Below are 72,089 nucleotides of genomic sequence, written 5' to 3'. Positions count from 1 at the left end.
ACACAGCTAGAGGGATTTAAATTATTTAAAAGAAACAGACCAAATAAAAGAGGAGCCAGAGCTGCTCTATATGTAAGAAATAACTACATCACTACAGAAATAGAGCACAACAATGATGAAAACTGCCTTGAATGCATTTGGGTCAATATAAAAGGGGGGGGAATGACATTACCATAGGTAATGTCCACCCAACCAAACAGATGAACTTTTTGCTAGTCAGCTAACTAAGGTATGTAGGAAGCACATCAAAATAGTAATGGGGGACTTTAACTACTCTGACATCAACTGGGAGACAAACTCTGCACCAAGTGGAAGATCAAACAGATTCCTTGCAAACCTAGCAGACAACTTTGTCTCCCAAAAAGGAGAGAAGGGAACTAAGGGATTAGCCATTTTGGATCTAATTCTCACTAACAGAGATGAAATGATAGAAGGTGTTGAAGCCACAGGAACCTTGGGAGGAATTGATTGTGTAATATTGGAATTCAACATTATGGAAGCACAAGCAATAGAACACAGTCAAACTAGAGTCTTGGACTTTAAGAGAGCTAATTTCAATAAACTTAGAGAGGGCTTGGGAAGGATTCCATGGATGAGAATCCTCCAGGGGAAAACAACTCAAGAAGCTTGGGAAATTTTGAAAAGTAAGATAATAAAAGCCCACTCCAGCACAATACCAACAAAGAGGAAAAATAACAGCTCTCAAAAGAAACCAGCATGGCTGCATAAAGAACTCCCTGATAAACTGAAAGATAAAAAGGACACATATAGAAAGTGGAAAGAGGGGCACATAACTAAATCAGAATATCAGCAAATAGCCCAAGCCTGCAAAGATGAAGTGAGGAAAGGTAAGGCTCAAAATGAACTAAGGCTTGCAACCAAAGTCAAAAATAACAAAAAAAGCTTCTTTCAACATGTAAAAAACAAGAAAAAAGTGAAGGAAATGATTGGTCCATTAGTGGGTGTAAGTGGCAAGAAGGTGACAAGCAACAGGGAGAAAGCAGAACTATTTAACTTGTTTTTTGCATCTGTCTTTACACAAAGGGAAAAAAAACAGATCAACCTACCAAAAATAGTGCCATAAAAAACAATAGAAACGCAAGTTAAGATAGGCAAGAAAATGGTAAGTGAGCACCTGTCCAGCCTAGACGAGTTCAAGTCACCGGGACCAGATGGATTACACCCCAGGGTTCTCAAGGAACTGGCAGATGTGATCTCAGAAACATTGAACTATATTTTTCAAAGATCCTGGAGCACTGGAGAACTACCGGAGGACTGGAAAAGAGCTAATGTAGTTCCCATCTTCAAAAAAGGGGAAAAAATGGACCCAGGAAATTACAGACCTATCAGCCTGACCTCAATACCTGGGAAGATTCTGGAAAAGATAATCTAACAATGAATCAGCAAACACCTAGAGGCAAACAAAGTCATTACTAAAAGCCAACATGGGTTTGTCAAAAACAGATCATGCTAGACAAATCTTATCACATTCTTTGACCAAGTGACAAAATTAGTGGATCAGAGGAATGCTGTGGATATAATTTACTTGGACTTCAGTAAGGCATTTGATAAAGTAGAGCATAACCTACTACTTGATAAGATAAAAAAATGTGGGTTAGACAGCATCACCACCAGATGGATCCGTAGCTGGCTGACCGGCCATACTCAGCATGTGGTCCTCAATGGAATCACATCTACATGGAGGGAAGTGTGTAGTGGGGTGCCCCAGGGCTCTGTTCTGGGCCCAGTGCTCTTCAACATCTTCATCAACGATTTGGACGAGGGGATAGATGGGGAACTCATCAAATTTGCAGATGACACCAAGCTGGCAGGAATAGCCAACACTCCAGAAGACAGGCTTAGGATACAGCAGGATCTGGACAGATTTGAACACTGGGCTCTATGTAACAAAATGAAATTCAATGGTGAAAAAAGTAAGGTTCTACATTTAGGCAAGAAAAACCAAATGTACAGGTATAGTATAGGGGGTGCCTTGCTCAATAGTAGTAACTGTGAGAGGGACCTCGGAGAGTGGATAATCACTTAAATATGCAGTGTTATCTTCATTTTATATATCAAAAGGATTTTGCAGCTGCCAGTGTTTTGTTTTCAGTGAGAAACAGGTCCAAGTTGCTCTTTGAGTGTTTTGGGTTGCCTACCCCTGGTATAGGGGGTACCTGGGTATCTTGCTCAATAGTGAGAGGGATCTCAGAGTCCCAGTGGACAATCACTTAAATATGAGCCAGCAGTGTGCTGCAGCTGCCAAAAAGGCCAACACAGTGCTAGGTTGCATTAAAAGAGGGATAGAATCAAGATCATGTGAAGTATCAATACCACTTTACAATGCCTTGGTAAGGCCACACGTGGAATACTGCATCCAGTTTTGGTCACCACGATGTAAAAAAGATGTTGAGACTCTAGAAAGAGTACAGAGAAGAGCAACAAAGATGATTAGGGGACTGGAGGCTAAGGCATTTTTCAGTGGTCTGTTACTGCACTCTCCCTGAATCCACATTACAGCTCAAATGAGAAATTAGATGAAAACATGATAACAAATGGTACAGTGGCAAAACCGAGTTCTATATGTTACATTGTGGCTTATATGTGTGACATTGCTTCACCTATTATAATTTCCTTCTTGCCTATATTTATGAAAACTGGCGAATTTTTGTGTGAGAGGCCTCAACAAGTCCAGGTTGAGGAGCAGAAGACAACTTGTGCAGCATACAATTCCAAAGAAAAGCAGCAATAGAAGAAGGTTAAGGAAGTTTCATATTCAGTGGTCTCTGAATCTCTGGGAGATGTTAGACCTACAAAGTCTTTGGAGCAATTTTCAAGGGTGGAATTGCTGCCTGAAATGGAAATTGGGAAATCTCAGTTTGAGGGGCATCAACAAGAGAGGAACGGGCAGAGGATAACTTGTATAACTTACAATTGTAAAGACCAACACAAGGAGGAATTCAAGGAACCCTTACCTTATTGGCTTCAGAGTCGATGGGAGATTCAGGAATTTTGGAGCAGTCTCCTAAGGCAGAACTTGCAGCATTTCTTACGAGTTTGATACAAGAATGGAGAATGGAAATGGAAGAATGGAAGAATGGAGAATGGAAAAAACTGGAATGTGAATAATTAATAATAATACTAATATAATTGAGACTGATAAGGATGCAGTTTCTTACGGATGGAATTTGTTATTGGTGAAGATTGAAATGTTTAATGTGTTTATTATGGATAGGCGTATAAGGGAATTTTGTTGTTTTAAGTTTTGAACCTTTAATGATAATATTGTTTAAATTTGTGTTTTGAAGGGATTATAATTTGCTCATTTTAGTGAGGGGATTCTAATGTTTTAAATTTTAAGTAATGTTTAAATTTGTGTTTTGAAGGGAGTATAACTTGTTCAAGTTTTAAGTATGCTTAAATTTGGTTTTTAAATATTATTAATATTTTTAAGAGAAAATAATTTGTTTAATTAAATGTCTAGATTTGTTTAGGAAAGAAAGTAATGTTTAAATTTGTGTTTTTGGAGGGAGTTTATATAGAATGATGATTGTATTTAGATTTGTTTAGGATTTAAAAGTGTTTCTAGTTTTTAAATATTATTATTAATATTTTTAAGAGAAAATAATTTGTTTAATTAAATGTGCTTAGATTTGTTTAGGACTTATAGGTTTTTTAAGTTTTTTCTTTTTGGATAGGAGAGAAGATTATGAAGATTGAAGGAAATATGTATTTACTTTAAGTTTTTTAAGAGTATTTAGTTTTAATGGTATAACAAAGGTTTATATGTTTATTTTTTCGTTTTAGGATAAAGAAATAGGGAGAAATTAGATTTTACACTATAGATATAGATATTCAAAGAAAGTAATGTTTAAATTTGTGTTTTTGGAGGGAGTTTATATAGAATGATGATTGTATTTAAATTTGTTTAGGTTTTAAAAGTGTTTTAAGTTTTTTTTTTTTAATTAAGCCTGTACTCAGCTCTGGGAAGTCCAGGGGAGGGTTTGGGAGGTTGGGAAGGGGGGGGTGAGGTAGGGTTGGGGGGGGTATGGGAAGGGGATTTGTTTTTGTAAAATGTAAAAAATTTTCAATAATAATAATAAAAAAAATATCCCAGCGGAACTGCTTCAAAAGTTCTTGGTGCATCTAGTGGTATGTGGGAGAATATTATTGTGAACCAGCACCACACAGGAAAATCAGCATGCCCTGACACTTGTTATGGATGGCTCATCTGAGTTTTCATAACATTTCACAGTAGACTTCTGAATTGATGGTCGAACCACACTCCATGAACTTCACTAGCAGTACTCCTTTGGCATCTTCACATTTGGTGGCATTTTCTATAGCACCACCTCTGGTGTGGTGTTGGTTCATGATAATGCTTGCCTGCACACTGCTAGACGCACCCAAGAACTTTTGAAGCAGTTCTGTTGCCAACCAGCTAACAAATGCATGTAGGAAGCATACCATAGTAGTAATGGGAGACTTCAACTATCCAGGTATCAACTGGGAGACAAACTCTGCAGCAAGTGGGAGATCAAACAGATTCCTAACCTACCTAGCTGACAACTTTGTCACCCAAAAGGTGGAGGAGGGAACTAGACATAAAGCTATACTGGACTTAATTCTTACTAATAGAGAAGAAGTGATAGAGAGAGTTGAAGTTGCTGGAATCTACATCATACTGGAATTTAATATAATGCAAACACTAGCAATAGAAAACAATCCAACCACTATTTTAAACTTCAAAAGAGTTGACTTTAACTAACTCAGAGAGAACCTAGGAAAGATCCCATGGATGAAAATCCTAAAGGGGAAAACAACCCAAGAAGTGTGGGAAACTCTGAAAAATGTGCTCATAAAAGCCCAGACTAGCACAATACCACTGAAAAAGAAAAACAAGAAATTCAAGAAGAAACCAACATGGCTGCACAAAGATCTCTCTGACAAACTGAAAGACAAAAAGGACAAATACAAAAAATGAAAAGAGGAGCACATAACTACGACTGATTATCAGCAGACAGCCAGAACGTGCAAAGATGAAGTCAGGAAAGCAAAGACTCAGAACAAACAAAGGCTTGCAACAGAAATCAAGGATAATAAAAAAGTTTCTTTCAACATTAACAAGAAGAAAAAAGTCAAGGAAACTGTAGGTCTACTAAGAGAGAAGATGGCAAGGAAATAACAGGCAACAGGGAGAAAGCAGAACTGCTTAACTCATACTTTGCGTCAGTCTTCACACAAAAAGAAACTATAGCCCAACATACCAAAAAAACCACTGCAAAAGACAAACTAGAAGCAAAAATTAAAATAAGCAAGAAAATGGTAAGAGAACACCTATCTGACCTTGACGAATATAAATCACTGGGACTTGACAGATTACATCCCAGAGTTCTGAAGGAGCTGGCAGATATTATCTCAGAACCATTGCACCATATCTTTCAAAAATCCTGGAGCACTGGGGAAGTACCTGAGGATTGGAAAAAGTCTGATGTGGTTCCCATCTTCAAGAAAGGGAAAAAAAATGGACCCAGGAAACTATGACCAATCAGTTTAACATCAATACTTGAGAAGATCCTAGAAAAGATAATAAAAAAACAGATCTGTGAACAACTAGAAGCAAACAAAGTTATAACTAGTAGTCAGCATGGGTTTGTTAAAAATGGATCATGTCAAACCAATCTTATTTCATTCTTTGATAAAGTGACTAAACTAGTAGACCAGTGAAATGCTGTGGATATAGTATACTTAGATTTCAGTAAGGCATTTGATAAAGTAGACCACAATCTACTCCTTGGTAAGCTAGAAAAAGTTGGAATAGACAACATCACCACCAGATGGATCTGTAACTGGCTGGCAAACCGAACTGAATGAGTAGTCCTCAATGGCACTACATCCACATGGAGAGAAGTAAGCCGTGAGGTACCACAAGGTTCCATCTTAGGCACAGTACTCTTCCATATCTATATTTGGGATGAGTTGACGGCTATATTAAATATTTTGTTTAGGGGTAAAGAGAGAAATTTGATTAGGAAAGGTGCAATTAGATATTGGGAGAGGAGACACCCTCCCTGAAATAATAATGTTCCAGGGGAACAAAAGTATCCTCTACAAAGACCCAATTGGCAGAACAATAATGAACAGGACAGAAGACAGATGCAAGATTTAAGAGAAATTGTTGTAGAAGGAATTAAAGGGGCAGTACCAAGAAATCAGAATATTAATAAGGCTTTTGATTTAAGGCAAGAAAAGGACGAGACAGAGATTAAAAGACCAAATGAGAAAATACTCTGGAATAGATCCAGATAGCCCAGTAGGATAAGAGATTTAAAAGTAAATTTTGTGACCCGCTCCTGGCCAGATATTCAAAAGAAAATACAGAAATAAGATGGATGGGCTGAAAAATCTATTGGCAGATCTTTTGTCAGAAGCTCAAAAAGTATATGTAAGGAGAGAAGATGAAAAACAGAAACAAAAAGCAAAAATTATGGTATCCACCATGGACCAAATAGTAAAGAAAGAATTAAAAGAGAGGGAGAGGGAAAGGTTTTGCCCCAGAAAGGGGTGGGTTTAGGGAAGCCAAAATAGAGGGGGAGGAATCCCACCCAAATGGGGGCTGAATAAGCTGGAACTGGGCAGATCAGCTCTTAAGTGTTTTGGCTGTGGACAAATTGGACACTTTAAGTGTGATTGCCTAGTCCAGAAAAAGGAGGAAAAATTATTTTCCCTCATCCAATTTGAGGAGGAGGATTAGGGGACTCAGGGGCTTCTCAAATTAAAAATCCACCAAGAGCCTCTGGTAAATTTAAAGGTGGGGCCTGAGAATGAAGAAATAGTTTTCTTAGTAGTTACTGAAGCTTCCCATACTTCCTTAATAAACAAACCAAAGAGCTTAACCCTGTTGCCTGAGATGATCAGAGTCTCTGGAGTGAAGGGGGAAGCTTTGAAGTTCAGAAATTCTGTGAGACCTTGTTAACTTTAGGAGAAAAGCAAGTAAAAATAGATTTGTTGCATATTCCAGAGGCAGGGACACCTTTATTGGGAAGGGATGGGATCACAGCCCTAGGGTTAGAAATAACTACTTGTCCAAGGAAACAGTAGTTATGACAAATTAACTGAAGAAGATGAAGAAAGGGTTAATCCTCTTGTCTGGATTAAGGGAAGCTAATAGGGGAGGATTAGAGATAGAACCTTTAAAGATTAAGTTAAAATTTCCAGGGGAGGTGGTCACAAAAAAGCAGTACAACATCTCTCTTTAGGGGAGGAAAGGGTTATAACCTATCATAGAAGGTCTAGTGAAGGATGGCTTATTAGAACCATGCATGTCTTCCTTCAATACTCCTATTTTGCCAGTTAAAAAGCCAGATGGTACTTTTCATCTAGTTCAGGATTTAAGGAATTTGAACATTATTATAGAAACTAGACATCCAGTGGTTCCCAATCTGTACACCTTGTTGAACAAAATCCCACTGAAGCATAAATAGTTCAGTGTGGTTGATTTGAAGGATACCTTCTGGACTTGTCCTTTAGATCCAGGCTCCAGAGACATCTTTGCATTTGAATGGGAAAACCCACACACTGGGCAAAAACAGCAGTATAGATGGACAGTGTTGCCTCAAGGCTTCACTGAATCTCCCAATTTATTTGGACAGGTATTGGAACAATTATTGGAAGCTTATCCCATTCCAAAGGGAATTAAATTAATACAGTATGTTAATGATTTACTGCTGACAGGGAAAAAGGAAGTGGAAGTTAAAGCAGCCACAGACAAATTACTAAATTTTCTGGGAGAAAAAAGGCTCCGGGTTTCTAAAAAGAAATTACAGTATGTAGAAAGAGAGGTAAAATACTTAGGACATTTGATTAGTGAGGGAAGAATAACACCTGAGAGAATTGAAGGAATTTTAACTCAACCTTTACCTAAAACAATGAAGGAATTGAGAAAATTTCTAGGATTAACTGGATATTGCAGGCTGTGGATAGATAATTATGCTATTTTGACAAAATTGTTAGAAGAAGAGCCAGATGTTATACAGTGGACAGAGGAGGAAAAAGAATTACTGAACAAACTCAAAAAGAGTTTGGTGAGCACTTCTGTGTTGGCTCTTCCTTCTCTGAGTAAGCCATTTCATTTGTTTGTAAACACGGATAAAAGAATGGCTTTGAGGTTTTGATCCAGAAGTAGGGAGGAAAGAGGCAGCCAGTGGCATTCTTGTCAAAAATGTTAGACCCTGTCTGTTGAGGATGGCCGGATTATGTTCAACACAGCAGTGTTAGTAAAGGAGAGCAGAAAACTGACATTTGTGGGAGCTTTAGTGGTTAATATCCCCCATCAAGTGAGAGCAATCTTGAACCAAAAAGACAGCCGATGGCTGACAGACCCAAGGATTTTAAATATGAGAGTATACTTATGGAATAGAATGATCTAGTATTGAGTACTGATGTTAGCTTGAATCCAGCTCAATTTTTAAGAGGAGACTTAGAAGGAGAATCAGATATTGAACATTATTGTGTTGAAATAATTTAATTGCAGACTAGAGTTAGGCCTGACTTAACAGATGTTGCTCTGGGAGAAGAGGCTAATTTGTTTATAGATGGGTCCTCCCGAGTGGTAAAAGGAAAAAGGAGAAATGGATATTCAATAGTAGAAGGAAGAGAAGACATTTTGGTAGAAGCAGGAAAGTTGCCTTTAAATTGGTCTGCACAGACCTATGAATTGTATGCATTAAATCAAGCTTTAAAATTGTTGGCGAAACAGAGAGGGACTATATACACTGATTCAAAGTATGCTTTTGGAGTAGTGCACACTTGGAAAGATTTGGGAAGAATGAGGGTTAATTAATAGCAAAGGGAAAGATTTAGTTCATGGGGAACTAATTACACAGGTATTGGACAATTTGATGTTGCCTGAAAAAAATGCTATAGTACACGAAGAAGGGCATCAGAAAGAAAATTCTTTTGAAGCCCATGGCAATAATTCAGCTGTGTAAGGACCCACCCTACTTTGCATCTTAAGAAGATAGAACTCTTGGAATAATTCTTCCAACAGGCATCCTTTATTAAGAGAAAATGGTTGCAGGCATTCTAGACAAGACTTGGGGTCCACGCTCTCCCATTCAAGGTATTAAGGGGTTCCCCAGTAGCCCCACCCAATCACCCCCTTCTTCCAGCGACAGTCTCAGGCATTACACTCCCACCCTCTTTTCCTTACTGCCGGCTGGATGGAGACTTCAGAGAGAAGGTAATAGCCCCATTGTTATGGTTAGTCCCTTTGAAGTGTACCAAAGGAATTGAGGGCCATAAAGCCCCTTTGTTCACCCCCTTCCCTTCATCGTATGACAGAATCCAGAGAAGGCAGAAATGGTATTTTCTATAGTTGATAACTAGAGATGAAATATAATTGGATTCTGACATAATGCCCCCTTAAAAAAAAGACAGATCCACCTGAAAGAAAACAAACCAGGTATAAAAGTTAGTCAGGCTTGTTAGGATATTCTGTGTGAAACTTCTTTAATAGCTTCGGGGCTCTGACGTTTATGGACCCACTCGTTTTGTGAGGCAGGGAGGTGTTTCCAAGCAACTAGGTACTGAGTTGCTCCATGATATCTCCTAGAGTCAAGGATTTCCTTTATTTCAAAATGTTGTTCGCCCTCCACCATGACTGGAGGTGGTGGTGGGGGATTTTTGGCCGTAAAGGTGACTGACGCTCTATTTTCAGCAAGCTGCAATGAAAAATTGGGTGTATTTACCTGAGATTTTTTGGTAATTCTAATTCTACTGTTACTGGGTTTATGATTCTTTTAATTGGAAAAGGCCCCATATATTTTGGTCCAAGTTTTTTACAGGGCTGAAGGGACTTTAGGTATTTTGTAGATAAGTACACCATTTCTCCTATAATGAATGGTGTAGGCTCAACCCTTTTTTATCGGCTTGTGCTTTGTATGCCTGCCTAGCTTCATCTAGTGCTTTTCTAACTATTGGCCAGGTGTCTTGTAATTGTTCCATCCATTCTTTCAGTGATGGGATTGTTGGTTCGTTTGGGGTTAATTCATGCATGGGGTTGAAACTTTGACCATTGGCTATTTGAAAAGGAGTGTAACCTGTGCTGGAGTGGACTGCATTATTGTAGACAACTTCTGCAAAAGGGAGTAAGTCTGTCCACCCGGTCTGTTGGAAATTAAGAAAACATCTTAGATATTGCTCGAGTACTGAGTTCATTTTTTCAGCCCCCCCATTCCCTTGTGGGTGGTGGCTAGATGTCAGTCCCTGAGTGGTTCCTAAAAGGGATAAAAATTCCTTCCAAAATGCAGACGTAAATTGCACTCCCCTATCAGAGATGATGTGTTGGGGTGCCCTATGCAATCTATAAATGTGCTGGACTAAAAGTTTCGCTAAGGCTTTTGTGGTGGGAATCTTTTGGCAAGGGATAAAGTGCACCTGTTTGGAAAACAAGTCCGTGACCGTCCAGGCAATAATATTCCCATGCTTTCTGGCAATTCCACTATAAAATCTATGGCTATTTCCCTCCAGGGGGCTGAGGGATTTGCCACTGTTTGTAATAGTCCTGGCAATTTCCCTTGCAACCTCTTTGCAGTAGCACATTTTGGGCAGCTGGCTACGTAACTTTCTATGTCCTTTTTTATGGATGGCCACCAAAATTGCCATTTGTAAAGTTTTTACAAATCCAAAATGCCCTGCTGATTTTGTGTCATGGCAAAGCTGCATGAATGTGACTCTTTGGGTTGTTGGTATATATAACTTTTCCCTTACCCAAGGCAACCCATCTCTCATTGTGCACACATTTTTGTTTTTCTGGAACCATTCATCTGTTTCCAAACTTTTCCGGAATTCAATTCCAGTTTGGCTGTCCAGTTGTGGTTTTAATTTAGCTTGGGTTCTTGTGGTTACTGGTGCTGCCAGTTGTGACTCTGCCATCATTGGTTTAGAGTCTGTGGCTCGCGCGCTGTTATAATGGGGCATGTGAGTTCTTTCTCCCTGTTAAGTGTTTGAGCTTAAATTGGAACTGGTGAAAATGCTGGGACCAGCGGGCTTGTTTGGGATTGAGTTTCCTGGATGTTTTCAGGGCTTCCAAATTTTTGTGATCAGTCCACACCGGAAGGGGATTTTGTTGCCTTCCAGGAACTGTTGCCACATAAGTAATGCCCAACGTATCCCGTATGCCTCCTTCTCCCATATGGGCCAGCGCTGTTCTGTTTCCGTGAGTTTCTTGGATGTATATGCACAGGGTTGCGATACTCCATCATTGTTTTCTTGTAATAGAACAGACCCCTCTTTCACATCACTTGCACCTGCCTGTATTACGAAAGGCTTATCCATGTCTGGGTGCCTTAGTACTGGTTCGGCAGAAAAAAGTCTCTTTAGTCTCTCAAACACTGCTTGGCACTCCATTGTCCATATTAGTGGCTGGCTAGATTTTACTGAGGATGCTCCCTTCGTTTTTAGTAAGTTAGTGAGGGGCAAGGCTATCTGGGCAAATGAGGGGATGAATTGGCAGTAAAAGTTTGCAAAGCCCAGGAAACTTTGTAGTTGCTTTCTTGTGTGGGGTGGTGCCCAATCTAATAATGCTCTGACCTTCTCTGGGTCCATTTCAATGCCCTGGGGGGATATGTGATAACCTAGGTAGTCTATACTTTCCTGGTGGAATTCGCATTTTGAGAGTTTGGTAGGTGGGCGGCTCGCAGTTTCTTTAAAACCGCTCTGACAAGGTTGACATGTTCCTCTTTTGTTTCGGTGAAGATAAGAATGTCGTCCAAGTAAACAAGGACGCCCTTAAACAGGTGCTCCCTTAGAACATCATTGATTAATTGCATAAACACTGCAGGGCCCCCTTGTAATCCAAATGGCAAGACTTTGAACTGATAGCACCCCATGGGGCAGTTAAATGCGGTCTTCCATTCATCCCCTTCCTTAATTCTCATGCGATAGTAAGCTTCCCTTAGGTCTAGTTTAGACATTTTTTTCCCTTTTGAGAGGTGTGACAGCAAGTCTTTCATGAGGGGCAGAGGGTACAGGTTGCTTTCACTGATTGTATTCAGGGCCCTATAATCCATGCATAAGCATAAAGAGCCATCCTTCTTCTCTCTAAAGAGGACCGGGGCTTGGCTGGCTGGCTTGGCTGGCTCTATGAACCCTCTCTCTAGGTTTTTTTTAAAATGCATCTTTCCATTTCCTCCTTCTCCTTTGGGCTCATGGAGTATAATCTGGGCTTCGGGAGTTTTGCTCCAGGCTTGAATTCAATGGCACAGTCTGTGGGTCGGTGGGGAGGGAGCTCATCTGCCCTCTCCTCACTGAAAACTTCAGCAAGGTCTCTGTATTCCTCTGGTATTTCTGTTAGTCCCCTTTCCTCTCCCATGGATGCTTTTTCTATTCTTGATTCTGGTAGCCCCCCTTGGGATTTTAAGTCCATAGGGTCCCCCTTCGGGAATTTGATTTCTGTTGTCCTCCAATTTACCCAGGGGTTCCATTTTTTTAACCATTCCATCCCTAGGATCATTGGGCATTCCATGCCTGGGGTCACTACAAACATTATGTCCTCCTCATGTTTGCCCATGGAGAGGTGTATTGGTAAAGTGGCTAGGGTAGCTGGCACCCCCCCCTGCTATGGATCCATCTAACTGGCCAAATGAGATTGGTTGTTCCAGTCTCCTCGATAGAATGCCCAGATTCCCCACTACTGTCAGGCTAATGAGGCAGCAGGTGCTGTAGTAATCACTCCTTAGTCATTGAAGGGTGCAAAGAAATGGCCACCCGAACGTAGCCGTTTATTGTTTTTATAGAGTTTTTCAAATAGCAATAGATACAGCATGGCAACAGCATTTCATTGGCTAAAATCCTTTACCAATCCTCAAGAGTAAAAAGTTAGAGGCCATAAACAGGAAAACTTGTTGTTCACCTATTAGCCTTATCAAATTGGCAAGGTCACAGAGACCTGCGTCACGTAAGATGCATAACAAAGGCACAAGCGTTGGTAGGGCAGTTTTCTGCTCACAACTTTCGCCTGTCTCTTATCCCTACATCTCACTCCTTTTTGTTTTGTTAGACGAAATATCGCCATAAGCAGGGTTAATAAAAAGATTATAATCAGGAGAGGAGCATCCTTGCAATTGTTAATATAGGGCCAAAACTTGACCCTGAGGCAATGTGAGAGAGGATCTACTGGGATTTAAAGCTCTAATACATATATTGCAAAATGAAAGAAATACATTACATAAACAGCACCCATAAAGATCCTAAGGTACCAATTTTCAAATCAAAGGCCAAATTGTGTAAAATTTAAATCTGGTGCTGGATGGTTCATGAATTATCAGAAATATTGAAACAATACATTTCCTCAAAACGTTTACAACCCAAATGCTGGTGTAGAAGCATGGTTGATCGCTGAAATAGTTGAAGAAGTAGTATTAATTGTCTTTGCCAAATTTCATATAATAACATTAATGTTGAGGTGGGCACGAACAGCAAGTTCTTGCACGCCCACTAGAGATATAGCCAATGCTACAAAGTAAGGTTGTCTCAGAGTCACAAGTGTTGTCTAGCATGACATCACGTGGAGAATGGTTCATGTGAACTTGTTGTTTGGAAAGCAAAACAGGAATCAGCTGGCTGAGGCAACATTGCACTTCACTAATATTAGCAGGAATATGATTTAAAGTTTCTTGACCACATGTAAAAAACCCTCCTTGCAGTAGCCAAGCATGTCCAAAATGAAAGGAAGTCTCTATTGAAGCTGTGCAATTTAAAGCAGGTGAGCCAATGCAATGACAGTGAGGTTTTTTAAGCAATAACCTCCCAGAGTCAGTGAAGTTTTGAATTACTGCAGAAGGGGTGCAAACAAAGACTAAACATATAGAAAGCAAATTACATGTAATACATTTCAGATAAACAAAAGAAGTCATTTTGTGTGATGTTAGATTTTGCTTCATTCGTTGTTCGAATGATTGTTTGAGTGGGATGACAGTTACAGTTATCAAAGGGCAGATGTTAACGATCAGACATAAACAAATGATGGATAAGAAATTTGCAGTTAAAACCGCAAAAATGGCAGCACACAGGTTCTCGGGGATCAAGTTCTTTACATCTCCCCATGTCACTGGCTGCCTGGCATGTCAGGATTGGATTACTTGCTGTGCCATCTGCAGAGTCACCCTTGCCATTTCTGGGACTGGGTCCATGGACTGGTGCAACGACATCCCTGGCTGGGTGATCACAACGTGTTGGAATCCGCAAAGGTCCTGTTGGAGCAAGCACAGCAGCGTAGCCCCACCCCCAAGTGATCAGAGGGACTGGTCCCAACCATGCTTTGTCTGGTAATGCCCGATATGCCAGAGGTGGAGGCAAGCTTGTTTTCTGTTGAGAGTGTCTCTGATAAGCAGTCAAATTTGGAATGGAAATATTCAATTGGTGTAATGTAAATAATACTTTTTGAACCTGTTGTATTAAACCCATGACAAATTGGGTATCCTAGATAATCCGTCCTTTTTTATTTGTTTGTGAAGGCAGTCTTTGAAAGACCAATTAGCACGTTCCACGATAGCTTGACCTGTGGAATTATAGAGAAGACCATGAGTAAAAACAATATTTCGGGTTGTATAAAATTGTCCAAAAAAAGATGAAAAATAATATGTGAACCTGTTTCCCCTCATAGAGGTGGGGGAAATTGTTCCTAAATACCTATTTGTAAATATACATTTCTAAAAAGCCAAAAAAAGAAAACATGGATAATGTCCATTTGTCATAGTTGATTAGAGGCAAAACCACATAAAAGACATAAAAAAAAGACATACAAAAGACATAAAAAAAAATTAGGCCCAGGAAGGGAGGTGTGATTGTGTATATGAGATACAAAATAATAAATGCTTTCAGTTATGGAGCAGCTGCTGCAAGGTTAAAAACAAGGTCATAAGATTGGGGCCAATCCTGGGCGTGATGTAAGCACCTGAAGAAGTAAAAATAAGTTGGCACACATAATGAGAGTCAGAGATTAAGTTAAAAGACTGTTGAGAAAAGATTTGAAAAGCTAAAATAATTCTGAGCATTGTGATAAGGGTTGCATTGCAGTGTAGGACACTTTTCAGGTATCATCCTTGTAAACAATTGCTCCTCATTCACCCTCCATCAGAAAAAGCAATAACTTGTGGCAAGGGAGAAAGAGGAAGAAAATAGTGTCTGGACTGGAAAGGAAACAAGCAAGTCAAAGATCATTAGGCAAATGATATGAAATACAGCCTATATAGTCAGTTAAAGCACATTAAAGAGATAAGTTATTTTTGAAAACAATATTAATTAATCAGTTCCTTTTCGACGGCAAGCTCTTGTGCGTCCTAAGGTTATCATTTTAGCAACCACCTGGATAAAAAATAAAACATTTTGGGATGGGATATGATAGGTAAATATTATTCAATTCAATATACTTTCTGCACTTTTATTATAGTTAATGCTCCATTAGGTAATTTACTAGTAGGAAAAAATCAAAAGTGTGAAATTCTGTCCACAAATTGAGTATTCATGATGTCATCAATTTGTGCAACTATATTTTTTCTGGGACTTATTGCAATCCTAAATCATTTTATATTTTTTGAAAGCCAATTAAATTGTATCTTTGGTGCTTCAATTTAAGCAAAGTCCATTCAGATGGAAACAATTTGTATATAAATAGGTTAAACATTTATAAATCTATAACAATGTAATTCAGTTAGTTCTTTTGGTTGTTGGATATAAAAAATATTGTCCAACATTACTGTTTCTCTTTTGAGTAAAAAAATTTATTTGCTGAAACTGCATAGGTGAATGTCAAGTTTCAGATTCACTCCACTCTTCTCAGATTACAATTCCAAGCAGAGGAAAAAAAAAATTTAAACGAACAGTTCCCCCCCTTCCTTCCTGTCTCTGGCTCTTTAAGCAACGCAGCCAGCCGAAAGAGATAGGGGGGGGGGGAAATCTCACCACCAAAAAATAACTTCATCTCCTTCATATACATCTTTCAATAAATTCTTCTCATACAAATATTTATTATTATTTTCACACAGTTAGGGAAAAAATGGGTGGGTTTTGAAGGCTAACACACATTTCAACAAATTAACTCATTTAGTTCCATACTAACTGTTTGCATAAAACCATTCCACATACAATTATTTCATTTCATACTTTCTCCAGGCAAACCATATATTCTTAGCAAGGCCTTTTTGTATTGTTGTTATCAGAGAGGGCTGTGAGCCTCTTCCAAGTCTTGGAATAATCACAGAACAACACAGACAAACATATATGCACAGATACTGTTACAATAACATTTATTTAGACATATAACTTGTCCTGCAAGAAGCGAGAAAAATGACAAGGTGATTTCAACCAAAAAGTGGTTTTGAGGGCCCTAATCATTTCCCATTTTTCTCACCATTCCAAGCCCAAGCATAATGTTCTGAGTGGCCACACACACAGACATAACACAAAACACAACCAGACATTTGTCTGACGGCTAACTTAATATATTGCAGAGCATTCCAATTGCTCAAAATACTTTGTTATGAGGGAGTAAATTTTGATTTATGACTTTAACTAATCAACAAAGAATTAGCCTCTTCAGAAGAAGCTGAAAATCCAATTAAAGATGTTTTTAGAAGGAATAAATTTTACTTAGTTGCAAGCAGAAGCAGGCTGATAGTTAATTGCTGTTCTGAAGTATTTGGGTCCATTTTTTCTTTCCTATCTGACAGGAGTGAACACTATAGATGTAATACCGAAGCCCAAGGTTCAAGATGTAATTTATGCTCTTATCTTTTAGCCTAAGCGTCCGATGCTCAGGATTCAAAGAACACTGTTTTCCTATCTCAGCCCACTCGCTTCCTTGTGTCTGCCCCAGGTTAGAGGAGGAATCTGAGTTCCTCCATGCCTGTCCTTGCTTTTGCGGGGGCCAAGATAACTTGCAGCCCATACTTACTCACTGAGGGGTCTCGTAAGACGAAAGTGCGGGAAGAAGCAGCTGCCAACATACTTACCATCGTCTGGAACAGATAATACCTAGATATGGGATAGTAGAAGCTATAGACAGTGACCAAGAAACTCATTTTACTGCAAAGGTGTTTCAGTCAATTATGGAGGCGGTGGGAATTAAGTGGGAATATCACGTGGCATGGAATGCAAAATCTTCTGGATGGGTAGAGAGAATGAATTTTACAATTAGAAACATATTTTCCAAATTAATGTTGGAAACCAGGATGCCATGGACCAAATGTTTACTCTTGGCCTTGTTCAGAATTCGAACTCACCCAAAAAGAGATGCTGATATTTCATCTTATGAAATGAAGTTTGGGCTACCCTACCTGGTCGGAGTGGGGGGAATTCCATAATATGGATATGTTTATAAAGAACTATATACTGGGGCTGTCTTCTTCTTTATCCTACCTCAGAAACAAATAACACCTGGCTCAAACCCCACCTTTGGACTTTGCAGTACATTCTTATAAAGCCTCCAGCTTTATAAGTGTAAGGACCCACTTCAACTAACCATTCAAGAAAGCAGAACTCTTAAAACAGGCATTGTCTCAAAAGGATACTTTTATTAGGGGTCAGTGATAGTAGGGAAGTCGTGCAAACAGTATAGTTAAGCTAGCAATATTCCTCCTCCCACCAAAGTCATAATGCTCATTTAAAATCTAGCCAATCCACAGGTGGCACAAAGTCTGACTGGCTGGTACAGTTGGCGCACATCTCAAGGTCTTCTCCAGCTTTCGTTTCTCTGTAACTATCTCCCTGATTTTCTCAAGATGATAGAGGCAGGAGAGGGAAAGTAGAAAGTGAAAGTTATCCCAAGTGAAAGCATGCTCCCCCTCCCCCAGCAGAATGGCAGACCCCAAAAGTAGAATATATATGCAGGAGAAACAATGAGGGTTTGGGGACCTGACATACGCCCCCCCTAGAAGAATGGGAAATCCACCTATAAAACAAAAAGGGAAAGGGGACAACAACACAAACAAATCAATTAGGCTTATCAGATTATTTAGAATGGAAATGTTCTAGCAGTTTAGGGGCTCTAACATGTTTCTTGTATACCCACTCATTCTGGGCAGCAGGGAGATTCTTCCAAGCCACTAGGTACTGTGTCACCCCATGATGTGTTCGAGAGTCTAAAATGTCTTTAATTTTGAAATGTTGTTCTCCTTCAACCCTGATAGGCATGGGCAGTGGGAGTGCAGGAGGCTTGATGTTGGAGGTGATTTCAGGTTTGAGCAAGCTGCAGTGAAAAACAGGGTGGATTTTCCATAGCTTCTTTGGCAGGTCTAATTCAGCCAACATAGGGTTGATAATGCATTTAACTGAAAAAGGTCCTATAAATTTAGGGCCCAGTTTCTTTGACGGTTGCAAGGATTGTAAATACTTTGTGGAAAGGAACACTCAGTCTCCAACATTATATGGTTTCTACTCCATCCTCCACTTGTCAGCTTGAGCTTTATAGGCTTCCCTGGCTTCATCCAAGGCTTTCCTGACCACTGGCCAGGTGTTTTGCAATTGTTTAATCCACTCCTGCAAGGAGGGGATTTCAGGCTCTTTGACAGGATGCTCAGGCATGATCACAAAGGTTTGACCATTTACTACTTGAAATGGAGTGAAACCAGTACTGGAGTGCACTGCATTATTACAGGCAACCTCAGCAAATGGTAACAGGTTGGACCAATTGTCTTGTTGGTAATTAATAAAACATCTGAAGTATTGTTCTAGAACTGAGTTAAGTCTCTCTGTCCCCCCATTCATTTGAGGATGATGGGAACATGATAATCCTTGACTAGAACCCATCAAGTCTAGAAAAACCTTCCAGAACTTAGAAGTGAATTGGACCCCTCAGTCTGAAATTATATGTTGTGGGGGCCCATGAAATCGATATACGTTTTGCACAAAGAGTTTAGCCAAAGTTTTTGCATTTGGAATCTTGGGGCATGGAATGAAATGAAACCTGTCTGGAGAACAAGTCCATTACGACCTAAATGACAATGTTTCCAGCACTTTCAGGCAATTCCACAATAAAATCCATAGAGATCTCTCTCCAGGGTGGTGAAGGATTTGCTACCAGCTGCAGCAGTCCTGGAGATTTCCCTTGTCACCTTTTGGCTGCTGCGCAGGTGGGGCAACTGGCAACATAGCTTTCTATGTCCTTTTTCAGTGCAGGCCACCAAATTTGTCTCTTAATAAGATATAAGGTTTTTACAAATCCAAAGTGACCAGCAGTTTTCAAATTGTGTCCTGCTTGCATCACTTTAAGTCTCAAGGTTGCTGGGACATAAAATTTCTCTCCAACCCATGCTAAATGTTCTTTTAACACACACAGGTTATTATGATTACAAAACCATTCATCTATTTCTAAGGCAGTCTTAAATTCCTGTAATAAAGTCTTTCCAACAGGACCCATGGGTTTTGATTGGGCTCTGGTGGTCACAGGGGCTGCTAGCTGATGAGGCAGTAGAAATAGTTTAGCCACTTCTGCTTTCTTACTGTTATATTGTGGTAACCTGGACAATGCATCAGCTAGAAAATTCTTCCCACCAGGGAGATAATAAAATTAAAAAGATGGAAATGTTGGGAGCAGATTGCTTGTTTAGGGAAGAGTTTTCTGGGTCTTTTCATGGCTTCAAGGTTCTTATCATCAGCCTACACTTGAAATGATATTTTATTTCCTTTAAGGAAATGCCTCCAGGTTAGTAAAGTCCACCGTACAGTGTAGGCCTCTTTCTCCAAGCTGCCCACCTCTGTTCAGTCTCTGACAATTTCCTTGAGGTGTAAGCACAAAGTTGTAATTGTCCCTCTTTATTTCTTTGGAGCAAAACTGCTCCCATAGTCTGAATTATAACATCAGCCTGAATTATAAAGGGTTGTTCTGTGTCTGGGTATTTCAAAACTGGTTCCACAGAAAAAAGTCTCTTAAGTTTTTCAAAAGCCTCTTGACATTCTCCCATCCATTTTAATGGTTGGCTGGGCTTTGACTTATCCCACCCTCTGGTCTTTAACAGGTTTGTAATTGGGAGGGCAATCTGTGCAAAAGATGGGATGAATTGTCTGTAGAAATTTGCAAATCCTAGGAAACTTTGGAGTTGTTTCCTGATTTTCAGGGGAGCCCAGTCCAAGACTGTCCTCACTTTCTCTGGGTCCATCTCTATCCCTTCATTTGATTTGCAGTAACCCAGGTAATCAATATGATCCTTGTGAAATTCACATTTTGATAGTTTGGCATACAGTTTGGCGGAGTGCAGTTCATCTTTTGTCTCTGTGTAAATAAGGATATCAACCAGGTACATTAGGATGCCTTTATACAAGTAATCATGTAGGACAGTGATAGCAAACCTTTTAGAGACCGAGTACCCGAACTGCAACCCAAAACCCATTTATTTATCGCCAGGTGCTGGATGGGCATGGCTGACTGGGTGGGCATGGCTATGGTGGTCACAGCTGATTGGGTGGGTGTGGGTGTGGTGGGTGTGGCCACTTCAATGATCCTCATGGGGAGGGACGCCTATGGGGACCGGGCAGGGTTGGGGGAGATCCAGGGGATCTCTGGCAGATGGGGCAGTGGGCCAGAGGCTCATCCTGTGGGGTGAGGCAAGGCAGGGTGGGTGTGCCAATTGCCATGGGGCAAGGCAAGGCAGGGGCCGGAGCAGCTGCTGCCTGACACCATTGCCTCCCCACACACAGAGGCCAGTGAGAGGATGGGGGCCAATGTTGTCCATCAGCATCATGGCAGTCCCATCAGTGTGGGCAGAGTGCAGCCCCATTGGCATGGGTGGAGATGGCCCCAGGATGGCCAGAAAAGAGCCCTTATCTGGTGTGGGCCCTGATGGGGGCTCTGATGGGGGCAGTGGCTACTGCTCCTCCTGCTGCTCTGAGCCCCTTGACTGGCCACCCACACAGGAAAACTGAAGGCAGAGGCAGTGATCCCTGCATTGCCAAGCCTGGCTGGCAGCAGATCTGGAATTGAAGCTGTGCTGCCCATCCTTGTGCTGGTGGAGGCAGTGGTGAAGGAAGGTGAACTGTGGCGTAAACCCACTCCTCCTTGCTGCCACCCCACATCATCCCACACATCCCGGAGGCGCACATGGGACGATGTGTGGCAGCAACAGCAAAGGGTGGGTGCATGCCAGCTTCTGCCTTCCCCCACCACTGCTGCCCCCACCAGCATGAGGATGGGTGGCACAGCTTTGCTTCCTGATCTGGTGCCTGACACTATTGGCCCCTGCACACAGAGGCCAACAAGTGCATGGGGGCCGATAGTGTCTGTCAGCAGCCACAGCATGCTGGCTGTCCTACATAATGGCAAACTGGCCATGGAGCCCCATCGGCACAGGCAGAGACAGCCCTGGGACAGCTGGAAGGAAGCCCTTGCCTGGCCTGGGCCCATCTACTCAATAGCTCTGACAGGGGCCACTTCTGCTGCTGCTCCAACTGGTCAACCATGCAGGGAAGCAGGAGAAGGTGGAGGGGCAGCCGGGGATCTGGAGCTGCCTTGGATGCTCGCTGGCAGCCCAATGAGGTAGCGGATCTCACACACTAGCTGCCCCTCCTGCTTTCCTGCATGGTTGACCGGTCAGAGCAGCAGCAGAAGCTGCCCCCATCAAAGCCGTTGAGTGGATTGGCCAGCCTTCCTTCTGGCCATCCTGGGGCCATCTCCACCTGCGCCAATGGGGCTCCGTGGCCAGTTCATCATTATGCAGGACAGTCAGCATGCTGTGGCTGCTGACAGACACCGTTGGCCTCCATGAGCTCACTGGCTTCTGTATGTGGGGGCCGGTGGTGTCAGGTAGCAGATCGGGAAGTGAAGCTGTGCCTCCCATCCTTGCACTGGTGGGGGTGCCCACATCATTCTGCATGTGCCTCTGGGACATGCATGTGGGATGATGTGGGGTGGCAGTGGGGAGGGGTGGATGTGCACCACAGCTCATCTTCCCCCGCCACTGCCTCCACCAGCGAGAGGATGGGTGGCACAGCTTTGCTTCCAGATCTGCTCCCGGCCAGGCTTGGTGATGCAGGCATCACTGCCTCCAATCCTGCTTCCCTGTGTGGTTGGCTGGTCAAGGGGCTTGGAACAGCAGGAAGAGCAGCAACCACCACCCCTGTCAGAGCCACCATGTAGACAGGACCTGCACCAGGTGAGGGCTCCTTTCCGGCTGTCCCAGGGTCATCTCTGCCCATGCCAATGGGGCTGCACTGCAGAAGGGAGATGGCGGCTCTGATTCTCCCCTGCCAGCTGCCCCCAGCCCCCTGCCCAGTGCCCCTTCTATGCAATCCTATGTGACAGAGGGTGGATGAGGGGCTCGGCCAGCAGGGGGAGGCTTTCCCCCGTAGAGGCATCCCAGTCCTCCCACCCCCCTAGCCAGACCCCCTCACCTTCCCCCAGCCAGGACCTGACCACCCCCACCCTTCTGTACCCACCCCAGCCAACCCCTTAAGCAGCCCAGCTTGACCAAGATGGGGGAAAGGCGAGGCAGAGAACCAGTTGTTAAATGATTTGAAACCCATCACTGGTCACTTCCAAAGGCCACTCACTCGATCTCCCACCAAAACTGCTCCTTCACCCCACCCAGCTCTCGCAGCTGTTCCTGGACTCTGCATGTGTTGAGAGGGGGAGAGGAGGAGCCCAGCCCTGCATCCCTCTGTCTGTGGCACTGGGGCTCATGCATACAGAGACGGCTCTGCATGCCACCTGTGGCATGTGTGCCATAGGTTCGCCAACATGGACGTAGGACTTCATTGATCAGTTGCATGAATACTGCAGGGGCCCCCTTAATTCAAATGAGAGAACATTAAATTGGAAATAACCTAATGGGCAAATGAAGGCAGTTTGCCACTCATTTCCTTTCTTTATTCTTATGCGATAATAAGCATCTCTCAAGTCCGACTTTGAGAAAAAGAATTCTTTCGATAGGTGCGTTAACATGTCTTTCATTAAAGGTAATGGATACATGTTTTCCATGCACACAGTGTTCCTGTAATCAATGCAGAGATGAAGAGAGCCATCTTTCTTCTTTCTGAATAACACAGGGGCTGCTACCTGGGGTCTAGCTGGCTTGATAAACCTCTGCTATAAGTTCTTTTTGATAAATTTTTCCAGTTTGTTCAACTCCCTAGGAGTCATTGAGTATATTTTAGGTTTTGGCAATTTTGCCCCGGGATGATTTCAATTGCACAGTCTGTGGGCCAGTGAGGGGGGAGTTTGTCCGCCCTCTGCTTGCTGAAGGCTTCAGCCAAATCTTGGTATTCCATTGGGAGACTTTGCAAGTCTGACTCACTGAAGGTGGAGGCAAAATCAAGTAATGTTGTAATGCACATCTCCCACCGGTTTCTTTAGTGATGGGTGGGGCCTACCCCTGCAGAAATTTCAGTTGCCCCTCCCTCCAGTTGATCATGGGGTTCCACTTCTTTAGCCAAGCCAGTCCCAAAACCAATGGCCAATCAATTCCTGGGGCCACATTAAACTTTAAAGTCTCTGTGTGGCCACCCAGGTCAATGTATAAGGGTCTGGTGGCAAAACTGGCAGACACCCTCCCTGCAACCGAACTGTTCAGTTGGCAAAAAGTTATTGGAATCTTAAGTCTCCTGAGGGGAATCCCCATTTTCCTCACTAGTTCAGCATTGAAAAGGCAGCAGTAGTAAACAGGTACTTCTTCTTTTTTTTTTTTTTGAAAATATTTTATTGTTTTTTTAATTTTTAAGAAAAAGTACTCAGGACACACCATGGTGTTTGGGCAATTAGACATTCCAAAGTAAAAACATAAATAAACAACTCAGCTCAATACATTCACTGTCTCCTCTCTTATTTCCCTCAAATAACATTAAAATATTCCATTTCTAAATTAAATTTCTATTACTACTAAACCTGTTTTAAAACTTTATCAGTTTACAATTACCAAAATCAAATTTCACTTTAACTCAACAAGTTATCAATTCAGGTATCCCTTCCAGATATATTCTAGTTCTTAATTTCTCTCATCCCTCCTTTTATCACCAATCTCATTTATTTCTTCTTCCATTATACAATAGCTATCTTAATTAAAAATGTTAATTCACTTCAATTCATTACAGAAACTTCAAATTTCATCCAGTTGATTGTCATACCTTATCACATCTATGTTATTGTGCAAAAAAAATCATCTAAGTTAAAACACTCCATTAATTATTAAAATCATCCCAATCTAAAAAAATCAACATTTTTCAATTCTAATACATAATTTTCATCAAATAAATCTGTTATTCCAAAAAGTATTCTTAATCTATTTAAAATATCTTTTCTAAAAATCACCCTCATATATATATATATGTTTATATTTTTTCTTGCTTCTAACTCTAAATCATAATCCTTAAAACAAACCATAAATCAAAAATTGCCTTTAAATCCATTACACAATTTTAAATTTCTCTTTTCAGTCTAATTCTGGCTTTTTTCCTGTGCCAAGAAGGTTTCCATAGGGACACTTCCCTTTCAGCCAGTAGATCTGTCTTTGTTGCTTGCAGTAGCCTTTGCAATAATAGCAATCCCATCCTCTGGATTAGACGTCTGTATCTCTCCTCCTTGAAGGGTCGTTGCTTTGTAGTTTGAAGTCTCAGTCTTTGCTTCTTCAGTTTCTCTAAGTTGCAGATGCTCTCCTCCTTGAAGCGTCATTGCTTTGTAGTTGGAAATCTCAGTCTTTGCTTCTTCTGTTCCTCAAAGTTGCAGATGGAAGGTTTGTAAGATAGAATAAGTTCCTCTTTTATCTCTGTTGATTCCTCTTCTAATATATTTTGATTTATACCATAGTCAGATATAGCCTGGACATCCATTTGAACATTTGAAGTGAAATCCCTAGATCTTAGTTCTGTAGTAAACTTTTCCATTGTAGCACATATTTCTGCAGTAGCCTCATAGAACTTTTCCAATATTAGTGTACAGTTTAAATGTGACTGAGGTTTCTCCATTTTGATAGTAATTAAAAAGAGTCTCTTTTTTCTTTTTGGTGGAGGCTATATTTAATATAATTTAGGCAATATCCACCCCCACAGTTCCCACAGTTACCCAGCTTATCTTTCCTCTTCAAAAGTATTTTGAAGGTCAGCTGTCTTCAAACCAAGTAACCAGAGGCTGCAGTATTAAATTTTTGCCACTAGATGTCCTCAGTAAGTTAAAAAAGGTCTTTTCCAAATGCCATTTCCCTTTTTCTATCTTTTAAAATATAATGTGAAAAAGAAATAATCTTCCAGCACAGGATGATAGTACAGTTCTTAGAAAAAGAGGAAAAAATATAGAAGTAAATATAGTCTTTAAAATTTTATTCTATTTTTATAGAACGCCTTTCTTTCCTCAAAAAATGTAGAAGCTGCCTTTTCAAGCCAGGGAAGTAATTCCAAAAGGGCTCTTTCAGGTAGCAAAAACAAAATAGAATAAATAGAATAACAAAGAAAAGTCTCACCCGGATTCACCATGGGGGTTCTTACAGCTTAGATGTTCTTTGACTTGTGGTTTGAAGCAGCAGGGTGATCGGCCATTTTACTGGCCGATCTTCTTCTCCGTCAGCCCTCAGAGATGGCTCGGACAGCAGAGGAAGCCGCCGCTCCTCATTAACTGAGCAGAGCCTCCTCGACAGAAGTCGCACCCTCCAGGGCAACTTTGGACCCACATAAGGGTCTGCCGGCAGAGGGAAAGCTAGCCGACGAGGAGAAAAGTCTATTCATACAACTAGAGACTCTGCGAACCGGAACGGGAAATCGTAAACAGGTACTTCTTTATTGAAGGTCAAAACAAGCATGGCTCCACCCCTATTTATACATTCAGCTTTGGGCGGCATCAACCAATGAATGCACCATATTCTCCCGCTCAAATGCATACTAATCAACCTTGCAGACAGCAAGTCTGGCTAGCAGGCCATGTGATCTGCTAACGGTCCTTGCACAGATCTCTGCAACTGTTCCATAAGTTTAACACAATACATTACACCCCTCCCCCCTAATTCTTTGACACTCACAAAGCATTGTTGGTTGTTCAAAGATCACATACATTCAAAAGGGCATAATGGCACTTAGTGGTACAAAACTCCTTACAATACATTGTCAGTATTAAGAATACTTAACATTGCAGGTTGTAAGAAAACACATACATTTAAGTACATAGGCATTCAAAAGTTCCAAGAACCTACATAAGCATTTCAGTTTGCAATGACCAAAATCTCACGTAGTCCTTCAAAAACTTTGGTGGGCCTTTCGCCCGCTCTGAGCATCTGAGAGCTGCTGCTAGCTCCTGATCTGCAAGCTTGCCTGCCAAGCTCAGCCGACTGGGGCTATGTGACCTGTCTGATATGGGTACAGCTGGTTCATGAAGGCTGGCCTGTTCCAGTAGACCCAAGCCTTTGTCCATTTCCCTATGGCCGACCTGTTCCGGTAGGCCTGAGCCAGAGTTCCGCAGTGGAGAAGAATCCACCAGATTGGCATGAAAAGCCGATTGATAGCAATGTCCCATTGGTGCCGATTGAGAGCAATGTCCCGTTGGTGAAATGCCTGAGGTAGGAGCAGCATAAAAAGCTGATTGAGAGCAATGTCCCATGGACACAGTGCCTGAGTTAGGAGCAGCCTCATTGGCAAAACCCCCATTTGGTGATCACAATGTTCTGCTTCCACTGAGAGACTCAGATTCACGATCACGATCGTGTTCCTCCTCCCCCCCAAGAGCAGAGTCAGGAGTGGAAGAGTGGCTTGGCAACCTCCAACACAGCTAGTCAATGTGCCTGCAAAGCACACGACCATCTTCCAGGGCCACTTCATATGAGAGCAGCCCTGACACCTTGCAAACCACAGCTACCACCCACAGTGCCCCTGGTCCATAGTTGCGTGCTCAGACTGGATCACCCACTTGCAAGTGCCTCAGTGCCTTAGGCTGCAGCACTTGTGAAGCAACTCTGTCTGGATGTAAGCGATCCAGCTTCGTGATCAACCGGCACCCCCATCTTAGCTCAGCTGGGCTCCTGCCCGTAGAAGTGCAGGGTGTTGTGCGTTGGCAGAGTAGGAAGTCTGCCAACCTGTGATGCCAATTGCCCTGGGTGATCCTCTTCAAGAATTCCTTTGTTGTGCTAACCATGCATTCCACTTGGCCATTAGAGGCCGGGTGAAAAGGAGCCAAAGTGGCATGCCTAATCATATTTGCCCTCAAAAAGGACTGAAATTCTGAGGATGTAAATTGAGCCCCATTGTCTGAGACTATGACATCTGGGAGCCCATGCGTTGCAAAGATGCCCCTCAGCACCTGGATGTCCTGGCAGTAGTCATAATGGACACTGGAACAACCTCTAGCCACTTGGAGTGACTGTCCACAACAATGAGGAAGAGTTGCCCCTGAAAGGGACCAGCAAAGTTTATATGAATCCTTGACCAAGGGGCTTGTGTGGTCTCCCATCTATGTACAGGAGCATGTGGCATTTCAGACCTTGACTGCTGGCAAATGTGACACCTGTGGACCTGGGCCTTGATGTCTTTATCGATCCAGGCCACCAGAGGTAGCTACCCGTGAGCGCCTTCATCCGGACTATGCCCGGATGTCCCTCATGTAGAGAATCAAGGACTCTAGTCCTCAGTGAGGTCGAGATTACTACCCTGCTACCCCATAGGACCCAACCCTTAAAGGTGGATAACTCATGCTTCCTTTTCCAGAAATTCTGGAAGTTAGAGCCAGGACATATTTCAGGCCATCCTATGAGCAACCAATTCAACACGCGGCTCAATGTGTTGTCAGTAGCTGTTTCTGCAGCAACATCCCCTTCATTAAGGGGAAATTCCGGCAAATCGTGGATAGCCAGGATGCAGTTAGCTGGAGCAGGATTTGATTCTAATAGCTGTAGAGGCAACCTACCAAGGCCATCAGCATGGCCCATTTCCTTATCTGGTGTGAACCAGACAATAGTCATAAGCAGAGAGGAATATTGACCACCTCAGCATTCTAGGAGAGATAATTTGGGGTATCTGCTTGTTCATAGTGAACAACCCCAGAAGCGGCTTGTGATCAGTGAAGACTGTGAAATGGCAGCCATACAAAAAGTCATGAAACTTTTTGATGCCAGCCACAATGGCCAATGCTTCCCTATCTATTTGTGCGTAATTGCATTCTGCAGCAGAAAGAGTCCTGGAGTAATATGCTATAGGGACTTGTGTCCCATCAGCACCGAGATGGCTTAACACAGCTCCGATCCCATACGCAGGTGTGTCGCATGTGATGCTGACTAGCAACTGCTCATTAAAATGAGCCAACACTGCATTTGAGGACAACAATGCTTTAACTGCAGCAAAACTCCTCTCATGGACACTTGTCCACTTTCATGGGGCCTGTTTGTCCAAGAGCCGGTGTAATGGCTCTGCCACTGAGGCCTTGTGGGGAGGAAAGCATGGTAGAAATTAAGGAGTCCCAGGAAGGCCTGAAGCTCTCCCTTCATCTTGGGACAGGGTGTCTGCTGAATTGCTTTGAGCTTGGATACAGCAGGATGAATGCCTTCGGCATCTATATGAAACCCCAGGAATTCTGTGGAAGTGACTCCAATTTTGCATTTCTCCTGTTTGAGCTTCAGCCCCGTTTTGCAGAAACACCACAAGACGGCCCGGAGCCTGTCAGCGAGGTTTTCGACTGATTCCCCAGCTATGACGACATCATTGAAATATGAGCATATACCTGGAATGTTGCAGAGCGTGCGCTCCATCACGCTCTGAAAAATGCCAGGGGCTATGTTAACCCCGAACTGTAACCGTTGCACCTTGAAAGTCCCCTGGTAGGTTACAATGGTTTGGGCCTCTGCCGTGGTGTCGTCCACCAGCAACTGCTGGTAGGCCTGTGCCAAATCTAATTTGGCGAAAATGTGACCTCCCTGTAGTGAAGCCAAGATGTGGCTGACTACAGGCACCAGATAGGAGTGCTGCTGGAGAGCTTTGTTTAGTGTGCATTTATAGTTAGCACAAATACGGACTTCTCCATTGGCCTTAAGTGGCATGACAATGGGAGTTTCCTATGGACTGCTGTCCACCAGCTCCAAAATGCCTTGCTGCAACAGTTTGTCCAGCTCTGCATTGATTCTCTGCTTCAAGGCAAAAGGCACCCAACGAGGCTTAATCCTAATCGGTGCTATTTTAGGGTCAAGCCGGAGGGAAATTGGGGGCCCTTTGTATGCCCCTAAATCTGAGCTGAAAAGCTGAATAGCTTGGTGTTTGCAAGCTCTTTAACCCAGTCACTCAGCTCTTCGAATTGTGGCAGCACAATCCCAACCTCGTCGCCAATGTTCTGTTTTCTGCTTGGTTCAGCATTGAAAAGGCAGCAGTAGTAAATAGGTACTTCTTTATTGAAGGTCAAACCAGAAACTAACAAGCATGGCTCCATCCCTATTTATACATTCAGTTTTGGGTGGCCTCAGCCAATGAATGCACCGTATTCTCCTGCTCCAATGCATACTAATCAACCTTGCAGACAGCAAGTCTGGCTAGCAGGCCATGTGGTCTGCTAACGGCCTTTGCACAGATCTCTGCAACTGTTCTATAAGTTTAACACAATACATTACAGTTAACACTATATGTGCTTGGAAACTATAGCGGGCTGGCCTGCTTAATATTTGAATGGAAAACCTCCCGAGAATGCCATAATTGTAAGCTACACCAGAATATGGTCTTTAAAAAGACAACGACAAGCCATTTTCCTATTTATTATTCCTAGGAAAGATACATAGATTATGTCCATAATTTATCCTCTTTGTGCCACTCAGACATAATACCCTGAAGTAATTTAATCCAGACTTTACTTCAGCATGGATTATGGAACAGGCTGTCATTTACCAAACTATCCTGATGGAGTTATCACCAATCTTAAGAAAGAAAATCCATGCTTTCATGTTACTTGGTTGACCTGTTAGTTCTAGAAGCATTGCTAGACTACACATTTTCTTATTAGAAATATAATTTGAGTAGGACAATTTGAGCAGAGCTTCCTAGAAACTGAAACCCATCAATCCTGCATGTTCACATCTTCAATATAATTATTGTTAGAGACAATGGATGGGAAAATTTGTTCTTTTTAATAGCCACATAGCTGGTGAGTCAACAAAAGCAGAGCTGAAATCCTGCCATTGAGATATGACATAAGATATGAGCATGTTCAAAACAATTCAAAGATAATCTTGCAAACTGGAAAAGATCTCAAAGGGAGAGGCTAGAACAGGGGTCTTCAAACTTGGCCCTTTTATGACTTGTGGACTTCAACTCCCAGAATTCCTCAGCCAGGCACGCTGGCTGAGGAATTCTAGGAGTTGAAGTCCACAAGTCATAAAAGGGCCAAGTATGAAGACCCCTGGGCTAGAAGGAAGATCATTAAAGACTGAGCATGATCTAAATACAGAACATTTTCTTAGAAAATGAAGTATTTAACAATATATAAATTCCTGCAAGAGGCATAACTGACTGGCTGGTGCTCTAAATTTGACTATTCCTGCCTGGAATTAAGGAGTATACTTTGTTTTTACATATTTTAAGCTATTTTAAAGGCCTCCATTTCTTCTTGGACAAGTGTTTTGTAACTATGAAGAGGAAGGTTGAAGAGCCAGGGTAGACACAAAGTAGCAATTCTATATAAAAGCTCATATATATAATCCTAATATTCATTATTAATGGAAATCAGTTTCTTGCTTCCAAATTCTTAGCCCCATCCATAGAACAAGACAAAAACACATTCATATGGAATTCGTTCACATTCATATATGTTTTTTGGTAAAATTATTATTAAAAATACTTTAAATAGTTTAAAATGTCCTTGGTTCCACATAGTTACTTGATTTAACAGCATCCATTTCAGGTAGAGTATATAATTTTTAATACATTTCTAAAAATAGGCACTCAAGTATAACCCTAATGTATTTATGATATGGTTTCCTATTAGTGTAGTGACCTAATTTTAGGCTATTGTCCACTAGTGACTTAGAGCATTTTCGTAGCACTACCAACATTGACCATTTCCAGCTCATGTTATTTTTGCACAACAAGGGTTGGAGGACTCTAATTGGGTAAGTCACTAATAAGGTACTTGGAACAAAGATGTGCTTTGCACCTCTTTCAAAGTTCTGACCAGAGATTACAGTAAAAACATAAACTCAGTGCATAAAATGTCCATACAATTATTCCCAATCTTATCTTTACTATGTAGCTATTCTGATGCCTCCATTGTTGTTTAAAAAAATGGAGAACTTCACCTCATTAGTTATTAAGGTTTGGTACTTTTGGGGAGATAACAGTAACTTTTTAATATGTATCCTACCTGAATAAAATGTATGTAATAACCTCACATTCTCCGACTTACTTTTCTTCCTTCCTACTGCCAGGGACTAATCATAACTCACAGAATCTTCTAAACGTCCATTGAACATAATAGTGTCCTTTTGAGTTTATTGCTTTTGAAATTTTGATTTATATGCTCCTGAACAATCTTTATTGCATTTCTCCCTTCTATGCAATTGACTTTGTTCATTTTTAAAACATTCACACTTCTTATTTTTATTCCCCATTTTTATTCCACCACATTCCCATGGGGTGATGACAGCAGGTGGGTTGTAATAGCAGCCCATCTGTCTTCTTTTTCTAGGGCAGCAATCCTATGCACATTTGCCTGGGAATACACCCCATTTAATACAATGGATCACTTTGGAATAAACATGCATAAGGCTTAAATTTCCTCCCTCCCTCCCTCCCTCCCTCCCTCCCTCCCTCCCTTCCTTCCTTCCTTCCTTCCTTCCTTCCTTCCTTCCTTCCAAAAGAGACACATTAAAAAAGAAATCCATGGTGGATCAATAGAAAAATGGAAAAGAATTCTTTCCATTCTTTATCAGCTCTTTTCAGTGGATTAATGTTGGTGTTGGAAACAAAATAAATAGTTATTAAATATATATTGTAGTACTGGGCTCTAAATATTAACATTAAATCATAATTTAATGATCTTAATATATTTTGTTCAGGATACATGCAATAGCATTCTTATAACTGCATGTACTGAATATACACATTCAGTCAATGTGTCAAGGTTCTGAGTGATGAACCCAATAAAGTAAACACAGCTGAGACAATTAAATCTCTAATGCAAAACTTTTTTACCATTTTGGCACTGATGCAAGGAAAACCAGCTCTGTGGTTTTGCGCCTAAATTGCTGTATTAGAAGAATAGAAATCTCCCTCCCCTCTTCATGCAGGTTACACTGCCCAATTGTACATTAGGCAATTCTTATGACAGAATCCACAATCTTCAATAAATATCTCTCCTTGTGTCCTTGATTCTCATGAAGTAGCCGGCAGCTGTTAAGAGCTCACAAACCAAACTTCCCCCTCTCCCCAAGCATGTGGCAACTTACGAAGCAGTTGTGTCTGGACCACCCAGGCCACTTTGTGAGGCTTGACACAGTGCTTGCTGGCCATGGATTTTCATTAGATTCTACAAGTAGCAGGTAGAATCAGTTGCTTTATGTCCTTCTATTTTGTCTTTAATAGTTGATATTTCATTATTATTTTGCATACAGAATAATGAACTTGGTATATGGTATTTTGATACTATCAAAATCATGAATAGCTTTATGCTAGAAATAAAATGTACACTAAGTAATATGAAATTCTACTTTCCTACATGTAGGCATCAATGGTTTCTATTAACCAAAGGATCAGAGGAATGCTGTGAATATAATTTACTTGGACTTCAGTAAGGCATTTGATAAAGTAGACCACAACTACTTTAAGATAAGATAGAAAAATGTGGGTTAGACAGCATAATCACCAGATGGATTCGTAGCTGGCTGACCAACCATACTCAGTGTGTGGTCCTCAATGGAACTGCATGGAGGGAAGTGTGTAGTGGGGTGCCCAGGGCTCTTTTCTGGGTCCAGTGCTCTTCAACATCTTCATCAATGATTTGGATGAGGGAATAGATGGGGAACTCATCAAATTTGCTGACGACACCAAGCTGGCAGGAATAGCCAATACTCCAGAAGACACGCTTAGAATACAGGAGGATCTGGACACACTTGAACATTGGACGCTGTCTAAGAAAATGAAAATCAATGGTGAAAAAAGTAAGGTTCTACATTTAGGCAAGAAAAACCAAATACACAGGTACTGTATAGGTGGTATCTTGCTCAATAGTAGTAGCTGTGAGAAGGATCTTGGAGTCCTAGTTGACAATCACTTAAATATGAGCCAGCAGTATGCTGCAGCTGCCAAAAAAGCCAACACAGTGCTAGGCTGCATTAACAGAGGGATAGAATCAAGATCACATGAAGTGCTAATACCACTTTATAACACCTTGGTAAGGCCACACTTGGAATACTGCATCCAGCTTTGGCCACCACAATGTAAAAAAGATATTGACACTCTAGAAAGAGTACAGAGAAGAACAACAAAGATTATTAGGGGACTGGAAGTTAAAAATATATAAAGAAGAGTTGCTGGACTTGGGTATGTCTAGTTTAATGAAGAGAAGGACAAGGGGGGACATGAATGCAATGTTCCAATATCTGAGAGGTTGCCACAAAGAAGAGTGAGTCAAGCTATTCTCCAAAGCTCCTGAAGGTAGGACAAGAAGCAATGGATGGAGATTTCCAGTTCCAGTTTGCAGTGCTAGCAGTTGTACGGAGAGAGTTGTCTTTTCGCCGGCCGGTTTTTCTTCGCCGATAGACTCTGAAGAGGGTTGAAAGTCACCCTGGAGGGGTGACCGCCATTGAGGAGGCTCCTTGTCGACTGCGGAGGGTGGTAGCTCCTTCTGCAGCTCACGGTAGCTCCTTAGGGCCAACAGATCAAAGATCGCCCAGTAAAATGGTCGATCACCTAGCTGCACCAGCTGAAAGTCACAAGAACATCTAAGCATAAAGAATCACCATGGATATAGGCTTAAAAAGTAAAAATAAAAATTAAATTAAGAACTTTATATTTATATATATAAAAAGATTATCTATAATATATATAAAAATAAAACTTATGAAAAAACTATATAATATTTTTGTATACCCAATCTAAATTGTATAAATTTTATCCATTTGTCCCAAACAGCAAGAAACTTCTCTTGCGTTTGTTGCTTTAAGAAAGCCGAAATCTTTGCCATTTCCGCCAGATAAGCTACTTTAAGAAACCATTCCTGCAATGTAGGCAAGGATTCCTTCTTCCAATATTGTCCTACTAACAGCCTAGCGGCTGTAATCAAATTTAACATCAATACAACCTCCTTTGTATCACAATCTGTAACAATACCTAACAAAAATAATTGCGGAGTAAATTTTACCCTCCTTCTAAAAATTCTCTGGATATTCCACCATACTTTGATCCAAAATGCTTTTATCTCTCTGCATGACCACCAAATATGATAATAGGAAGCCTCCTTATAACCACATCTCCAACATTTGGGTTGCACGTCAGGGTACATATAAGACATTTTTTGTGGATCAAGGTGCCATCTATAAAACATTTTATAAAAATTCTCCCTTAAATTCTGTGCTTGTGTAAATTTGACATTTCTCACCCAAATTTTTTCCCAGGTGTCCAATGAAACTGGCTCACCAAAATTCTGCGCCCATCTTATCATACAATCTTTAATTAGTTCCGTTTCTGAATCCAATTCAACTAAAACCGCATAAATTCTCTTAATGTGGGTTTGTCTTGAATCCTTCACTTGCTTAATAAGATTTTCATCTTCTCTAAGAAAACCCACCTTACAATCCATCTTCCATCTGTCTAATAATTGCCTATATTGGAACCAAGAATAAATAAAGTTTTCTTGTGCTAACTCTTCCCGTGATTTTAATTGCCAGTTTTGTCCATCCCATTTAAGTAACTGTCTGTAGGACACCATATCCATTTTAACCCCTCTTTTTATTGCTTCTATCGCATGCCAAGGTATAGCCCATAATGGTACTTTGAAATCACTTTTATAATATTTTCTCCAAATCCTAAGTAAAGAGATTCTTAAGATATGAGATTTAAAAGTCCAATCCATTTTTTTATTGAATATTAAATAGGCATGCCACCCATAAAGTAAGTCCCATCCCTCTAGATAAAGTATCTCAGAGTTTGTCAAATTTACCCAATCACTGATTAGTGTTAAAACCACCGCATCATAATATAATTTCAAATTTGGTACCTTAAGTCCACCCCTCTCACGGAAGTCTTGCATAATTTTAAACTTAACCCTTGGCTTTTTCCCTGCCCAGATAAATTTATTAAGACCCTTCTGCCACTCATTTAAATTAATCTCATTTTTCAAAATTGGTAACATTTGAAACAGAAAAAGAAACTTGGGTAAAATATTCATTTTTATCACTGCAATTCTTCCCATGAGGGATAATTGCAACTTTTCCCAGTTCTTCAAGTCCTTCTGTACCCTGACCCACAACCTTTCATAATTATTTTTAAATAATTTTACATTAGAAACAGACAACATCACCCCCAAATATTTTACCTTATTAACAATCTCAAAACCCGTCAGGTTAGTCAAAATCTGCTTCTCCTGACTAGACATATTTTTAGGTAAAATTTTGGTCTTATTTACATTAATCTTGAAACCCGAGACCAAGCCATAATGATGAATCAACTGTAATAAGTTTACTACAGAATAATCAGGTTGCGACAAAGTAACAACCAAGTCATCCGCAAAAGCTCTTAACTTATATTCTTTTTTATTAACATATATTCCTTTAATTTCCTGAGACTCTCGAATTTTGATCAATAATATTTCCAATGTTAAAACAAACAACAATGGCGATAAAGGACACCCCTGTCTAGTACCTTTCTCTATTGTGAAAACCTCCGAAAGACCTCCATTAACAATAAGTTGTGCTGTTTGTTTTTGATATATTACCTTAAGGGCTTGTAATATGTTTTCACCAAAATTCATTTCTTCCATTACTCTTAGCATAAAATGCCAATTCAATTGGTCAAATGCTTTTTCAGCATCTAAAAATATGAGCCCTGCAGGAACTTGGTTGTTCTTATCTAAGTATTCTAATAGATTAATAATTTGTCTAACATTGTTTTTCATATACCTTCCTGTTATAAACCCTGATTGATCTTTATGCACAAGATGATGCACCACCCTCATAAGCCTATTTACCAAAATTTTTACAAATATCTTATAATCCACGTTTAAAAGAGATATAGGCCTATAATTTTTTGGTAAAGTAAGATCTTGATCCTCCTTTGGAATCAATGATATAAAGGCACTACGCCATGAAGGAGGAATCTCTAAGCCCTGTAAGATACCATTAAAAAGATCATTTAATGGTTGGATCATCTCCTCCATTAAAGCTTTATAATAAACAGCTGTTAACCCATCCGTACCCGGTGCTTTCCCTAATTTCAATTGTTGAATTGCTGAGGCAATTTCCTCCTTAGTAATTAAGCCATTAATTTCATATTTCTGATCCTCAGTCAATTTAGGAAAACTTGCCTCAGCTAAATATTTATTATTTATTATATTTATTTATATCTAACAATTGTACATTAGCTCAGGGGGGGGGGAAGGGAGGGGGGGGTTTTGGGAGGGGTGGGGGGTTTTTTTTTATATATATGTATTGTTTAGTTTTATTTTTTTGTATATGTTGTCTCTTGTTTTGTATTCTTTTTTCTTTTTTGTAAAATTTATAAAACTTTTAATTAAAAAAAAAAAAAAAAAAGTAGAAAAAAAAAAAAGAATCACCATGGATGATCCAGGTGAGATCTTTCCCTTCCTCTTTTTACCCTATTTTTTTCCCCTGTAAAAAGCCCCTTTGGAATTATTTCCCTGCCTTGAGAGAGCGGCGTCTGTCTGTGTGGGAAGAAAAGCTTTGAATAAAAGGAAAGAATAACTAACTTCAATGACTATTTTTACTTGTGGATATTCTGGGGTCCCTGAAAAACCCCTATTACAGAATTTTACTATCTCATCTAGTCTATATGTGGAGAATATTATTTTTCCTATTTCTTTAATTGGGAAAATTTTTACTGGCATTTGGAAAAAGATTTTATAATCTACTGAGGACATCTTTTGGTGAAACTCAAAAACTGCAACTGCTTTCTCTTTTTGATGCTGAGGTTGGTTTTGACCTTCAATTTATCATAAAAGGGAAAAGATAAAGAAGTTGAAACAGCTGCTAGAAATTGTGGGGGTGGGCATTGGCTAACTGTTATTAAATATAGCTTCCACTAAAAGATTAAAGGACTGCTTTTAACTACCACTGAAATAAAGAAATCCTATTTACAACTTAACTGTAAACTTATACTGGAAAAAAATTCATGAAGCCACTGAGCAAGTATGTGCCAAAATAAAAGAGACTATTATAGAATTAAAAGTCAAAAACCCTACTTCAAATCTGCAAACTGACCTCCAGACTTCAACTGACTATTCTACAGGCCAAAAAACAACAGAAGAGGAACCAATCAACACCAAAGAGGATTTTATACCATCCAATATACAACCCACTGAGATTTTTGATGATCAAAAAGTAACTTTAACTCCATATAGAACTCCAAAAGCAACAGGAATTGATGTACAAATACGATTCATTGAGAACTATGACAACTTTGATAACCAACCATTAACCACAACATCGGATATAACTGAGTGTGCTACTCAACTGAATCAAACATCAAGATTTGAATTTTTAAAGCAACAAGAGATTAACCACAAAGTAGTCAGGTTCATAAAACAAAGGATGGGACGTTCTCTCTTGACTCAAATGATATCACAAGGAATAAAGGGAGACTTATTTGTTGATGTAGATGCTCTGTTATGGAAACCTGCTTGGCACAAAAAGAAAGCCAGAATAAGATTTAAAAATGAGACTTAAAATTGTATGTAACGGGTTAAAAAGGCTTTTCAGAGACACGGATTGACTTAAGGTTTAAGACTCATAAGCAAGAGGAAAATTGTTGGTTAATAGAATGTATATGTGAAATAGAGTAAATGTATTTTTTGAAATAATATGTTTATTTTATGTATGATAACCACCTTGCAATGGAATGAGAATAAGAAAATGGATTGTGATAATAGAAGACATGGTATTAGTAAATGAGGAGCTAGTAGAATAAGAATAGAATATGTTTAGGAAATATAAGAATGTAATTGTTGGAACAATATGTTTATTTTTAGATACTATAATTATTATGTTATGAAAAGAGGGAAATTAGGGATACCCGAAGTATATACAATATACTCATTTACGGCTAAATTGAAATATGGTAATTGGAATTTTGTAAAGCTTAAATACAGATTGGGATTTCTATAGTTAAAATGTTATTGATAATTTTATTGATTGATTGAATTTCACTAGAAATGTATTAATCTGAATATGGTATATTACTTGAGGGAACTAGAGAGGAAATTTTTAACAAGTTAACCTGATCTATATACAAATGACTTTGTTTTTGGATAATTGATTACCCCATCACCACACTGTTTCCTAAGCACCTTGATGTAAAAACTGAAAAAAATCAATAAAACCTGTATTAAAAAAAGAAGAAGCAATGAATGGAAACTATAATAATAATAGCAATAATAGTAATAATAACAACAACAATAATAATAAAGTTGGAAGGGACCTTGGAGGTATCTAGTCCAACCCCCTACTCAGGCAGGAAACCCTATACCATTTCAGACAAATGGCTGTCCAGTCTCTTCTTAAAAACTTCCAGTGTTGGAGCATTCACCACTTCTGGAGGCAGGTTGTTCCACTGGTTAATTGTTCTAACTGTCAGGAAGTTTCTCCTTAGTTCTAGGTTGCTTCTCTCCTTGATTAGTTTCCATTCATTGCTTCTTGTCCTTCCTTCAGGCGCCTTGGAAAATAGCTTGACTCCCTCTTCTTTGTGGCAGCCCCTGAGATATTGGAACACTGTTATCATGTCCCCCCCTCGTCCTTCTCTTCATTAAACTAGACATACCCAATTCCAGCAGCCTTTCCTTATATGCCTTAGCCTCCAGTCCCCTAATCATCTTTCTTGCTCTTCTCTGTACTCTTTCTAGAGTCTCAATTTCTTTTTTACATCGTGGTGACCAAAACTGGATGCAGTATTCCAAGTGTGGCCTTACCAAGGCATTGTAAAGTGGTATTAATACTTCATGTGATCTTGATTCTATCCCTCTGTTAATGCAGCCTACCACTGTGTTGGCCTTTTTGGCAGCTGCAGCACACTGTTGGCTCATATTTAAGTGATTGCCCACTAGGACTTTGAGGTCCCTCTCACAGTTACTACTATTGAGTACTGCTATACCTGCACATTTGGTTTTTCTTGCCTAAATGTAGAACCTTACTTTTTTCACCATTAAATTTCATTTTTTTTAATTGAAAATTTTTAAAAGTTTTTACAAATAACAACACAAAAAAAAAAAAACAAAACAACCCTCACCCAACCCCTCCCAAACCACCCCCTCCATCCCCCCCCCGAGCTTCCCAGAACTGAATATAGGCTTAATTGAAATTTTAAGAAAACTAAACAAATTTTAACAATTTATAAAATAATTAATAATAGGATATATATAACATAAACATTAAGAAAAAAAATATTTAAAAAGAAAAAGAAAAAAAAGAAAAGAAAGAAAATGAAAAAGAAATAAGAAAAAGAAAAAAGAAGAAAGAAGAAAGAAAGAAAGAAAGAAAGAGAAAACAATCTATAAAATATCAAAAATTACGTACAAGTTACAAAAAAGCTAAATATTTTTTTAAATCCAATTTATATTGTATAAAACTTATCCATTTTTCCCATACAGCAAAAAATTTCTCTTGCGATTGCTCCTTTAAAAAAGCCGAAATCTTTGCCATTTCTGCCAAATAAGAAACTTTAAAAAACCACTCTTGCAAAGTAGGCAAAGATTCCTTCTTCCAATATTGCCCTACTAACAGCCTTGCGGCTGTAATCAAATTTAACATTAAAATAACCTCCTTAGCATCACAATCAGTAACAATACCTAACAAAAATAACTGCGGAGTGAATTTTACCCTCCTTCTAAAAATTCTTCGAATATTCCACCATATCTTGATCCAAAAAGCTTTTATGTTTTTACACGTCCACCAAGTATGATAATAAGTGGCATCCAAACAGCCACATCTCCAACACTTAGGCTGTAAATCAGGGTACATAATAGACATTTTTTGTGGATCAAGGTGCCATCTATAAAACATCTTATAAAAATTCTCCCTTAAATTCTGGGCTTGTGTAAATTTAACATTCCTCACCCAAATAATTTCCCAGGTATCCAGTGGGATTGATTCACCAAAATTTTGTGCCCATTTAATCATACAATCTTTAATTAATTCAGATTCTGAATCCAGTTCCACTAGGACCCCATAAACCCTCTTAATGTGAGTTTGTCTTTGGTCCTTTACTTGTTTAAAAAGATTTTCATCTTCTCTAAACCAGCCCACATTACAATCCGTCTTCCATCTGTCCACTATTTGTCTATATTGAAACCATGAATAGGTAATATTTTCATGTGTTAAATCTTCCAAAGATTTTAACTGCCAACTCTGACCATCCCATCTAAGTAATTGTGTATAAGAAACCCTATCCATTTTAACTCCTCTCCTTATCCCCTCTATCGCATGCCAAGGTATGGCCCATAAGGGTATTTTAAAATCACTCTTGTAATACTTCCTCCAAACCCTAAGTAAGGAAATCCTTATAATATGTGATTTAAAAGCTCTATCCACTTTTTAATTAAAAATTAAATAGGCATGCCATCCAAAAAGTAAGTCCCAACCCTCCAGATGGAGTATGTCTACATTTGTTAAATTTACCCAATCACTAATCAAAGTTAAAACCACAGCATCATAATATAATTTCAAATTCGGTACCTTGAATCCACCTCTCTCACGGAAATCTTGCATAATTTTAAGCTTTACCCTTGGTTTTTTCCCTGCCCAAATAAATTTATTAATACCTTTCTGCCATTCATTTAAATTAAGCTCATTCTTTAAGATAGGTAACATTTGAAACAAAAAAAGAAATTTTGGTAAGACATTCATTTTAATCACTGCAATTCTACCCATAAGAGATAACTGTAACTTATCCCAGTTCTTCAGATCTTTCTGTACCCTGATCCACAACTTTTCATAATTATTCTTATACAGTTTTGCATTAGAAACAGATAGTGACCCCCAAATATTTTACCTTATCAACAACTTCAAAATCTGTTAGATTAACCAAAATCTGCTTATCACGGTTAGTCATATTTTTAGGTAATATTTTAGTCTTATTATTATTAATTTTAAAACCTGAAACACATCCATATTGGTGAATCAATTGTAATAATTTTACTACAAAGTAAGTAGGATGAGACAGAGTAACCACCAAATCATCTGCAAAAACTCTTAACTTATATTCTTTTTTGTTAACTACTATTCCTTTTATTTCTTGGGACTCCCGAATTTTGATCAACAAAATTTCCAATGTTAAAACAAACAATTACGGTGATAATGGACATCCCTGTCTTGTGCCTTTTTCTATTGTAAAAACCTCTGACAAACCCCCATTAACAATGAGTTGAGCAGTTTGTTTTTGATATATAGCACCTAGAGCTTGTGATATTTTTTCTCCAAAATTCATCTCCTTAATTAATCTTAACATAAACTGCCAATTCAGTTGGTCAAAGGCTTTTTCAGCATCTAAAAATATCAGCCCTGCGGAGATTTGGTTGTTCTTATCTAGAAATTCTAATAAATTAATAATTTGTCTGACATTATTTTTCATATACCTTCCAGTTATAAAACCCGATTGATCCTTATGTATAAGCTGCTGCAGAACCCTCATAAACCTATTAGCTAAAATTTTTGCAAAGATCTTATAATCCACATTTAAGAGAGATATAGGCCTATAATTCTTTGGTAAGGTAAGATCTTGATCCTCTTTTGGAATCAAAGATATAAAAGCACTGCGCCATGACAGAGGAATCTCTAAACCCTGTAATATATTATTAAAAAGCTGCATAAAGGTTGAGTCATTTCTTCTACTAAGGTTTTATAATAAATAGATGTCAAACCATCCGTACCTGGCGCTTTACCTAATTTTAATTGCTTAATGGCTGTCACAATTTCCTCATTAGTAATTAAACCATTAATTTCTTGTTTCTGATCTTCTGTTAGTTTAGGAAAATTAGCCTTACTTAAATAGTTATTTATATCTAAAGTTTGTACATTGGTGCTCTTATATAATTTCTGATAATAATCTAGAAAAGATTTCTTAATCAACTCTTTCTGGTAGACCAATTTACCATTATAATTTATTTTATCTATAATTCTCTGTCTCTGTTTCTTTCTTAATTGATAGGCCAACCATCTCCCTGGTTTATTAGCATTACAGAATGTATTTTGTTTCATAAACATTAAATTAGTTGCAGCTTGGTCAGCCATCAACATATTAAATTGTGTTTTTAACAACTTTATAACTTCTTTAACCTTTTCATCTGAAGCATTTAAAATCAAAGACTTCTCCTTTAGCTTAATCTCATCTTCTAATTCTTTACGTTTCTGGGTCTGCTTTTGTCTATGAACATTATTCATTTTTATCAAAATCCCACGCATAAAGGCTTTACCTGCATCCCATATCATTGACATTGATGTTCCCTTATACATATTTAAAGCAAAATAGTCCTTTAAGCATTCCTTTAATTTTTGAACATTTTTTTCTTGTTTAAATAAGTTCTCATTCACCCTCCAGGATCTCCTCTCCTCTTTTTCAGCAGCCAATTCCATCCAGACTGGACTATGATCCGTCAATGACCTAGGAAAAATTTTTACGTTCTTCACCCTATTATATAAATCAGTTGTAATCAAGAAGAAATCAATCCTTGAAAAAGATTGGTGTCTATCTGAGAAAAAGGTGAAGTCTCTTTCCTCTTGGTTACGTTCACACCAATAGTCTCTCAACTCCCAGTCCTCTTTCAAATCAAAAAAGGCTTTAGGTAATTTAGCCTGTTTAAAAAAAGTAGAAGAACCTTTTTTATCCTTTTGTGTGTCTAAAACACCATTCCAGTCTCCCATTAATATCACAGACCTATAGTCCAGCAAAGTTATTTTCTGATGTAATAATCTATAAAATTGTTCCTGTTGCTGGTTTGGTGCGTACAATCCCACTATAAGTATTTTCTTACCATATAAGCCAAGTTCAATCATAACATATCTTCCTTGAGGATCTGATTCTACCAGACAAGCTGGTAGACTTTGCTTAACATAAATAACCATACCCCCTTTTTTTCCAGGGGCAGGAGATACAAAGTGAGATACCAAGCGAGCATCAGCTAAATATTTTTGATCTTTAAGTAAAATATGAGTTTCCTGCAAGCAGATAATATCATTATTATGTTGCTTTAGATAATGAAAGATTTTCTTTCTTTTCTGCGGGGAATTAAGACCATTAGCATTCCAGGTCAGGAACTTTGCCATCTCCCTCAACCAGGAGCCTGGAGAAGACTGCCTGAAGATCTGCTACTGAAGAATGCGTTGCAGAGCTCTTGGGTCTTGGTCCTCCCACCGGCATTGAAACACTCTCATGAGAAGATTCTTTAGCTTCTTTCTTCTGTTGTTCCTTTTCCTTACGTTTATGTGCTGCACGGGTCATTCTCTGCTCTTTGACCTCTATTTGATGCAGCCATTCCACCTGTAATTTTCCTTCAGACTGCTGTTCCACCTCCTTGCCGCCCAAAGCTTGCTGGGTCATAGATGAAGATGAGCCTGCTCCCAGGACCGTGTTATAGAATTCTTTAGCTTTGGCAACCGTATTAAGTCTGTATCGTGTCCCCGCATGGCTCAAAACAATACCCATCGGAATCTCCCATCTGAATGGCATCAATCTTGTTTTAAGTTCATTAGCTAAAAAAGCAAAATTTTTTCTATTTCTTAAAATTTTTGATGGGATTTCCTTTAGAATAATAACATCTTGGGCAGCAATCTGGAACCTCTTATTATAAAAACCTTGTATAATCTCATTACGCAGAGACCTCTTGGTGAAGTAAATCACCACATCTCTTGGCAGATTCTTTTGTTTCGCAATCCAGGAGTTAACTCTGTAAATTTTTTCCACTTCTCTACGTAATTCATCTTTATCTGTATTCAAAACAACAGCTAGATCATTAATCACCATCTCCATCAAATCTTGATTCTTATCTTCTTTGAGACCCCTGATTCTCAAAGCATATTCCATTTGTCTATACTGAGACATGAGAATGTCATCTTGTAAGGTTTCCATCTTTTTTTCCATATCTTGGAATTTATACTCAAGGAAATCTACTTTCTCTGCAACTTCTTCCACTCTGGAGTCCAACTTCACGACCACAGAAGCCAATCCTGATAAAGCTGAGACTATGTCTTGCCTCAGAATAGTATTATTCTGCACTAAAAGCTCCTTCATTTCCTCTTTACTTTCAGACTTGCTCTGTTCCAGAAGTTGCTTCATTTCCTCCCTGATTTGGGATACAGCATTTCCCATTATATCTTTAATATCTTGTGCAGACAAACCTGGAGGGGGAGGAGAAGATGGAGGTGTAGCCTTAGGTTGCTGCACCGGTGGTGTAACTTTAAGTTGTTGTTGTACAGTTGCAATTACAGGAGAAGAAACCACCTTAGAGACTATGGAAGCTGGTTGTCTCTTTGAAGCCATTTTTTTTTTTTAAAAAAAAAATCTTATTCTCTCTTTCCTTCTCCTTAAAAAAGAAAATACTAAAATCCTTAAAATTAAAAAAAAGAGACCAGGGAGAGTGCAAAAAAAAAGGAACTTCCAAAGCACTTAAAAAAGAAAAAGAAACTTAAAAGAGAGTTCATTTAAGTCCGTCTTTTCTTTCCGGAAATAAGAAAAAAAAAGCACTTTCAAAACGCCATTTTACTTTCACTCTCACTCTCCACCCAAAAAAAAACAAAAGAAAAAAGAATCAACATAAGCTAAAAAAGAAATAAGAAAAAAAAATAAATCTCTAACTCTAAGTAAAATCCTTTAAACAGTTCTGTCCGCTTTAAAAGTCACTCACCAGAAAACTTTAAGCGCGGAGATGGTAGCGGCGTTTCACTTTGTTTCCGAAGAAACAAAGACAGCTGAGAGGCGGAGAAAGCATGAAATCCGAGGGAACACTCTTTCTACACCCCCAAAAAAGAAATCCAGGGGGGGTTAAGAGGTTCTACCTCTATTCATGTGGTCTCTACCCCTTCCCTTCGCCCGGGAAGGGGATTTCGAGCCGCGGGCCAGCTGATGCACGCTGTGCTCCGCAGATCTGACACCGTCTCAGGAGGACGGCTACAAAGTAGCTGCCATCATCGTCGCTAGCCACCGGAAGCTCCCACCATTAAATTTCATTTTGTTAGATAGCGTCCAGTGTTCAAGTCTGTCCAGATACTCCTGTATCTTAAGCCTACCTTCTGGAGTATTGGCTATTCCTGCCAGCTTGGTGTCGTCTGAAAATTTGATGAGTTCCCCATCTATCCCCTCGTTCAAATCATTGATGAAGATGTTGAAGAGCACTGGGCCCAGAACAGAGCCTTGGGGCACCCCACTACACACTTCCCTCCAAGTAGATGTGGTTCTATTGAGGACCACACACTGAGTACTGCCGGTCAGCCAGCTACGGATCCATCTGGTGGTGATGCTGTCTAACCCACATTTTTCTATCTTACCAAGTAGTAGATTGTGATCTACTTTATCAAATGCCTTACTGAAGTCCAAGTAAATTATATCCACAGCATTCCTCTGATCCACTAATTTTGTCACTTGGTCAAAGAATGCAATAAGATTTGTCTGGCATGATCTGTTTTTGACAAACCATGTTGGCTTTCCTCTAAGTGTTCGCTGATTCATTGTTTGATTATCTTTTCCAAAATCTTCCCAAGTATTGAGATCAGGCTGATAGGTCTGTAATTTCCTGGGTTTATTTTTTTTTCCTGTTTTGAAGATGGGAACTACATCAAAGAGAGAAGCAATGTAGCACTAAGGAGAAATTTCCTGACAATTAGAACAATTAATCAGTGGAACAACCTGCCTACAGAAGTTGTGAGTGGTCAACATTGGAAGTTTTTAAGAAGAGACTGGATGACCATTTGTCTGAAATGGTGTAGGGTTTCCTACCTGAGCAGGACCTTGCCTAGAAGACAGAAGAAACCTACTTTACGATTCTTCCTCTGATATAGAGATGTAGATATGTGTGGTTGGTTTCAATTAGTCTCTAAAAGTTGATCAACCTAATATTCTGAAGTTTAGTTGTGATGCCCATGGGAGGTTTCTTTCCTTTTTCTCTACTGATTTCCTTCGTAATGGAAAGCAGATTAATGAATGGCAATAGGATATTAGCCATCTCAGTGAACAATATATTATAGAATCTTTAGAATTAACAGAATAACAGAATAGAATAATAACAGAGTTGGAAGGGATCTTGGAAGTCTTCTAATCCAACACCCTGCTCAGGCAGGAAACCCTATACCATTTGTCATGGCCCCCTCAGAGGCTGGTTCAGAGGATGAGGAGGAAAAGTTGGAGCTGGGACTGTCCAACAGAGAAGGCAGCCAGGGACTGAAGAAGATGCTGTCCTGGGCCCCTCAGGCTTTGGGAGAAGTGGTTTGACCAGACAGAGAGCTACCTGCTTGCACAGACACAGGAGAGGATCAGCTGCTCACTGGCAATGGTGCTGATAGGCAGCCAATCTCCTCTGCTGAGGAACAGCTGCCTACTCCACTCAATCCAAGGGCAAGGAGAGTGGAGCATAGACAAGCTCAGAGAAGGGCTGCAAGGCTGCTTGGGAGGAGGTCACCCCACCTCTCCTCACAAAGAACACCTGGAGGGGAGTAACTTAAGGAGAAGCTGTGGGGAGTTAGTCTTTGCCAGGAACAATTGTTTCCTTTGGGTTACACTCCCCCAACTTTTACTTGTGCCTGTTTGCCTTCCCTTGCTTGCTCTTCGCATTTTGTTTTGGGCCTTGCCCTTCTCTGGTAGCCTATGTTTGGCCTTTGCTTCACTGGAGCTTTGAAACTACTTCTTTTCTGGGACCTGTTTCTTGTCCTGAGGACTGCACTTGTTTTGTGCCTGGACTTTGCCTGGTGGATTGGACTTGGAACCCTGGACCTTGCCTTGTGAGTGTGGTCCTACTCTGTGGGCCTTCTTTGTACTATTGGGGCTGTGTTTGGGAGTCTGATTGTTGGAGAGCCATTGGCAGGAACATTTGTTAAGAGAAATAAAGAACTCTCTGGAGGCTTGCCTTGCCTTGATCACTTGGGTCATAACATCATTTCAGACAAATGGTTGTCCAATCTCTTCTTAAAAACCTCCAGTGTTGGAGCACCAACAACTTCTGAAGGCAAGTCATTCCACTGATTAATTGTTCTGTCAGAAAATTTCTCCTTATTTCTAAGTTACTTAGTGATATATTCTTTGATGATTTGGCTGAAATACTTCAAAATGTTAAATCAAATTCATGATTACTTCTTTTAAAACAGTTTAATAATAGATGTACCATGTTTCCCTGAAAATAAATCCTAGCTTGATTTTTATGCATGCATAATATAAGCCCTACTCCCCCCCCCAAAATACCCTTAGTTAAGACCCTGCCTACTCCATCCCACTGTCTGGTTGCATGAGGTGGGGCAAGGCAGGTGGCATAGGGGTGGAGCGGCCCAATGCGCCCCACACCCGCTTACCTCCAGACTCCCACAGCCAGGCCTCCAACACCCTGCCATCTGCCTCACCTCTTAGAAATCCAGGGCTAAACAGTACAGAGGCACAGGGGAAGATGGAGCAAAGCTAGTTCACCAGATTTATTTTAAAAAAGGTGGGTGGTGATTCCCTTTCTTCTGCATGGGAACTCACAGAGCCACGGCTTGGGTTATGTCAGCAGGCCAAGTGTGGTGCTCCAGCCCTTTGTATACAAACCACACCTGCAGACTCCTGAAGTGGCCCTCCATCTTCCTACTTACAGCCAGTGGCCACTGGGTTTTCTTCCGTCCTTCCTTCACCCGGGCCAGCATGAGTTGCTGCATGTGCTAGAGAGAGCAGCGTCTCAGGCTATGGGTGTTACTTGGCAGCTGGGCCTGTTTACTATTTGCCCTGCCTGCCTGTCACTCCCTTAACACACCCACAGCTGCCCTGTGAAGCAGCTTCAAAGTCACCCTACAAATTTCAGGCTGTGTGGGGACTGAATCTGAGTTTTGCTCCTAAACTAACATCTCCCATGCCTTGATCTCTTGGGAGGCCACCACACTGTTGGCCTCCTTCCTCTCCCCTCCCCCAACCAAAAAATCAGCATGCACCTGCTTACCTTGGTGACAATGGCTAAGATTGACATCATGGCTGGGCTCCAGGTTCCTGGTGGAGAAGCTAAGCAGGGCCTTGAGGCAATAGTGGCTGCACTGGCTCCACACCTGTTGCCTACTGTGCTTCTCCAAGAGGATGCACCTGGAGACACACTTTGCTCAGATTGGCTTTAGCAGGCAGCTAAAGGGAGTGGCAGCCAAGAAGACAATTTATAGACATTGGGGATGATGCTGGTGTTGAGAAGAAAGATGAGGCACTGGAAGGGGCCCCACTTGCCCATGAAGGGAGGTAGCCTCATCATAGTGAAACATAACTGACAGGCAGGTAGGGCGAATGCAGAATGGGGAGGGGGAGAGATAGCCTCCCAAGATATCAAGATCAACAGGGCATGGAAGATGTTAGCTTAGGAGTGAACAGTCCCTGCACAGCCCAACATTTGTAGGTTGACTTTGAAACTGATTTACAGGGCAGATGTGGGTGTGTTAAGGGGGTGACAGGAGGCAGGGTAAATGGTTAAGGGGCCCGTCTGCCAAGGAACAGCCTGGCCTGAGACACCGCTCTCTCTAGCACATGCAGCAACTCCTGCTGGCCCGGGTGAAGGAAGGACAGAAGAAAATCTAGCTGGCTGTAAGTGAGAAGAAGCAGGGGCTGCTTCAGGAGGCTGCCTGTGGGTTTGATTTGTATACAAAGGGCTGGAGTGCTGCACTTGGCCTGCCAACAAAACCTGAGCCATTACTCTGCAAGTTCCCGCATGGAAGAAAGGGAATCACTGCCCGCCTTTGTTTTTTTTAATAAGTCTGGTGAACCAACTTTGCCCTATCTGCTGCTGTACCTCTGTACTGTTTATGTTGAGTCCGTGGCGGGAAAACAGACACGAGAAGCAGCTGGAGTTCTCAGTTTCATTTATTCAGCGTTCAGCTTACAGGAAGATGGCTTCAGCCTCGCCCAAACGCCTCGCAGCCTCTTATATAGGCAACTCCCGGGTAAATGGGTTACTTTTTCCCGCGCCAGCACCCGCGCATGCGCACGGCGCTGGCGACAGCCTGTCTGGTCCCGGGCAGCTTTGCACCTGCCCGGGACTGCCTGCAAACGCCCGAGCCGTTTGCAAAGGCTCGGGACATAACACCCCTTTCCCCCGGGCTAAAACTACTACCAACATACAACATTTATTTTATATGACATTTTGCTCCCCAGTGCTCCCACTGATTACTGGCTTTTGCCTTGCCAGCAATGTTATGTAATCTTCTAGGTACTTAGGAGATTTCTTTGCTCTCTGTGACCTTCTTAGCTCTGGGTTACTGGCATAAGTCCCCTGACTGGAGGGAGGCGTGAGCCTGTTCTCTCTATTGTGCCCTGGTGTCTTCCAAGGACTGTGCCCCGATGCCTGGCCTGCTTGCTTGCCCACCGGGCTCGTCAGGCCAGGGCTTCTGTTACTTTGTGACCTGGTTGACCTACCTAGCTGTAGACCCTCAGGCCCCTTGAAGTGATAGCCGCTGCTGGGCGTCTCTGTAGAACCTCCTAGGTCAGTCCAAGACCTGTCAGGAGGCTGTCCATTCCCTGAACCCCATTCTGTGTTCGGGCTCGTGTGGGTTTCTGTACTTTCCCAAAACTCAGGTGTTCCCTGATTTGTGCTAGGGTTGTTGTAGTCGGGACTTGGTTCCTCGACTAGCTCTGTGTATGTTTGACCCCCTGTAGGATTTGGGGTAAGGTCAGGCCAACCTTGGGAATTGTGTGCCAGCTCTCTTGCGGGGAATGATTTGTTGGGATGCCCCCGGGTATCCTCCGTTGCTGGAGTGCTGTGTGATGTGTGTGGAAAGTGAGTATGCCCCCGGGGTGACTCCCTGGCTGGAGTAGGCGTGAGTGCCTGTTGTGTGGATAAGCTCTTTTTCTTTTCGGAGCAATTGCAGAACCTTGGGACGAGCCGTTTGTGGCTCCCTCAGTGGAGATGGGCAGTAGCTCTTGCCCTTCCCTTTGCTCCAAAGGGTCCCCCTCCCCCCCTGGAAAAGACCCAGGAGTCTCAGCAGAAAAGTCTCGCCTAGAGCGAAGTTGGTCGATGTGCCGACGCAGGACACGACCGTTGTCCAGGGCAACCTCGTAGGAGAGAGGACCTGTGATCCTGGACACAGAAGCGGGGACCCATGTATGACCAGGCCCGTAATTGCGAGCCCAAACCGGGGCACCCACAAGTAGTTGTCTAGGTGCCCTAGGATGTGAGGTAGATGAAGGCAGTCTGTCCGGATGCAACCGGTCAAGTCTAGTAGTAAGTTGGCGCCCCCAACGAAGTTCAGCTGGACTTCTCCCTGTAGAAGTGGACGGTGTGGTGCGATAAGAAAGGAGAAAGTCAGCCAACCTGTGATGCCAGTCCCCGTAGGTGAGTCTCTTCAAGGCGTCCTTTGCGATGCGCACCATGCGTTCAGCCATACCGTTGGTGGACGGGTGAAAAGGCGCAGACGTGGCATGACGAATCAGGTTTGCCTGTAAGAAAGCTTGGAATTCGGAGGAGGTGAATTGAGGGCCGTTGTCGGACACAATGACATCTGGCAGCCCGTGTGCAGCAAAAATCCCCCTCAGTACCTGAATAGTCTTTGCAGTGGTGGTGGATGAGACAGGCACAACCTCAAGCCATTTTGAATGGCTGTCAACAAGGACCAAGAAGAACTGGCCCTGAAAGGGCCCAGCGTAGTCAATGTGCACCCTAGACCATGGGGACTGTGTTTCCTCCCATCTATGCACAGGAGCTTGGGGCATCTCTGGGCGAGATCGTTGGCACAGGTGGCATGCGTGTACCTTAGCCTCAATATCTTTATCTAAAGCAGGCCACCACAAGTGGCTGCGTGCAAGAGCCTTCATACGAACAATGCCAGGATGACCCTCGTGGAGGGATTCTAAGACCCTAGTCCTCATTGAGGTGGGAATGACAACTCTGTTTCCCCAAAGCAGACAACCCTGAGAAAGGGACAGTTCGTTTCTTTTGGACCAGAAACTCTGAAACTCAGGACTAGGGCAGTGCTCAGGCCACCCGGACAGGACCCAGGAGCGGACACGTGAAAGTGTGTGATCTGTACCTGTTTCAGCGGTAACATCCCTGGCACTAAGAGGGAGCTCGGGCAAGGCTTGGATTGATAGAATGTTGACAGCTGGCGCGGGGTCAGCTTCTACTACTGGCAGAGGCAATCTACTGAGGCCATCAGCATGGCCCATTTCTTTCCCAGGCTTGTGGAGTAATGAAAAATCATATGCAGACAAGAAAATAGACCACCTAAGCATTCTAGGGGAAATGATGTGGGGAGTCTGCTTACATGTGGTAAACAGTCCCAGCAGAGGCTTATGGTCAGTGAAGACCGTGAAATGCCTGCCATATAGAAAATCGTGGAATTTTTTAATTCCAGCAACAACAGCCAGAGCCTCCCTGTCTATCTGAGCGTAGTTGCGCTCGGCAGAAGACAGTGTTCTGGAGTAGTATGCAATAGGAACCTGAGTTCCATCAGACCTGAGGTGACTCAGGACAGCTCCAACCCCGTAGGGGGACGCATCACAAGCGATGCACACAGGGAGAGACTCGTTGAAATGTGCAAGAACACTGTTAGAAGTGAGCAAGGCCTTGACTTCTTTAAAGCAAGCCTCATGTGCTTGTGACCACAGCCACACAGCATGTTTGTCTAGTAGCCTGTGAAGAGGCTCAGCTACACTAGCTTTATGTGGAAGAAAAGAATTGTAGAAATTCAGGAGGCCTAGGAAGGCCTGAAGTTCGGCCTTAGACTTTGGCCTGGGTGCTTCTAAAATAGCAGTTAGTTTGGATTCAGCAGGATGAATCCCAGCAGCATCAATTTTGAATCCCAGAAATTCAGTAGAAGGCACCCCAATCTGGCATTTGTCTTTTCTGAGCTTGAGGCCTGATTTCCTGAATCTTAACAGGACAGCCCTAAGCCTTTCAGCTAGAATGTGTGTGGAGTCTCCTGCAATCAAGACATCGTCAAAGTAGGGGCAGACCCCTGGTATACCTCGTAGTGTGTTTTCCATAACGCTTTGGAAAATCCCAGGAGCGACATTCACTCCAAACTGTAGCCTTTTTACTTTAAAGGCACCCCTGTGGGTCACAATGGTCTGAGCTATGGCAGCATCATCATCAACAGGCAGCTGTTGATATGCTTGAGCTAGGTCAAGCTTTGCAAAAACACGCCCCCCCTTGAGAGAGGCCAGGATGTGACTGACCACAGGAACAGGATAGGCATGTTGCTGCAATGCCTTATTGAGTGTGCATTTGTAATCAGCACAAATGCGAATGTCCCCATTTGCCTTTAGAGGCGTGACAATGGGGGTCTCCCACGGGCTGGAATCAACAGGTTCTAGGATTCCCTGTTGGATTAGTTTGTCTAGTTCAGTGTCAATCTTACTTTTTAAAGCAAAAGGGACCCTTCTTGCTTTAATCCTAATGGGAGTGACAGTGGGGTCTAGCTTTAAGGACACAGGTGGTCCTTTGAATGTGCCCAGCTGGGGGCTGAAAACATCTGCAAATTCTTTGCAGACTTCCTGTAGGTCGAGTGTTTGTAAGCTATTGAGTCCTGTGACGTGTATCCCCAGGGCCTCAAACCAATCGAGTCCTATGAGACTCGTTCGTTCACCCCCTACTACTAATAAGTCTAGTGGACCTTCAAAACTCTTGTATTGCACGTTAAGGGTGGCCTCCCCCTTAACACACACTCTTGAGTTCTGAAAATCTGTTAATACAATATCAGAAGGCCTTAACTTGGCCTTAGACCCACTTCTGGAACAAATCTTCCTAAATGTATGCAATGAAATGATGGACAGGGCAGACCCTGTGTCTAGTTCCATAGATAATGGAACCCCTTGTAGCTTCACGTTGAGTGACAGCTTTTTCTTCATGGGCTTGTGTGTGCCTGTTCTACAGATGCTTCTTCGCGAAGCGCAAAAACCTACCCTATTCTGGCTGGGGAATCTGGTACCCTTCAGGCGTTCTTCTTGGGGTTGTGCCTTTCGTCGGCCCAGGCACACAGCTGCAATGTGCCCTTGTTTACCGCATGCCCGGCAGGTAGCGGAGCGGAACTTGCAGTCGGTTCTCCTGTGGCGACCTCCACAGCCGATGCACTTGAGCGGAGCCGAAGAGCTTCCCTTCTGGTTCTCTTCCCTCGCGGGGTGTAGACGGTCGACTTCCTCATCCGGATCCTCCTCGGAGTTTCGTCGGACGTCTTCCTGGTGCACGGACGCACCCTCTGCACTGTTTCTGATCGGCCGCATATTTTTGACGGCGCCGCCTGCTGCTTCTTCTGCGGTGACTTCCCTTAAGGCGTCTTGGAAGGATAATTCTTCCTTTGCGAAAAGTCTCTTTTGTAGCTCTCGATGCCTTAACCCGCACACGAATCGGTCCCTCAGTCGTTCCTCGAGGTCCTTGAACTCGCAGGGCTTGGCGGCCTTCCGTAACGCGGCGATGTATTCCTTGGCTGACTCACCGGACCGTTGATCCCTCTGTTCGAAGGTGTGGCGCCATGAGATAACGGACACCTTGGGGTTGAAGTGCTCCTTCAGCAGCTTCTTCAGGTCTGCGTAGCTTACAGACTCTACTGGGACAGGTGCTGCAAGGTTTTCTGCGATTTCGAAGGCGTCTTGGCCGCAAACGCAAAGCAGGGTGGCCGCCTTCAAGCTATCTTCCCTCACTTGGTTTGCCTTGAAGTAGTTCTCCATTCTGGATACGTAGGACTCCCACCGCTCTGGATGTGAGACGTCGAATTCCGAAAGCCTTCCGATTTTCGCCATCTTCGGATCTTCAGGAGACGGGTCTATCAGCCAGCCTACCCCCGAATGCGCACCGGATTGGCGGGCAGCTGCCGAGTCGACGCCGTTCCTCTTTCGCCGCTCAGGACTCCTTGGGTAAGCTTACACTTCTTCCTTTCCAGGTAGTGCAAGGCATCCCATCCTCGTCGCCAGTGTTGAATCCGTGGCGGGAAAACAGACACGAGAAGCAGCTGGAGTTCTCAGTTTCATTTATTCAGCGTTCAGCTTACAGGAAGATGGCTTCAGCCTCGCCCAAACGCCTCGCAGCCTCTTATATAGGCAACTCCCGGGTAAATGGGTTACTTTTCCCGCGCCAGCACCCGCGCATGCGCACGGCGCTGGCGACAGCCTGTCTGGTCCCGGGCAGCTTTGCACCTGCCCGGGACTGCCTGCAAACGCCCGAGCCGTTTGCAAGGCTCGGGACATAACAGTTTATCCCTGGATATCTAAGAAACTAGGAAGGTGGCGGAGTGTGGGAGGTTCTAAAGTAAGTGGCTGGGGGTGTGTGGGGCAGCTCCACCCACTTCTCCCTGCCTTGCCTCGTGGTGGCAGAACCTGTGCAATGTGCCATGTGGCCTCCTGCTGCAAGCAGCCATTGAAGAAGAGGGCTGATGGCATCTCAGGCTCCTGCTGGACAGGGCTGTTGGTGCCACCACCATGAGGTGAGACTGGTGTTGAGAAAAAAATATGACATCCCCTGAAAATAAGACCTAATGGAGGCAAAAAAAAATTATAAGACTGGATCTTATTTTGGGGGAAACACAGTAGTACTATAGAAAGAGATGGATGTCAAAATTTCTAAAACTACAAATGATTGACATAACAATGAGCTCAGACAGTATCACTATAAAAGCCTTAAGCTTTCTACATTTAATAAAATTCTTTGATGATATTCAGATCCAACCACATTGGACAATAGACTCTCAAACATTAGTATAACAGCACAGAGATGTTAAAACCATTTTCCTGCAATTGTATGACTTAAAGTAATAAACAGCATTCTAGGAATAACAGTTCAACCATTAATTTATGGGAAGCTGATTATTACATGCATGAAAATGGAGCTCTTGCTGTTGACATCTATATTTTAATCAAAGGAATTAACAGAATCCAGATGTTAGAGGAAAAGCATGTAGTTGTAAATAATACAATATTGTATTACAAAGATCACTGATAAACAGGATGCAAGATATAGCTTAAACTATACTGCTCACAAAAATAAAGGGAACACAAATGTATAGGATTCTATACATTTGTGTTCCCTTTATTTTTTTGAGCAGTATATATCCCTAGTGCCTTCCCTTACCTAAGACACCTGTGAACATGTAGAGGAATGGAAGTTAGACAAGCATGTTGATTTAACACTCCTAAAAAGATAATGAGCAAATTAAAAGGAAACTATCTCTGTTAAATACAAGAGGAATGTTTGCTGTTGCAGTTTAATCCTAATCTAGAAAAAAAAAATAAACTGTTTCCCAACATATCGAGTTATCCTATTCCTGTTTGAATTTCTTTGGTGTAATGATAGTTTTCTTTATGCCCTTTAGAAAGCAAAAACTAAATCATTTTAAGCTGCTTAGATATTTTTTTCAGAAGGGAAAAAGAGCATGCAAACAGTGTTCCAGTATCTGAGGGGCTGCCACAGGCAGAGGGGGACAGGTTATTCACCAGAGTACCAAAAGAAAGGACAAGAAATAATGGTTGGATCAAGGAGAGATGCAACCTGGAATTAAGGAGAAACGTCCTGACAGTGAGGACAATAAACCAATGGAACAGCTTACCCCCAGAAATTGTAGGCCCTCCATCACTGGAAGTTTTTAAAAAGAGACTGGACAATTATCTGACTGAGATGGTATAGGGGGCTGGACTAGAAGACCTCCAAGGTCCCTTTCAGCTCTATCCTATCCTATCCTATCCTATCCTATCCTATCCTATCCTATCCTATCCTATCCTATCCTATCCTATTTTAAATCTCCATTCTGCTTTCTTGAATTAATTTAATAGCAAAAGTAATAGTGATGGATGGATGGATGGATGGATGGATAGACAGATGGATGGACAGACAGATGGATAATGGATGGAATTATTTTCATTTTTCACATGCAATATAATATTAACATTCTTTGAAACATTGTCTCTTTTTAACTAAGTTTCCTTTTTTCTTTTAATATTAATAAGTTTTGATAAAATGGGATAAGTTAAACATGGAAGCATTTTTTCCAAGGAAATATTCTCTCCATGAAAAAATCATATCTGTTAAAACTATAGGATTCTTCTTCTTGAAATAAATGAGCAGGACTGTATCTCATCAGCATCATATTAGCATCAGAGTAGTTAAGATATACTTTCTAAATTCTAACTCAACATGTGTCACAGGGTCTGTTTTTCTACAGGCTTCCCAAGTACTTGCATCCTGGGAACTACACATTTATTCAGGCACCCTTATGAAAAAAAACAGATATAATTGTTTGTGGTTAAGGTGATAACCCTTTTGTTTTCTCTGTAATTCATCACAGGGCTTGTCAGGGCTGACAGCTTAGGAGAATATTTTTTTTAACACTTCTTTATCTGACAGCTCCATGCATCATAAAGCAGCGAACAGAATTAGATCAAAGTCTACCAGTCTCTGCCGCCTTAGTAAGGTACGCAATCCTGTTTGTATCTTTATCCAGGCTCTGACAGTTCATTTTAACTGGCGGGGGGGGGGGGGGGAATAATAGCGACTGGGGTTGGGTGGATGAGGAATGGGGAGAAGGAGAAATAAAGTTTCTTTTAAGCTTTTCAAGAAGTACAGTGTTTTCACATATCATTTCTCTGTAACATCTGTGATGCCCAACATACTTGGATGCAGTCTATATTTTCACATGGTACAAAAGCCAGATTATCAGAGAAAAGGCTTAATCAGCATGTGAGCCTATTTATGGACACACGCACATGCACATTCATAATCCTGACTTTTGTTTAATATTAATGGCAAAGATTGCCTGCATAGCCTTTTAACAATGGCATATGGTCCATCTGGTACCCGCCGCATTCTAAGGCTGTCAGGAAGCAACACAAGTTTTCCTGAGAAGCTGCCTAAATTTTAGTGAGTGAAAGCCAGTACTTGTTGTTAGAAAGCAGCAGGAGGAGGGAACTAAGTTCTGTCTAACACTGGCAAAGTAAGTCCCTGAAAAATGAATGTTATTCATAAACTCTATTAACAGTATTCAGGAACTTTCAATACTCTGATTTTCTACATTGAGTATTAAAGAGATTAAAGTAGCTGTGAAAGATGCTACACATGAGATTGTGTTAACCCAGGAGGGTGGGTGGGGGAAAGGGGGTATCTGAACTAAGGCTGGGAAAGAATGCATCCTATATGTGGAAAAAAGATGGAAGGGTTGTAGATGGCAAGTGAGGACTGGAGGATTTTTATATATTGCTGAGTAATGGGGATTATCATGTATTGCCTAATAATAATATCAACCTCACTAAAGGAGAGAAATATGTTGTGATGCCCATTTTGTCACTTCCCAAACCCTTGCTCCCTATTTCAATGGATGCTCATGGCTTGGGCAAAAAACTGACATTGCATTAACACAAGATATACACAAACTTGTCTTAACTCTTTGTTTGTTTATTTATTTCCCACCATTATTACTTTTACAAATAACTCAAGGCAGTGAACATATACGACATAGCTTCCTCTTCCAATTTCCCCCTCAACAACAACCTTATGATCTGGGTTGGCCTGAGAGAGAGTAACTGGCCCAAGGTCACCCAGCTGCTTTCATGGCTAAGGCACTTGAACTCACTATCTTTTGCTTTCTAGACTGGTGTCTTCACTGCAAGAGGTGAAAACTGAGAAAGTGGATGTTGAAAACAATGGTAACCTTGAAAACAACAACAGTTCTGACAGATACAGATTTAATGAGATGGTGAAACTCATCTAATAGGTGATCATATTGGTGTTGAAAAGCTCAGTTTTTTTCCATAAATGGACGTGAAATTGCAGCACTATATATTGTGTACAGCAGCTCTATGAAAAGCCACCAAATCAGTGAAGCACTTCCAAAGGCTACAAAATGCTTCAAAGCCATCTGAGTCCATTCACTGCTTTGAGGCAGTTAAGGCTTTGGTTCATAAATTAACTTTGATGGGATGATTTGATTGAAGCATCACTGAATCAAAGCTTTCCATGGAAGTTTTGCACAGGACAAGTACTAAGTCACATATGTTGACTCATAGTTTCAATGAATTGCTATCATTTAAATAAAAATACAATATCCTCTCAAAGTAGAGAAGACTTTGTTTTGGCTCTCAGTCCAAATTACCAAAATGTTGATTGTTATGTCCCGAGCCTTTGCAAACGGCTCGGGCGTTTGCAGGCAGTCCCGGGCAGGTGCAAAGCTGCCCGGGACCAGACAGGCTGTCGCCAGCGCCGTGCGCATGCGCGGGTGCTGGCGCGGGAAAAGTAACCCATTTACCCGGGAGTTGCCTATATAAGAGGCTGCGAGGCGTTTGGGCGAGGCTGAAGCCATCTTCCTGTAAGCTGAACGCTGAATAAATGAAACTGAGAACTCCAGCTGCTTCTCGTGTCTGTTTTCCCGCCACGGACTCAACACTGGCGACGAAGGTGGGATGCCTTGCACTACCTGGAAAGGAAGAAGTGTAAGCTTACCCAAGGAGTCCTGAGCGGCGAAAGAGGAACGGCGTCGACTCGGCAGCTGCCCGCCAATCCGGTGCGCATTCGGGGGTAGGCTGGCTGATAGACCCGTCTCCTGAAGATCCGAAGATGGCGAAAATCGGAAGGCTTTCGGAATTCGACGTCTCACATCCAGAGCGGTGGGAGTCCTACGTATCCAGAATGGAGAACTACTTCAAGGCAAACCAAGTGAGGGAAGATAGCTTGAAGGCGGCCACCCTGCTTTGCGTTTGCGGCCAAGACGCCTTCGAAATCGCAGAAAACCTTGCAGCACCTGTCCCAGTAGAGTCTGTAAGCTACGCAGACCTGAAGAAGCTGCTGAAGGAGCACTTCAACCCCAGGGTGTCCGTTATCTCATGGCGCCACACCTTCGAACAAAGAGATCAACGGTCCGGTGAGTCAGCCAAGGAATACATCGCCGCGTTACGGAAGGCCGCCAAGCCCTGCGAGTTCAAGGACCTCGAGGAACGACTGAGGGACCGATTCGTGTGCGGGTTAAGGCATCGCGAGCTACAACAGAGACTTTTCGCAAAGGAAGAATTATCCTTCCAAGACGCCTTAAGGGAAGTCACCGCAGAAGAAGCAGCAGGCGGCGCCGTCAAAAACATGCGGCCGATCAGAAACAGTGCAGAGGGTGCGTCCGTGCACCAGGAAGACGTCCGACGAAACTCCGAGGAGGATCCGGACGAGGAAGTCGACCGTCTACACCCCGCGGGGGAAGAGAACCAGAAGGGAAGCTCTTCGGCTCCACTCAAGTGCATCGGCTGTGGAGGTCGCCACAGGAGAACCGACTGCAAGTTCCGCTCCGCTACCTGCCGGGCATGCGGTAAACAAGGGCACATTGCAGCTGTGTGCTGGGCCGACGAAAGGCACAACCCCAAGAAGAACGCCTGAAGGGTACCAGATTCCCCAGCCAGAATAGGGTAGGTTTTTGCGCTTCGCGAAGAAGCATCTGTAGAACAGGCACACACAAGCCCATGAAGAAAAAGCTGTCACTCAACGTGAAGCTACAAGGGGTTCCATTATCTATGGAACTAGACACAGGGTCTGCCCTGTCCATCATTTCATTGCATACATTTAGGAAGATTTGTTCCAGAAGTGGGTCTAAGGCCAAGTTAAGGCCTTCTGATATTGTATTAACAGATTTTCAGAACTCAAGAGTGTGTGTTAAGGGGGAGGCCACCCTTAACGTGCAATACAAGAGTTTTGAAGGTCCACTAGACTTATTAGTAGTAGGGGGTGAACGAACGAGTCTCATAGGACTCGATTGGTTTGAGGCCCTGGGGATACACGTCACAGGACTCAACAGCTTACAAACACTCGACCTACAGGAAGTCTGCAAAGAATTTGCAGATGTTTTCAGCCCCCAGCTGGGCACATTCAAAGGACCACCTGTGTCCTTAAAGCTAGACCCCACTGTCACTCCCATTAGGATTAAAGCAAGAAGGGTCCCTTTTGCTTTAAAAAGTAAGATTGACACTGAACTAGACAAACTAATCCAACAGGGAATCCTAGAACCTGTTGATTCCAGCCCGTGGGAGACCCCCATTGTCACGCCTCTAAAGGCAAATGGGGACATTCGCATTTGTGCTGATTACAAATGCACACTCAATAAGGCATTGCAGCAACATGCCTATCCTGTTCCTGTGGTCAGTCACATTCCTGGCCTCTCTCAAGGGGGGGCGTGTTTTTGCAAAGCTTGACCTAGCTCAAGCATATCAACAGCTGCCTGTTGATGATGATGCTGCCATAGCTCAGACCATTGTGACCCACAGGGGTGCCTTTAAAGTAAAAAGGCTACAGTTTGGAGTGAATGTCGCTCCTGGGATTTTCCAAAGCGTTATGGAAAACACACTACGAGGTATACCAGGGGTCTGCCCCTACTTTGACGATGTCTTGATTGCAGGAGACTCCACACACATTCTAGCTGAAAGGCTTAGGGCTGTCCTGTTAAGATTCAGGAAATCAGGCCTCAAGCTCAGAAAAGACAAATGCCAGATTGGGGTGCCTTCTACTGAATTTCTGGGATTCAAAATTGATGCTGCTGGGATTCATCCTGCTGAATCCAAACTAACTGCTATTTTAGAAGCACCCAGGCCAAAGTCCAAGGCCGAACTTCAGGCCTTCTTAGGCCTCCTGAATTTCTACAATTCTTTTCTTCCACATAAGGCTAGTGTAGCTGAGCCTCTTCACAGGCTACTAGACAAACATGCTGTGTGGCTGTGGTCACAAGCACATGAGGCTTGCTTTAAAGAAGTCAAGGCCTTGCTCACTTCTAACAGTGTTCTTGCACATTTCAACGAGTCTCTCCCTGTGTGCATCGCTTGTGATGCGTCCCCCTACGGGGTTGGAGCTGTCCTGAGTCACCTCAGGTCTGATGGAACTCAGGTTCCTATTGCATACTACTCCAGAACACTGTCTTCTGCCGAGCGCAACTACGCTCAGATAGACAGGGAGGCTCTGGCTGTTGTTGCTGGAATTAAAAAATTCCACGATTTTCTATATGGCAGGCATTTCACGGTCTTCACTGACCATAAGCCTCTGCTGGGACTGTTTACCACATGTAAGCAGACTCCCCACATCATTTCCCCTAGAATGCTTAGGTGGTCTATTTTCTTGTCTGCATATGATTTTTCATTACTCCACAAGCCTGGGAAAGAAATGGGCCATGCTGATGGCCTCAGTAGATTGCCTCTGCCAGTAGTAGAAGCTGACCCCGCGCCAGCTGTCAACATTCTATCAATCCAAGCCTTGCCCGAGCTCCCTCTTAGTGCCAGGGATGTTACCGCTGAAACAGGTACAGATCACACACTTTCACGTGTCCGCTCCTGGGTCCTGTCCGGGTGGCCTGAGCACTGCCCTAGTCCTGAGTTTCAGAGTTTCTGGTCCAAAAGGAACGACTGTCCCTTTCTCAGGGTTGTCTGCTTTGGGGAAACAGAGTTGTCATTCCCACCTCAATGAGGACTAGGGTCTTAGAATCCCTCCACGAGGGTCATCCTGGCATTGTTCGTATGAAGGCTCTTGCGCGCAGCCACTTGTGGTGGCCTGGTTTAGATAAAGATATTGAGGCTAAGGTACACGCATGCCACCTGTGCCAACGATCTCACCCAGAGATGCCCCAAGCTCCTGTGCATAGATGGGAGGAAACACAGTCCCCATGGTCTAGGGTGCACATTGACTACGCTGGGCCCTTTCAGGGCCAGTTCTTCTTGGTCCTTGTTGACAGCCATTCAAAATGGCTTGAGGTTGTACCTGTCTCATCCACCACCACTGCAAAGACTATTCAGGTACTGAGGGGATTTTTGCTGCACACGGGCTGCCAGATGTCATTGTGTCCGACAACGGCCCTCAATTCACCTCCTCCGAATTCCAAGCTTTCTTACAGGCAAACCTGATTCGTCATGCCACGTCTGCGCCTTTTCACCCGTCCACCAACGGTATGGCTGAACGCATGGTGCGCATCGCAAAGGACGCCTTGAAGAGACTCACCTACGGGGACTGGCATCACAGGTTGGCTGACTTTCTCCTTTCTTATCGCACCACACCGTCCACTTCTACAGGGAGAAGTCCAGCTGAACTTCGTTGGGGGCGCCAACTTACTACTAGACTTGACCGGTTGCATCCGGACAGACTGCCTTCATCTACCTCACATCCTAGGGCACCTAGACAACTACTTGTGGGTGCCCCGGTTTGGGCTCGCAATTACGGGCCTGGTCATACATGGGTCCCCGCTTCTGTGTCCAGGATCACAGGTCCTCTCTCCTACGAGGTTGCCCTGGACAACGGTCGTGTCCTGCGTCGGCACATCGACCAACTTCGCTCTAGGCGAGACTTTTCTGCTGAGACTCCTGGGTCTTTTCCAGGGGGGGAGGGGACCCTTTGGAGCAAAGGGAAGGGCAAGAGCTACTGCCCATCTCCACTGAGGGAGCCACAAACGGCTCGTCCCAAGGTTCTGCAATTGCTCCGAAAAGGAAGTCATGGAGCTTACCCACACAACAGGCACTCACGCCTACTCCAGCCAGGGAGTCACCCCGGGGGCATACTCACTTTCCACACACATCACACAGCACTCCAGCAACGGAGGATACCCGGGGGCATCCCAACAAATCATTCCCCGCAAGAGAACTGGCACACAATTCCCAAGGTTGGCCTGACCTTACCCCAAATCCTACAGGGGGTCAAACATACACAGAGTTAGTCGAGGAACCAAGTCCCGACTACAACAACCCTAGCACAAATCAGGGAACACCTGAGTTTTGGGAAAGTACAGAAACCCACACGAGCCCGAACACAGAATGGGGTTCAGGGAATGGACAGCCTCCTGACAGGTCTTGGACTGACCTAGGAGGTTCTACAGAGACGCCCAGCAGCGGCTATCACTTCAAGGGGCCTGAGGGTCTACAGCTAGGTAGGTCAACCAGGTCACAAAGTAACAGAAGCCCTGGCCTGACGAGCCCGGTGGGCAAGCAAGCAGGCCAGGCATCGGGGCACAGTCCTTGGAAGACACCAGGGCACAATAGAGAGAACAGGCTCACGCCTCCCTCCAGTCAGGGGACTTATGCCAGTAACCCAGAGCTAAGAAGGTCACAGAGAGCAAAGAAATCTCCTAAGTATCTAGAAGATTACATAACATTGCTGGCAAGGCAAAAGCCAGTAATCAGTGGGAGCACTGGGGAGCAAAATGTCATATAAAATAAATGTTGTATGTTGGTAGTAGTTTTAGCCCGGGGGAAAGGGGTGTTATGTCCCGAGCCTTTGCAAACGGCTCGGGCGTTTGCAGGCAGTCCCGGGCAGGTGCAAAGCTGCCCGGGACCAGACAGGCTGTCGCCAGCGCCGTGCGCATGCGCGGGTGCTGGCGCGGGAAAAGTAACCCATTTACCCGGGAGTTGCCTATATAAGAGGCTGCGAGGCGTTTGGGCGAGGCTGAAGCCATCTTCCTGTAAGCTGAACGCTGAATAAATGAAACTGAGAACTCCAGCTGCTTCTCATGTCTGTTTTCCTGCCACGGACTCAACATTGATGACTGGGAGATTTCCACATTTCCATTGTTCATTCTGACAGTGGTTTATCTTCAGACAGAAAAGTACTTTAAATGGAGAACAGTCCTCATCGAACAGGATCTATAATCACCATAAAAGTCATCCAGCTGCTTGATCCAGGCTAAGAACATTAGAACCTGATTGCTGCAGGATGTCAAAGCAACACAGGAAATCAAATCAGTCCGATTTAGCAAACAATAGCCTGGAGTTGAAATAGTGCTTTGCTCATCACCAGACTGCTTGTAACTCTGCTATTATAAAGCTAAATCAAGAGCATTAAACAGCTTCTAACTAAGGTTGCATTATTACTTCAAAAGAGATGGAGCTACATAAAACTTTATCAGGATGGAAGATGCCTAGTGACTTTTTAAAAATACAAAACTATTTTTAAAATATATAAGAAAGTAGAAGAAAAGGGTCTACATAAAGCATGCATTTTTAAAATACTAATAGAACATCAACTTTTAAAATACAAGGAAGCAAGTAATGTAATTGATACTTTAATATGCAGACAAAACCGGAACTAGTGGCCAGTGTTTAGAACAGTGGTTCTCAACTTGTGGGTCGCAACGACCATTTCACGGGGGTTGCCAAACAATGCAGTCTGCCGTTTATTTCCCTTTTCCTTAGCTGTGCTACTCCCTCTTATTCTATTGGCTTTTGAAAGCCAATAGAATAGACTCTATTCAAGAGACTCTATTCTATTGGCATTTGAAAGCCAATAAAATCTATTGGCTTTCAAAAGCCAATAGAATAGACTCTCTTGAATAGAGTCTAATTCTATTGGCTTTCAAAAGCCAATAGGAATTGTCCAGGCTGTCTCTGCCTTGCTGAGCCTACCAAAAGTCCCAGTCTGCAAATGGTGCTGCAAGTTGTCTGCAGCTAAGGCGAGCTTTCTGGACATTTCCACCCCTCCCTGCTGAGCAACTACTAAAAGTAAGTAAAAGAGGGCCAGGGGTGGGAGGTGGGAGGCCAGGGGCACAGGGAGGGTTGCTGGCACACATGTGGCCCGGCGGGTGCCTTACCTCCCTTGGGCTTGGCCAGCTGGTGGCCCAGCCAGTGATCGGCCTGCGCCCTCACTGCTACGTGCCATGGCTGCCCAGGAGTGCCTGGGCCTGCCTGCTGCCGCACTGAACATGCGGTGGCCAAGGTAAGGCTAGCGGGGCAGCGGTGGGTGCAGGGAGGGCTGCTGGCACATGTGGGGCCCGGCAGGTGCCTGATATCTTTTGGGCTGGGCCGTCGCTGCCGCTTGTCAGCTATGCCTCAGCTGGTGCAGGGGGCAGACCACGCATGTGCGACGCTCCTGGGCCGAGGCGTTTGCTGGGCGATGGCCTGTGTTCAACCTTGGCCTGCCCAGCATGCGCTCCAGCCGCAGGAGAGAAAGCAGAGCATGTGCGCCTCCTCCTGCCCTGCCCGCAGGGAAATACAGGTAGTCCTCAACTTACGACCACATGGTTGGGGGTCACGTCATTAGGAAGGTTGAGAACCACTGGTTTAGAACTATATGAAATCATGAACTATATTTATTGCCTAAATGCATAAACTAAAGTTTTTCCACAAACTATTTTAAGGGCATAAACTTAAAATTGCTAGATGCTGCTAATGTTCTCTCTCTCTCTCTCTCTCTCTCTCTCCCTCCCTCCCTCCCTCCCTACCTCCCTCCCTCCCTCCCTCATCCATACATATATACATACATACATACATACATAAAATTCTGATTAAGAATTTTGGTTATAATAGTAAAATGTAATACAAACTAAATTTAAAGAAAGAAAATTGAAGAAGTAAAAAGTACAAGAAAAATGAGGAAAGATAAAAAGAGAGAAAAAAGCAATAATATAACAAGGAAAGAAAAAAGAAATATATAGAAGAAACTTCTAACCTTCATTACAACAAAAATAAACAAATTTAGCAACTCTTCAATCCTTTCAAAGGTTACAAACATGTATCTCTTCATCCCATATCTCAACTGTTATCTAAAGACAAATCCATAAAAACACATCCCTCTTTTCACTCCCTGGTGTCAGCAAAAAGATTGCCAGAGGTAACAACATATTTTAATCTTGATCAAATAAAGCAACTTTATATTCCTGCCTTTTATTTATAACAGTTAAATCTTTATTTTATTCAAATATTGTTGTAGGATTTGATTTCTCTCCATTTCTTCCTTGTCCCATTGCACAGAGTTTTTCAATACATTAACAAGACTCTTTTGTAAAACCAATAAGAAAAGAAAGTTAGAAAATATTACTTCACAGAATGAGTAGTGGACGCTTGGAACCAACTTTCAGCAGATGTAGAGGGTCAGTCATCAATAACTGAGTTTAAACATGCTTGGGATAAACACATGTCTATTATCTGACAAAAATTTAAAAATTATTGTTATTATTAAAAATAATTAAAATAAATTAATTAACTGAAGAAAATAAAAACAAACTGAAAGAGCAGATTCGAGGGACTACTGAGTCTTTTTCTGCAGTCAGATTTTTATGTTTCTATAAAAATAAAATTCTAGGCCACTCTCTTGGTTTGCCATGTGTATTTTTCTTTTAATTTTTAAAGCCTCGGCCAATTTCTTTTGTAGATCTGGTGAAACATCCTTTTCTATATCATTCTCTTGGTCTATTAGTTGTAAATTGAGTTTTGATATCTTCTCTATGTTGTGAGCTAATTTTTTTCTACATTCATTATTTCTTTAATAATATAATTTGGACATAGTTATCCACAGAAGTAGAAATCACTGCTGACATTGAAGATATTATGGCTACTATTTTCTGAGTTCATTCTTCAAGCTCCTTAGAGTATTTTCATTATCAGAACATTTTGCAACATTTTGTAGATTTGGAAATATTTCCTCTACTTAATAACTTCAGTCCTTTCTAATGTCCAGTTTGAAATCATGAAATTACTTTTTGTTTTGTCTTCTAAGAACCAAAATAGAATACATTTATCATGGGAAGCTGTTACTTCTTTATACTTAGTTCCAAAACTTATTGTAAAAAAAATTCAATGTTTCAATTTTATTTGGAAAATTAGTTCAAATTAATTATAAATTAGTTATTTTTCCAAGATCAAAATCTTATTTAGCTTTTTGCTATTTATTTCAGATTTTTAAAATTCTTAAGCTTGCATTTAAAATTTTCCTTCATTCAGAATTGAAGCAGACTCACCCAGAATTTTCAAACTTGTTGGTCTGTAGATTTCTAATGGCTTAGAAGTAACTAAAAAGCAATTCCTGAAAGTGATTAGAAAGTGAGGTTTGCAAATTTAGTGTCTTTTAAAAGTTTCTGTCATGGTTGCTCCTGTCATTTCCTGGTGTTCAAACCCACCGAAAATCACTGTCCTATGATCGCCTCATGAGGAGCAGCCATCCAGAGCAATGTGGACAATCTCCTATCCTCTCCTTATCTGGAAAGGTTGCAAGTATCCAGTCTATTCATCAGTTCCTTGGTCTTTACCACAATTGTTGGCTCTGCTTTTCAGAGCCATCTTCAGTTCACCATAGCTCCCCTGGAAGTCTGTTTTTTTCATATCCTATGGCAGATGGGATCATTTAAACCATTTATTGACTGCATTTGGATGCCTACAACTCTGTACTTCAGCAGGTAACACATATACTCATGACTCTTCTTTTCTGATACAGCCTCAAGTGAGTGCTTAGAAGCATTTGCTTTTGCTTTCCATGTTATGTAAAAATGTGGCCATGATATTGGGAACATCTTATATACAAGCCTGAAACTGAAATAATGCTCTTCTACGCTTGCCAGCATAATCAAGGGCATATACTCAATCCAAGAAAGACTACCTGTATTTTTGGGAAGATTTCACAAGTGGTGCTTTTAAGAATAAACAAAATATTATTAAGGCTGTAGGAGAATTGTTACAGAGAATTATGATAAAGATCTCATTAGGAAATGGCCCAATTTTCCTTGTGAATGATTTAGTAAAAGAAAACTACATTAAAATTAATTTGAATTCATCCTTGCCAGGCAGAAAACCTCTCTGTAGTAAACAACAACCTTTTAATTAGACAAGTTGCCCTTTTGTTTTCTAACAACAGCCCAACAGATATGTTTCCGCCATACTCTTATGAGGATTAGCTAAAAGAAACTGCATGTTGAACTTCACCTTTTAATTAACTTTTAATGAATTGTTATCCAACAGAGCCTGTCACACTCAGAACACCAAAATAGGGGCACATCTACAGCTCCACATTAAAGAAAATTTTGAAAAATATATTCTGTATATATTATGTTTCCTCTCTGTCATACTTGTGTACTTCTATAACACTGCTCAATCATAAGTATTGATTCAGAGTCAGATAATCTCATGTTATTTAGAATATGCTTTATAAAGTCATTACTGAACAAAGCAATGCAGGGCAGAAGCAATATCTAATTATATAAACGTACCATCTTTATTTGTCAGTTTCCATTGCAGGGAAATAGATTTTCTTTATTTATGATAGCCTCGGTAGAATTATTTTAGGTGGAGCTTTGTGGAGAGGTGTTGGCTGTCATGCCTTTGGTTGTTGGCAACATAGGCTCCTGTCTAGCTTGACAATGATTGGATTCTGGGAAGAAGCTAGATCGAGCTGAGGATCTGTTGTATGGCGTGTGTAATCAATCTTGGCACTTGCTGTCAGAAAGATAACTTTGGTTCTGAGACTGGAGGATCATTAGGAATGATATATCAAATGCTCGAAAACAAATAGGGGCTTAATCTTCAATAAAAGAGAACATCAGCAAAAAGTGCTTTCCATGATTCTGGTTACCTGACATGCCGGGAGAAATTGGCAGGTTTACCTGTACTACATTTTGTTTTTCCAGTGTTTACAGAATTCACTCAGCATATATTGCCACAGAAGACAACAAGTCCATTTTACCATGCAAAAGATGGAAGTGAAAATGGCCTCACATTTAAACCTACAATCTTAGATTGTTTAAAATCAATAAGTTATTTCCTCCCCAAAGTCTTAGTTGGTGTAGACAAATCCTAATTGATGAAGCTGAGAATTCAGACCTCTCTTTTTGGTTCAAAGCCAATCTGCTTCCAATATGTTACTACAATTTGTGGACTTTTCTAAAATATAATTTCTAATAAAGGAACAGGCTTGTCTACTACCAAAATGGAAGAAAACATTCCACATCTTGACTATGATTTAATATTGGAGAAAATTTTTGAAATGACAGAAGACTTCAAAACTTATTGGAAATCTAGGAGACAATCTAAAGATACCATCTTGGCACTTCCAACTGACCCTTCGATAATGAATCAAGCCATGGAACAAGGAACAACAGAGCAACAACAGAGCAATTCTGAACAGGCTTTCACACATTGAGACACATATTTTAAAGAGACAGAGATATTATGCTTACAACCCAATGTTGAATCTACGCTGGGAGAAAAGGTGGTAACCACTGAGCCAACCAATTCTACACAACGTTACCTACAACGGATGGGTAACTTGGATGATCAAGAACTAACTGTAACTGACTCAGTTCAAATATCAAAAATAATAAAGACTGACACTCAGATACAACTTTCTGGAAAATACAACAAAGCGGATAACTTATTCATAATTATAACAAGGAATAAAAGTCAATACAATATTTGGATGATATTGGCAGGAAGAGAAGAAAATTTTGCTCAGTTTGAATTGGTTAGAAATTTTTGTAATCAAAGTTTGAGGTTTGATAATCGAAAAGTTTTATTATGGGAATTAACTTGGCATAGAACAGTGGTTCTCAACCTTTTTAATGCCGTGACCCCCAACAGGTTGTAAGTTGAGGACTACTCAACCGGTTGTAAGTCGAGGACTACTCAACTGGTGCAGCACCGTTTGCAGAATGGGACTTTTGGCGGGCTCAGCAGGGCAGAGACAGCCTGGACAATTCCTATTGGCTTTTGAAAGCCAATAGAATTAGACTCTATTCAAGAGAGTCTATTCTATTGGCTTTCAAAAGCCAATAGAATAAAAGGGAGTAGCACAGCTAAGGAAAAGGGGGGGGGGAAATGGCAGGCTGCATTGTTTGGCGACCCCCGTGAAATGGTTGTTCGACCCCAAATGGGGTCCCGACTCACAGGTTGAGAACCACTGGCATAGAAAGAAAGCTAGAATCAGGTTTAAATGTGAGATAAAACGCTACTTGATGGATTAAAAAGGCTTTAGAGATTTTGTCTGATTTAATAATGAAAGAAGGATGAGAACTGACTGTTATTATAGTTGATAATTATTAGGAGTAAACTTGTTTAGGGGTTAAAAAGAGTTTATAGATGTAGAGTGATGAAATGATAGAACATGTTTTTTAAAATAGATATGTATATTTTGGAATTACATTATTATTTTAAATATGATAATTATTTTGAAATAGAGAGAGAATTTCTGTCTGATTTAATAATGAATGAAGGCAGGGAATTTCTTGACATTATACTTGATAAGTATTTGAAGGTGTAAACTTCATAAAAGGGCTTAAAAAGATTTTTTATAGATGTAGATTGATGAAATTGTAGAATATATTTTTAAAAATAGAACTGTATTTGTTGGATTTATATTGTTATTTTAAATATGAAAAATATGTTGTAAGAGCTACATGTGATAGGGAAAAAATAGTCTTAATGACTGATCTAATATTAAGGATACCTGAAATCCCAATTAGATGTTTATTGAAATGTAACTGGAATAAGACAATTGTAATTAGTAAAGCTTAAAACAGGATATAGATTATCATAATTGCAAAGTGATTGAGGATTTTTGTTTGATGGAACTTTATCTAAAATTGTATTAATTTTAATGTAATATTATTCCTTGTAGAGAGGAAATTGTTTATAATTAATTTGAGCTATATGTATATGATTTTGTTCTTGAATGATTTGACACACTGACCACCACGTTGTGTCCCAAGCTTTTGTAAAAAATGGAAAAAAACAATAAAACTTTTATAAAAAAAAGAAATGAAAAAGCAAATAACCAAGAAATCATTTCCACTCTCTGTTAGTCATACTAAAGTACTTACTAAAGTACTAAAGTATGACTAACATAGAAACTTTAGTTAATAAAGGATGAAGATAATTTTTTTATTGACTGACAGCTGTAATTGTTTTGGCTTTATGACCTCTGTATATGTATCTATTTTGAAATAATCTGTGGGTGATGTCATATATTGTTTAATTTTTATTACTGAAAAGTAGAAAGGACTATTAGCAGAAGAAAATTGTCATATAAGTTTAAATTGGATGCAATCCTGTTCCATTGTATTTAGAGATCAATTCTGTCTAGCCTTGGGCTAGAGAAAGTCTGTTGTGGATGGGAATCTTGGAAATTGTACTTGACTGTGTGTGAAAACCAACTTGAAAACAAATATTCATTTATTATGTTTTTCCAAGATTATATAATTTTGGATTGATTTTTTTCAACATTGTTTGAGCATAGTTATTTGTGTAAATCAGATAAATTGAAAACACAGTAAAATTATTTTTTGATAATTTCTATGCTCATCTGTATGTTATTCCTAAACAAGTCCATAGTTATGTTTTATGCTCAAGGATAAACAAGAAAGTAGCATTCCTTAGTTCAATTCAATAGCTGGCTTTTGTAAATCATGCTTCTCATCTTACAAAAATCATGGATTTTAACAAATATCATTCAGGTTAGCCAAGATTTGGCTCAGACTCTCTGTTTCTCTCACCACTTGATTCTGTAATACTTCATTCCAGTGCATACATTTATTCTGGTGAATCACAGTCACATGCTGTGCAATGTTATGCAATAATACAGATAATCCTCAGCTTACGACCACAACTGAGCCCAAAATTTCTGTTGCTAAGTGAGACATTTGTTAGCTGGCATACTGTTTTCAGTGAAAATTACTTCTGAATCCCAGTTTCTTTTAGGCCTATGAAGTGATTGTAATCTATGCAATAATATTCATTCAGTAATGCTGCAATCAAGTATGGAATATTGAGGAGAATATGGAATTGTATTGAAGAGGCCACAGAACGGGGATATTTCTGACTGAACACATTTGACATTAATTAAAATGCTGAAGAAATAACATGTCAAAAAATTGAATTATCCAATTCTAAATCAATGGGATTTCTGATGTGGACTTTTGTGAAACATATTTCACATTGATGGAATTTTAGATAGCTTTTATCTGGGTTTTATTTTTATATCTACTTATCTGAAAATCAGCTCAGAGAGACCTGTTTATAATAATCATACATATATAAGTTTTAATTGTATTTCTAATTACTGTATATGTCTTATCCATAGTTATAACATTATCATGCAGATTAATTCAAACCTTTGTAAATAA

At 41.4% G+C, this 72,089-nt stretch overlaps 1 protein-coding gene and 1 pseudogene across 1 annotated transcript; one reads left to right on the top strand and one right to left on the bottom strand.

The window, feature by feature from the left end:
• Nucleotides 1–50,298: 50,298 nt before the first annotated feature.
• LOC120297783 (uncharacterized protein K02A2.6-like) lies at nt 50,299–52,860 on the bottom strand (the record flags this gene model as incomplete). Its single annotated transcript, XM_039320800.1, has 3 exons — nt 50,299–50,429; nt 51,045–51,884; nt 51,945–52,860. Coding segments are annotated over 3 exons (1,887 nt in total), but the record flags the coding sequence as incomplete, so codon positions are not given.
• Nucleotides 52,861–59,988: 7,128 nt separating this feature from the next.
• Nucleotides 59,989–62,549, top strand: LOC120297784 (annotated as a pseudogene).
• The last annotated feature ends 9,540 nt before the right edge of the window (nt 62,550–72,089 follow it).

The sequence above is a fragment of the Crotalus tigris genome, unplaced genomic scaffold (assembly GCF_016545835.1).
Source record: "Crotalus tigris isolate CLP2741 ecotype Arizona unplaced genomic scaffold, ASM1654583v1 scf7180000023690.123918, whole genome shotgun sequence".
Lineage (NCBI taxonomy): Eukaryota > Metazoa > Chordata > Lepidosauria > Squamata > Viperidae > Crotalus > Crotalus tigris.
This window is presented reverse-complemented; position numbering and strand designations above follow the sequence as displayed.